Source organism: Triticum aestivum, chromosome 4A (genome assembly GCF_018294505.1).
Source record: "Triticum aestivum cultivar Chinese Spring chromosome 4A, IWGSC CS RefSeq v2.1, whole genome shotgun sequence".
Lineage (NCBI taxonomy): Eukaryota > Viridiplantae > Streptophyta > Magnoliopsida > Poales > Poaceae > Triticum > Triticum aestivum.
The window spans coordinates 102,128,288-102,200,376 of record NC_057803.1 but is presented as its reverse complement, the minus strand read 5'-3'; positions in this window follow the sequence as shown (position 1 = coordinate 102,200,376).

Below are 72,089 nucleotides of genomic sequence, written 5' to 3'. Positions count from 1 at the left end.
GATTAAAGTCCCGTTGTTGACACGGGAGGATCCGGCGGACGAGCATAACCTGGACTACATTGACGAGCTTGATCGGCTTGCTCACCAGGGACTGGATGCACGTCTGCAGTCCGGTCAGCTCTTTTTCGTCGCCCCACGACAGGCCCGTCTCTTTCCAGGACATAAACCGCGTGGGGGGTCCGGATCGGAACTCGGGGGATGCAGTCCATTTCGGATTGCGCGGCTCGGTGATGTAAAACCACCATGATTGCCACCCCTTCAAGGTCTCCATGAAGGAGCCCTCGAGCCATAGGACATTGGCCATCTTGCCCGCTATGGCGCCTCCGCATTCCGCCTGGCTGCCGCGCACCACCTTGGGCTTGACGTTGAAGGTCTTGAGCTAGAGGCCGAAATGGGGGCGGATGCGGAGGAAAGCCTCGCACACGACGATAAACGCCGAGATGTTGAGGATGAAGTTCGGGGCCAGATCATGGAAATCCAGGCCGTAGTAGAACATGAGCCTCCGGACAAATGGGTGGAGTGGAAAACCCAGTCCGCGGAGGAAGTGGGGAAGGAATACTACCCTCTCATGGGGCCTTGGGGTGGGGAGAAGCTGCCCCTCCTCGAGAAGCCGGTGCGCGATGTCTTTGGACAAGTATCCGGCCTTCCTTAGCCTTTTGACATGGCCCTCTGTGACGGAGGAGACCATCCACTTTCCTCCCGCTCTGGACATTGCTGGAGAAGGTTGAGGTGGGAAGTGCGGGCTTGGGCGCTGGAGCTCGAGTGCGCAGGAGATGGATAGGCAAAAGAGGAAGAAGCCGTAGGTAAAAGGGTGGATCCTTATCCCCTTATATGGGCGGATGCGGTTGTGCGTCCCCACTAGCCTAGTAAAACTCGCTTGCCTCCCTAGCACCGTGATAAATGGCGCGGTTGGATTATCCACGTCCGTATTGATGAGAATCCCGTAAAGGGGGTACACGATCTCTGCTTTGACAAGACGTGCCAAGGAAACCGCCTCGCAAAACATGCTGAGGTGGAAAAGTAAAAACGATTCAAGTAAAGGACTTGGCCGTAGTGTGATGACGCACTGCGGAATACGTCGGCAGATTTGATTTGTGTCAATTTTATTCTCTCTATGGAAATATGTGGAAACTTATTTTGCAGAGCCGGACACTACTCTTGGTGTTTACAATCTTCTACGAAGGACTTGGAGGAGGAACCCGCCTTGCAATGCCGAAGACAATTTGCGCGCCGGACTCGTCGTCATTGAAGCCTGGTTCAGGGGCTACTGAGGGAGTCCTGGATTAGGGGGTGTTCGGGTAGCCGGACTATACCTTCAGCCGGACTCCTGGACTATGAAGATACAAGATTGAAGACTTCGTCTCGTGTCCGGATGGGACTTTCCTTGGCGTGGAAGGCAAGCTTGGCGATGCGGATATTCAAGATCTCCTACCATTGTAACCGACTTTATGTAACCCTAACCCTATCCGGTGTCTATATAAATCGGAGGGTTGTTGTCCGTAGGCAATCAACTCCATACACAACAATCATACCATAGGCTAGCTTCTAGGATTTAGCCTCCTTGAACTCGTGGTAGATCTACTCTTGTACTACCCATATCATCAATATTAATCAAGCAGGAGTAGGGTATTACCTCCATCGAGAGGGCCCGAACCTGGGTAAAACAAAGTGTTCCCTGCCTCCTGTTACCATCCGGCCTAGACGCATAGTTCGGGACCCCCTACCCGAGATCCGCTGGTTTTGACACCGACACCATGTCTTTCAAAATATTAACACTAAATAAGTTATCCCTAGCCCATCATGCTCAAACATTGATCCCTTCATGAAACACACTCGAACATTAGCTACACCCAATATTTAAGTACGATCATATTGCCTCCTAGTTGGTGCTTTTATAAGAGAAGATGGAGACTCAAATTCAAAAATAAAAATTGCACAAAGTAAAAGAAAGGCCCTTCGCAAAGGGAAGTAGGGATTTGTAGAGGTGTCGGAGCTCAAAGCGAAAAACTTAGAGGTAAAAATATTTTGAGAGGTGTATTCATCCCACCAACGAAAACAACTTAGAGTTCCCAATACTTTCCCTGAATAGATATATCATAGTCGGTTCCCAAACAGAAAATAAAGTTTATTCCTTTTTCCACCATAACTTTCACTTTCCACGACTAGTCGTATCCACGGTTGCCCTCCATACCAACACTTTCCAAGGAATTTATTATTTGACAACATAAAGTAAATCCAATTTTTTTCATTTCGGGATTGGGCATCCCTAATACCTTTGCCTTACTCTCATGCAATGACAAGTGAATAAACACTCATCTTGAGAATAACACATCTAGCATGGAAAATATTAGCCACCCCTCACCGCTTCGCGAGCGAAACAAACACACAAAAGAGAAGTTTATTTTGAAAATTAGAGATGGCACATGCAAATTTGCTTAGAACGGCAAAAGAATACCGCATATAGGTAGATATAGTGGACTCATGTGGCTAAACTGGGTTAAAGGTTTTTGGATGCACAAGTAGTGATCATACTTAGTGCAAAATGAAGGCTAGCAAAAGATTGGGAAGGGACCAACTAAGAAGCAGATAATCTCATAAGCAAGCATTAAGCATAAATAACACCAAATAATGCACAACAAGTAGGATATAATTTCATTGCATGACTATTGTCTTTCGTACTTGCATAGGGAATCACAAACCTTAACACCAACATTCTAACTAAAGCATAATTACTCACCAACATAACTCACATATCATATCATCATATCTGAAAAATATTACTACCAATCAAGTTTATTTTGTCCAATGATCTTCATGAAAGTTTTTATTATATCCTTCTTTGATATATATCACTTTTGGGACTAATTTTCGTGTGTTGCTTTTGACAAGTTTCAACAAATATAAGTGAAGATCATGAGCATAATAATTTTTTCTTTCTCTCAGATTAATTTAAGTGAAGCAAGAGAGAATTTCTTGAAAATTTTACTAACTCTCAAATAAATATAAGTGAAGAAAGAGAGCATTTCTTCAAAAATACTAAATCATACTGTGCTCAAAAAGATATAAGTGAAGCACTAGAGCAACTCCATTGCTCATAAGAATTTAAGTGAAGCATAGAGAGCAATTCTAACAAGTCAAGATATAATTTTGGCTCTCTCAAATAGGTGTGTCCAGCAAGGATTGATGACTTAAAACACAAAATAAAACAAGCAAAGACTCATATCATACAAGACGCTCCAAGCAAAACACATATCATGTGACGAATAAAAATATAGTTTCAAGTGAAATACCGATGATCGTTGGAAGAAATCGGGGATGCCACCCGGGGGCATCCCCAAGCTTAGTTGGTTGTTGGGGCATTCCCAAGCTTAGGCTCTTCCATCCTCCTTATTCCATCATAAGATAACCCAAAAATTGAAAACTTCAATCACACAAAACTCAACAAAACCTTCATGAGATCCGTTAGTATAAGAATAATAAACCACTACTATAAGTGTTGTATCAAACCAATTCATATTGTGTTTTTGTATTATATCTAGTGTATTCCAAATTTTCTATGGCAAAAACTCATCAAATAAAACCATAGAGCCATCAAAATAAGCACACAACACAAAGAAAACAGAATCTGTCAAAACAGAACAGTCTATAGCAATCTGACTATTTTGAATACTTCTGTAACTCCAAATATTCTGAAAAATCAGGACGATCTGAGGAATTTGTATATTGATCTAGTGCAAGTGTAATGGGTATTTTATCGATCTCTGGTAAGAAATGAAAATTAATTTCGTGAGCATAAAAGTTTCTGTTTTTCAGCAAGACCAAACAACTATCACCCAAGAAGATCCTATAGGCTTTACTTGGCACAAACACTAATTAAAACATAAAAAACACCATCATAACAATAGAATAATTGTTTTGACACACAAAAACAGGAAGCAAAAAGCAAAAACAAAATTTATTTATTGGGTTGCCTCCCAACAAGCGCTATAGTTTTACGCCCTTAGCTAGGAATAAGGCAAGGATCTAAGTTTTGTCATTTTTGGTTCGAGATCCATAAGATACCCTCATGATTGATTCATAAGGTGGCTTAATTCTAGTTCTAGGGAAGTGTACCAAACCCTTAAAGGAAATTAGAACTTAATATTGCCTTCTTTCATATCAATCATGGCACTGATAGTGCGTAAAAACGGTCTACCAAGAATAATTGGACAAGACGGATTGCGATCAATATCAAGAACAATAAAATCTATGGGCACATAATTCCTATCTGCAATAAAAAGAACATCATTAATTCTTACCATAGGCTTTTTAATATTAGAATCCGCCAAGTGCAAATTCAAAGAGCATTCTTCACGATTAGTAAGACCAAGCACATCACATAAAGATTTCGGAATTGTAGAAACACTAGCACCCAAGATATACAAAGCAAAACACTCATAATTTTTAATCTTGACTTTGATAGTAGGTTCCCATTCATCAATCAAAGAGCAACTATCATAATTAAAGTCTTTGTAATCCAAAAGAGTGGGCACATCACTAGCTAAAGTTTGACCTCTCCGAACCCACTTTCATCAATTTTTTCAACAAGATTTTCACGCTCCGAAATATTGGGACGCCTTCTACCGAAAGTTGAATCTTCTCCAGTCCCTTTTTCATCAATCTTAACTTCACTAAACAAGGAATCAATAGTAGAAACACCAATCATTTTAAGATCTTCATCACTTTTATCTTTTAACATGATTGGTTTAGCAGCCATTTGATTTACTAAGGTAGCTTTGTTGGGGAACGTAGTATTTCAAAAAATTTACCTACTTTCACGCAAGATCTATCTAGGACATGCATAGAAATTGGAGGGGAGAGTGTGTCTACGTACCCTCGTAGGCCGAAAGCATTTAGTAACATGGTTGATGTAGTCGAACGTCTTCGCAATCCAACCGATCCAAGTATCGAACGCATGACACCTCCGCGATCAGCACACGTTCAGCTCAATGACGTCCCTCGAACTCTTGATGCAGTTGAGGCCGAGGGAGAGTTCCGTCAGCACGATGGCATGGTGACGGCGATGATGAAGTTACCGACGCAGGGCTTCGCCTAAGCACTACAACAATATGACCGAGGTGTGTAACTTTGGAGGGGGGCACCACACACGGCAACAAGATCAAATTGTGTGTCTTTGGGGTGCCCCCTCCCCACGTATATAAAGGGGGAGGAGGAGGAGGCCGGTAGTGGTGTGGCGCGCCAAGGGGGGGAGTCCTACTTATACTCCCGGTCCAAGTAGGATTCGGCCCCCTCATTTCCTATTCCTACAAGGAGAAGGGGGGAAAGAGGAGAAGGAGAGAAGGAAAGTGCCCCCCAACCCTAACCCAATTCGGATTGGGCTTGGGGGACGCGCGCCTCCACCTGGCCGCCGCCTCCTCTCTTCCACTAGGGCCCATGAAGGCCTATTAACCCCCTAGGGGTTTCGGTAACCCCCCCGGTACTCTGGAAAATGCCCGAACCTGTCTGAAACCATTCCGGTGTCCAAACATAACCTTCCAATACATCAATCTTTATGTCTCGACCATTTAAAGACTCCTCGTCATGTCTGTGATCTCATACGGGACTCCGAACAAACTTCGATTCATCAAATCACATAACTCATAATACAAATCATCATCGAACGTTAAGTGTGCGGACCTTACGGTTTCGAGAACTATGTAGACATGACCGAGACACATCTCCGGTCAATAACCAATAGCAGAACCTGGATGCTCATATTGGTTCCTACATATTCTACGAAGATCTTTATCGGTCAAACCGCATAACAACATACGTTATTCCCTTTCTCATCGATATGTTACTTGCCCGAGATTCGATCATCGGTATCATCATAACTAGTTCAATGTCGTCACCGACAAGTCTCTTTACTCGCTCTGTAATGCACCATCCCGTGGCTAACTCATTAGATACATTGCTTGCAAGGCTCATAATGATGTGCATTACCGAGAGGACCCAGAGATACCTCTCCGATACACGGAGTGACAAATCCTAATCTCGATCTATGCCAACTCAACAAACACCATCGGAGACAAATGTAGAGCATCTTTATAATCACCTAGTTACATTGTGACGTTTGATAGCACACAAGGTGTTCCTCCAGTATTCAGGAGTTGCATAATCTCATAGTCAAAGGAACATGTATAAGTCATGAAGAAAGCAATAGCAATAAAACTAAACGATCATTATGCTCAGATAACGGATGGGTCTTGTCCATCACATCATTCTCTAATGACGTGGTCCCGTTCATCAAATGACAACACATGTCTATGGTCAGGAAAATTAACCGTCTTTGATTAAAGAGCTAGTCAAGTAGAGGCATACTAGGGACACTTTGTTTAGTCTATGTATCCACACATGTATCAAGTTTCCGGTTAATACAATTCTAGCATGAATAATAAACATTTATCATGATATAAGGAAATATAAATAACAACTTCATTATAGCCTCTAGGGCATATTTCCTTCAGTCTCCCACTTGCACTAGAGTCAATAATCTAGATTACATAGTGATTATTCTAACACCCATGAAGTCTTCGTGTTGATCATGTTTTGCTCGTGAGAGAGGCTTAGTCAAGGTTCTGCAACATTCAGATCCGTATGTATCTTGCAAATTCCTATGTCTCCCGCCTTGACTTGATCGCGGATGGAATAGAAGCGTCTCTTGGTGTGCTTGGTTATCTTGTGAAATCTGGATTCCTTTGCCAAGGCAATTGCACCAGTATTGTCACAAAAGATTTTCATTGGACCCGATGCACTAGGTATTACACCTAGATCGGATATGAACTCCTTCATCCAGACTCCTTCATTTGCTGCTTCCAAAGCAGCTATGTACTCTGCTTCACACGTAGATCCCGCCACGACGCTCTGCTTAGAACTGCACCAATTGACAGATCCACTATTCAATAAAAATACGTATCCGGTTTGTGACTTAGAGTCATCCGGATCAGTGTCAAAGCTTGCATCGACGTAACCATTTACGACGATCTCTTTGTCACCTCCATAAACGAGAAACATATCCTTAGTCCTTTTCAGGTATTTTAGGATATTCTTCACCGTTGTCCAGTGATCCACTCCTGGATTACTTTGGTACCTCCTTGCTAAACTAATAGCACTGCACACATCAGGTCTGGTACACAACATTGCATACATGATAGAACCTACGGCTGAGGCATAGGGAATGACTTTCATTTTCTCTCTATCTTCTGTAGTGGTCGAGCTTTGAGTCTGACTCAACTTCACACCTTGTAAGACAGGCAAGAACCCTTTCTTTGTCTGATCCATTTTGAACTTCTTAAAAACTTTATCAAGGTATGTGCTTTTGAAAGTCCAATTAAGCGTCTTGATATATCTCTATAGATCTTGATGCCCAATATATAAGCAACTTCACCGAGGTCTTTCATTGAAAAATTATTATTCAAGTATCCTTTGATGCTATTCAGAAATTCAGTATCATTTACGATCAACAATATATCATCCACATATAATATCAAAAATGCTACGGAGCTCCCACTCACTTTCTTGTAAATACATGCTTCTCCAAAAGTCTGTATAAAACCATATGATTTGATCACACTATCAAAGCATATATTCCAACTCCGAGAGGCTTGCACCAGTCCATAAATGGATCGCTGGATCTTGCACACTTTTTAGCACCTTTAGGATCGACAAAACCTTCTGGTTGCATCATATACAATTCTTCTTTGAGATATCCATTCAGGAATGCAGTTTGGACATCCATTTGCCAAATTTCATAATCATAAAATGCGGCAATTGCTAACATGATTCAGACAGACTTAAGCATCGCTACTGGTGAGAAGGTCTCATCGTAGTCAACTCCTTGAACTTGTCGAAAACCTTTCGCAACAAGTTGAGCTTTGTAGACAGTAATATTACCTTCAGCGTCGGTCTTCTCCTTGAAGATCCATTTATTCTCTATGGCTTGCCGATCATCGGGCAAGTCAACCAGAGTCCACACTTTGTTCTCATACATGGATCCCATCTCGGATTTCATGGCCTCTAGCCATTTTGCAGAATTTGGGCTCATCATCGCTTCCTCATAGTTTGTAGGTTCGTCATGGTCAAGTAACATGACCTCCAGAACAGGATTACCGTACCACACTAGTGCAGATCTTGCTCTGGTTGACCTACGAGGTTCAGTAGTAAATTGATCAGAAGTTTCATGATCATCATCATTAGCTTCCTCACTAATTGGTGTAGGAATCATTGGAACTGATTTCCGTGATGAACTACTTTCCAATAAGGGGGAAGGTACAGTTGTTGGGGAACATAGTAATTTCAAAAAAAATCCTACGCACACGCAAGATCATGGTGATGCATAGCAACGAGAGGGGAGAGTGTCGTCCACGTACCCCTGTAGACCGTTAAGAGGAAGCGCAATGACAACACGGTTGATGTAGTCATATGTCTTCACGGTCGACCGATCCTCAGTACCGAACGTACGGTGCCTCCGCGTTCCGCACACGTTCAGCTCGGTGACGTCCTGCGAACTCACGATCCAGTAGAGCTTGAAGGAGAGTTTTTTCAGCACGACGGCGTGGTGACGATGTTGATGAAGCTTCCGTCATAGGGATTCGCCTAAGCACCGCTCCAGTATGACCGAGGTGGATTATGGTGGAGGGAGGCACCGCACACGGCTAGGAGAGATCAATGATCATCTTGTGTGTTCTAGTGTGCCCATGCCCCCATATATAAAGGAGCAAGGGGGAGACCGGCCGGCCATGTAGGGCACGCCAGGAGGAGGAGTCCTCCTCCTAGTAGGAATAGGACTCCCCTCTTTCCTACTCCTACTAGGAGGGGGAAAGGAAGGGGAGAAGGAGAAGGAAAGGGGGGCGCCGCCCCCCTACCTAGTCCAATTCGGACCAGAGGGGGAGGGGGCACGTGGCCTGCCCTGGTCGGCCCCTCTCTCTCTCTCCACTAGGGCCCAACAAGGCCCATTAACCCCTGGGGAGTTCCGATAACCCCTCCGGCACTCCGGTAAAATCCCGGTTTCACCCGGAACTCTTTCGATGTCCAAATGTAGGCTTCCAATATATCAATCTTTAGGTCTCGACCATTTTGAGACTCCTCGTCATGTCCGTGATCATATCCGGGACTCCAAACTACCTTCGGTACATCAAAACATATAAACTCATAATACTGATCGTCACAAAACTTTAAGCGCGTGGACCCTACGGGTTCGAGAACTATGTAGACATGACCGTCACGTCTCCGGTCAATAACCGATAGCGGAACCTAGATGCTCATATTGGTTCCTACATATTCTACGAAGATCTTTATCGGTCAAACCGCATAACAACATACGTTGTTCCCTTTGCCATCGGTATGTTACTTACCCGAGATTCGATCATCGGTATCTCAATACCTAGCTCAATCTCATTACCGGCAAGTCTCTTTACTCGTTCTGCAATGCATCATCCCACAACTAGCTCATTAGTTGCATTGCTTGCAAGGCTTATAGTGATGTGCATTACCGAGAGGGCCCAGAGATACCTCTCCGACAATCGGAGTGACAAATCCTATTCTTGATCTATGCCAACTCAACAAGTACCATCGGAGACACCTATAGATCACCTTTATAATCACCCAGTTACGTTGTGACGTTTGGTAGCACACAAAGTGTTCCTTGATAACCCACAAGTATAGGGGATCACAACAGCTTTCGAGGGTAGAGTATTCAACCCAAATTTATTGATTCGACACAAGGGGAGCCAAAGAATATTCTCAAGTATTAGCAGCTGAGTTGTCAATTCAACCACACCTGGAAACTTAATATCTGCAGCAAAGTGTTTAGTAGCAAAGTAATATGATAGTGACGGTAACGGTAACAAAAGAGTAATGAAAGCAAAGTAATGTTTTTGGTGTTTTGTAGTGATTGTAACAATAGCAACGGGAAAGTAAATAAGTGTAAACCAGTATATGAAAAGCTCGTAGGCATCGGATCAATGATGGATAATTATGCCGGATGTGGTTCATCATGTAACAGTCATAACACAGGGTGACACAGAACTAGCTCCAATTCGTCAATGTAATGTAGGCATGTATTCCGAATATAGTCATGCGTGCTTATGGAAAAGAACTTGCATGACATCTTTTGTCCTACCCTCCCGTGGCAGCGGGGTCCTAATGGAAACTAAGGGATATTAAGGCCTCCTTTAATAGAGAACGGAACAAAGCATTAGCACATAGTGAATACCTGAACTCCTCAAACTACGGTCATCACCGGTAAGTATCCTGATTATTGTCACTTCGGGGTTAACGGATCATAACACATAATAGGTGACTATAGACTTGCAAGATAGGATCTAGAACTCTCATATATTGATGAAAACATAATAGGTTCAGATCTGAAATCATGGCACTCGGGCCCTAGTGACAAGCATTAAGCATAGCAAAGTCATAGCAACATCACTCTCAGAACATAGTGGATACTAGGGATCAAACCCTAACAAAACTAACTCGATTACATGGTGAATCTCATCCAACCCATCACCATCTAGCAAGCCTACAATGGAATTACTCACGCACGGCGGTGAGCATCATGAAATTGGTGATGGAGGATGGTTGATGATGATGACGGCGACGAATCCCCCTCTCCGGAGCCCCGAACGGACTCCAGATCAGCCCTCCCGAGAGGTTTTAGGGCTTGGCAGCGGCTCCTTATCGTAAAACACGATGATTTCTTCTCTCTTATTTTTTCCTCCCCGAAAGCAGTTATATAGAGTTGGAGTCGTGGGGTCTCCAAGGGCCCACGAGGTAGGGGGCGTGCCTTAGGGGTGCCCACCCTCATGAGAAGTGTGTGGGCCCCCTGGTCTTCATCTTTGGCAAGGATTTTTTATTATTTATTGTAAGATATTCCATGGAGTTTCAGGTCATTCCGAGAACTTTTGTTTTCTGCACATAAAACAGCATCATGGCAATTCTGCTGAAAACAGCGTCAGTCCGGGTTAGTTCCATTCAAATCATACAAGTTAGAGTCCAAAACAAGGGCAAAAGTGTTTGGAAAAGTAGATACGACAGAGACGTATCAACTCCCCAAGCTTAAACCCTTGCTTGTCCTCAAGCAATTCAGTTGACAAACTGAAAGAAATAAAGAAAAACTTTTACAAACTCTATCTGCTCTTGTTGTTGTAAATATGTCAAGCTAGCATTCAAGTTTTCAGCAAAGATTATAACTAACCACATTTGCAATAATTCTCAGGTCTCATGATTACTCATATCAATAACATAATCAACTAGCAAGCCATAATAATAGATCTCGGATGACAACACTTTCTCAAAACAATCATAATATGATATAACAAGATGGTATCTTGCTAGCCCTTTCTGAGACCGCAAAACATAAATGCAGAGCACATTTAAAGATCAAGGACTGACTAGACATTGTAATTCATGGTAAAAGAGATCCAATCATAGTCACACCCAATTTAAACTAACAATAATGAACGCAAATGACAGCTGCGCTCTCCAGCTAGTGCTTTTTAATAAGAGGGTGATGACTCAACATAAAAGTAAATAGATAGGCCCTTCGCAGAGGGAAGCAGGGATTTGTAGAGGTGCTAGAGCTCGATTTTAAAATAGAGGTGAATAACATTTTGAGTGGTATACTTTCATTGTCAACATAACAACCAAGAAATGGCGATATCTTCCATGCTGCACACATTATAGGCGGTTCCCAAACAGAATGGTAAAGTTTATACTCCCCCTCCACCAACAAACATAAATCCCTGGCTCGCTCGAAACAACGAGTGCCTCCAACATACATCAGGTCTCAGGGGGAGTTTTGTTTGCAATTATTTTGATTTAGTTTGCATAAAGCATGGGACTGGGCATCCCGGTGACCAACCCTTTATCTCGTGAGTGAGGAGCGGAGTCCACTCCTCTTGAGAATAACCCGCCTAACATGGAAGATAGAGACAGCCCTAGTTGATACATGAGCTATTCGAGCATACAAAACAGGATGATTATTTGAAGGTTTAGAGTTTGGCACATACAAATTTAGTTGGAACGGCAGGTAGATACCGCATATAGGAAGGTATAGTGGACTCATGTGGAATAACTTTGGGGTTTAAGGAGTTTTGATGCACAAGCAGTATTCCCGCTTAGTACAGGTGAAGGCTAGCAAAAGACTGGGAAGCGACCAACTAGAGAGCGACAACAGCCATGTACATGCATTAAAATTAATGAACATTGGATGCAAGCATGAGTAGGATATAATCCACCATGAATATAAATATCGTGAAGGCTATGTTGATTTGTTTCAACATATGCGTGAACGTGTGCCAAGTCAAGTCACTTAAATCATTTAGAGGAGGATACCACCCTATCATACCACATCATAACCATTTTAATAACATGTTGTCACACAAGTTAAATCATTATAACTCATAGCTAATCAAGCATGGCACAAGCAACTATGATCTCTAATTGTCATTGCAAACATGTTTATTCATAAAAAGCTGAATCAAGAACGATGAACTCATCATATTTACAAAAACAAAAGCGGTCGAGTTCATACCAGCTTTTCTCATCTTAGTCAGTCCATCATATATCATCATAATTGCCTTTCACTTGCACGACCGAATGATGTGAATAATAATAAGAGTGCACGTGCATTGGACTAAGCTGGAATCTGCGAGCATTCAATAAACAAGAGAAGACAGGGCAATACGGGCTCTTTTGTCAGATAAACAATAATGCATGTAAGAGCCACTTCAACAATTTAATCATGGTCTTCTCCTACTGACCCCCGAAGAAAAGAAAAGAAATAAAACTATTTACACGAGAAAGCTCCCAACAAGCAAAAGAAGAAGGGACAGATTTTTGGGTTTTCTTTTTTATTACTACTACAAGCATGGAAAGTAAATTAATTAAAAGCTACAACTATTTTTTTGGTTTTTCTTAAGGTTTATCAAACACACAAGAAGAAAGCATAAAAGGAAATAAACTAGCATGGATGATACAATGAAAAAGTATGAGCACTGACATCTAGCAATGAGTGTGTGTGAACATAAATGTAATGTTGGTGAGAAATACATACTCCCCCAAGCTTAGGCTTTTGGCCTAAGTTGGTCTATGGCCACGGTTGGCCTGGCTGATATCCATAATAATAGTTGTTGGGGTCGTACTGTGATGCAGCGGCTATCACCTCCTGAGCTGCAGTGTGGCGACGAGCGGCCTCCGCTCTCCTCTCGTACTCATCTGCCTCCTCTCTGGTAATAGTATATCCTCCTCTTGCCTAATAATCAAAGAAAGCAGGAGCAGGGAGAGTAATATGGACAACACAGTGTCTGTCAAAGATTAGTCGGTACTGGAGAGGTGATTCATTCCTCTTGAAAAAATGGTGGGAAACCATAGTGAGGGAGTCCTGGATTAGGGGGTATCCGGACAGCCGGATTATATCCTTTGGTCGGACTGTTGGACTATGAAGATACAAGATTGAAGACTTTGTCCCGTGTCCGGATGGGACTCTACTTGGCGTGGAAGGCAAGCTAGGAAATACGGATATGTATATCTCCTCCTTTGTAACCGACCTTGTGTAACCCTAGCCCCCTCCGGTGTCTATATAAACCGGAGGGTTTTAGTCCGTAGGACAACATACAATCATACCATAGGCTAGCTTCTAGGGTTTAGCCTCTCCGATCTCGTGGTAGATCAACTCTTGTACTACTCATATTATCAAGAATAATCAAGCAGGATGTAGGGTTTTACCTCCATCAAGAGGGCCTGAACCTGGGTAAAACATCGTGTCCCCTGCCTCCTGTTACCATCCGCCTTAGACGCACAGTTTGGGACCCCCTACCCGAGATCCGCCGGTTTTGACACCGACATTGGTGCTTTCATTGAGAGTTCCATTGTGCCATCGCCATAAGGAAGGATGCCTCGTCTCGTTGTTAAAAACAACATTACCGCCGGGGGAGCCTTGGTTGTCGGCCAAACTCTCCGGCTTGGCAGTTTCGTCATGACCGCCCGTTCGGCCGCTGCACCGACGATGACCTCTCGGGTCATCAAAAACAGCCTCCACGTCGGCTCGGAATTCGCCGAGCAGATGGATCCAATGGAGCTCTCTTCCTTAAACGAGCTCTTGGATCGTATCGCTGCCTTGGGAGTCGCTATAGACTATGATCGGATTGGGCTTAAACCCGATCAAAGGGAGATTAATTCTCCACCGGCCACCCATCATATTGCGGTGGTGGAGGAACAATGTGGCGATTCTTCCTCTATCTTGAGGACTAACTATGTCCGGATTCGTGAGCTCTCCGAGCCGGATAGCCGTTTACGAGAGGACATCACCCAAGCCCTAAACTTAGAGTCAGGCAGCAGGCCAGACTTATCGGGCAACACTCCGGAATCCGAGCTTCCAAGATTGGAAAATCCTTGGCCCCTGGGTCTCAGATCGGGTAGGGGTTCAGACTCAATTCCACCCACCCACCCAGACATAAACGATCTTTCCCACATCAGGAAAGAGCCCCATGAAACAATACATCATTATTGGACCAGATTCCTCCTTGTGATGAATAAGGTTAAGGACTGTCGCGAGGAAGACACAGTCTCATTTTTTTGCAATAGTTGCACGGACAAGGGAATCCTTAACGCCTTAAGTCGCCGTGACATATCACGCTTCGCTGACTTGGCGTCCATAGTACGAAAGTACTGTGTGATGGAAAGCGCCTGGAAAACCGAAACGAAATTTTGGGATTATCCAGCTCGGAATATACACCCAGTCCGAAGTAAAAGGGTCCAATATGATAAGACACTCAGTTAGTTGCAAAGAAACAAAAACCCTCTACAGGGCATAGAACCGTATTGGAGGGATGGCTTAACGAACCCTGCAAAATTCATAGTACAGCGGATACCATACCAATACATAGCCTTAGAGAATGCTGGATACTCCGGCAGGTGGCCAAAAGTGGTGAGGATCTTCTCGTCCCAAATGCCACAGAGCACCATCCCATAGATAACAACACGGTATTAATAGTCTTTGAAACCTTCGCATCAAATAATAGGCGCAAGCGAACACTCCGCAGCCTCGCCGAAATCTGCCACGTGGCAGCAATGAATCCATGGAGTGACACGGCTATTACCTTCAATGCCAGTGACGAACCTAAATTCCGAACAGCCCAAGCACCAGCTGCACTGGTGCTCAGTCCAATTGTGGATGACTTTTGACTCACCAAAGTACTCATGGACGGCGGCAGTGGATTAAACCTCATCTATGAGGAAACTCTTCAAAAAATGGAAATAGACTAGAACCGCATTGAGCAAAGCAGCACAACCTTCAGAGGAATCATCCCCAGTCGAGAAGCACGCTGTGCTGGGAAAATCACAGTAGATGTGGTATTCGGCACGCCGGTGAAATATAGGTCTGAAGAAATTACATTCCAAGTGGCCCCGTTCAGTAGTGGATACCACGCCCTTTTAGGACGGGAGGCGTTCACGATCTTCCAAGCCATACCCCATTATGGGTACATGAAGCTCAAAATGCCCGGGCCCAACGGAATCATCACTCTCGCTAGTGATCCGGACACAGCACTCCGCGTCGAAAAAAAAACATCCGCATTGGCCCTCGAGGCATTATGCAAAGCCCTTTCGGCCGAGGAATTAACTGCACTACGCTCCACAGTGGACAGGGACGACGTGATACTTGACAAGAGATCCAAGTCCACCTCTTTTAAACTAGAGGATGAAATAGTCAAATTCCAAGTCCACCCAACGGACCCTAGAAAACAGCCTCCATCGGGGCATAGTTAAACCCCGCCGTGGACGCCGCACTACGAGAGTTCCTGCGCGAGAATTGGGACATATTCGCCTGGCACCCCTCAGACATGCCAGGAATCCCACGCAGGCTGGCCGAGCATAGCCTCAATATCCTAAAGGGATTCAAGCCGGTTAAGCAGGCTCTTCGGCATTTCTCTCAACCTAAGAGACAGGCTATGGGAGAGGATCTAGCCAAGTTATTGGAGGCCGGATTCATTAGAGAAATAAAACACCCGGACTGGCTAGCAAACCTGGTGATGGTACCAAAGAAGGACAAATCCTGACACCTATGTGTCGATTTCAAGGACCTCAACAAGGCTTGCCCAAAGGATCCCTTCCCCCTCCCCCGCATTGATCAAATTATCGATCCTACCGCAGGACACAAGTCATTGTGTTTCCTCGACGCATACTCCGGCTACCACCAAATCAAGATGGCGGAGTCCGACCAAGCCGCAACGGCATTTATCACACCATACGGCCCCTTCTGTTTCAACACAATGCCTTTTGGGCTCAAAAACGCCAGTGCAACATATCAGCGCATGATTCAGACATGTCTGGAGAAACAGATCGGCAAAACAGTAGAGGCATACGTAGATGATGTGGTCATCAAAACCAAACACGTCGACTCTCTAATAGACGACTAGATGCTCACATTCGACAACCTCCAAACATACGACATCAAGCTCAATCCGGAAAAATGCGTTTTCAGCGTACCAGCCGGAAAGCTCATGGGCTTCATTGTCTCCAGTAGAGGAATTGAAGCTAATCCGGCCAAAATCCGAGCTTTGCCACAGTTGGCTACCCCAACAGACCTCAAAAAAATCCAGAAATTAACTGGATGTGTGGCGGCTCTAGGCCGCTTTATCTCCTGCTTAGGATGAAAGACATTACCCCTTTATCGCCTCCTTCGGCGCACCGAACACTTCGAGTGGACGGACGCTGCCACAGCCGGATTGGAAGAAATAAAAGCCATACTGGCAACCAACCCAATCCTGGCCGCGCCAAACATTGGGGGACCAATTCTGTTATACATTGCGGCAACTCATCAGGTTGTAAGCGCAGTGCTCGTCGTCGAACGAGAAGCGGACGGACAGAAATTCCCTCTTCAAAAGCCGGTATATTATGTATCCACTATCCTCACTCCATGCAAATCACGGTACCCACATTATCAAAAGATAGCCTATGCGATATTCATGGCATCTCGGAAGCTGCGACACTACTTTCAAGAGTGTTCAATTACAGTAGCCTCGGAAGTGCCACTTAATGATATTATAAACAACCGCGACGCCACGGGCCGGATTGCCAAATGGGCCATTGAGCTCCTCCCGTTTGACATAACATACAAACCACGACGAGCCATTAAATCGCAAGTATTGGCCGACTTTGTCGCCGAATGGACGGAAGCCGAACTCCTTAAAGAGTATGGCGCATACTCCAGTTGGATCATGCACTTCGCGGCTCCAAAATGTTGGCTGGTCTGGGGGTGGCGTCGTCCTGACGTACCCAACTGGAGACACAGTTCAATACGTACTGCAGATACTGTATACAGACTCCAGCAACGCAGCCGAATACGAAGCCCTGCTACATGGTCTTTGGATGGCAGTTTCCATGGGCATTAAACGCCTAGAGGTGCATGGGGATTCGAACCTCGCAATATCCCAAATAAATGGAGACTTTGATGCCAAGGATCCAAAGATGATGGCCTATCGAAACGCCGTCCTAAAGATGTCAGCTCGGTTCGAGGGGCTCGAATTTCACCATGTGGCTCGGGAAAACAATCAGGCGGCGGATATCCTCGCCCGCATCGGTGCAAAACGCGATGCGGTCCCCCAACATCTTTTTGGAGAGGCTGTTTAAGCCATCCATGGTATGGGAAGGGGACACCGGTAACAATAGTCCGGACCCGGCCAAAATGCCTGATACCGAACACTCTGACATAATCGGAGGCTCTGCCACCGAAATAACACCTTCAGCCCACGTCATAATGGCCGTCATTGCCCCGTGGACAGAACCATTCTTCCTAACTAGGCAGGAACTTCCCGAGGACCAAAATGAGGCACCCTGCATAGTGCGGCGATCTAAAGCCTACAGGGTCCATGAGGGAGAGCTGTATAAAAAAAGCACTATCGGAGTCCTTCAAAGGTGCATCTCCGAAGAGGAAGGGCGGAAGCTTTTGGCAGAAATTCACGCCGGACTCGGCGACCACCACGCCGCAGCCCGGGCCCTTGTAAGCAAGGCCTTCCGTACAGGTTTTTATTGGCCGACGGCCCGGGCAGACGCACAGGACTTGGTCCAACGCTGTGTCGGTTGCCAGCTTTTTGCAAACCAAAGCTACATGCCACCCACCGCCCTCCAAACAATCCCCATTACCTAGCCCTTCGCGGTCTGGGGGCTTGACATGGTTGGACCCATTAAAGGGGGAACCCATAGGAAAAAAATACTTACTGGTCATGGTGGATAAATTCACCAAATGGATAGAAGCCAAACCTGTTAACATAGCCGAATCCGGACCGGTGATAGACTTCATATCCGGGGTTGTACACCGTTATGGCGTCCCCCACAGCATCATCACTGACAACGACACGAACTTCACGGCCGACGAGGTAAAACTCTGGTGCAGCAACATGGGCATCAAGCGCGATTATGTTTCCGCCTATCACTCACAAACCAATGGCCAAGTTGACGAGCAAATGGTCTTATCATGAGCGGCATTAAACCCAGATTAGTGCGGTCCTTAAAGGAGTCTAACACGCAGTGGGTAGAGCAGCTCGACTCCGTACTCTGGGGGCTGTGGACCATGCCGAATCGTACTACCGGATATACACCCTTCTTTATGGTGTACGACGCATAGGCAGTTCTGCCCTGCGACATAATTCACGACTCACCTCGAGTGCGCATGTACGAAGAAGAAGCCAAGCTCGATCGGCAGGACAGTCTGGACACCCTGGAGGAGGAGCGCGATGTGGCAAAAGCCCGTTCCGCATTCTATCAGCAACAGGCTCGCAGATACCAAAGCAGAGAAGTACGGGCCAAAACTTATAATGTTGGCGAGTTAGTTCTACGCCTGCCGCAGAAGAAAAAGACCAAGCTCGAGCCCAAATGGGAAGGTCCCTTCATTATTGACCAAGTTCTGACCGATGGAGTGTACCGTCTGCGGGATGCATCGAATAATCGACTTGAGCCGAACCCATGGAACGCAGCCAGACTCCGAAGATTCTACGCCTAGCGCCGGACTCTATGTTCGTCTCCTTCCTCTGTCCATTTTTGCATATACATTATCTATCTTTTTTCTCTATCTTTCTTTTATTCTTTCTCAAGGCCTTCAAGGGCCAACTTGTGCCTCGCTTGCACACTATAGACGCGCTAACCGCGCTCATTATACCTAGGGGCTTCTTACACAGAAGCTTAATTATATTTCCGGGCTTTATGCCCCGCACATGTGTTATTCTTCCGCATGTACCTTCTCTTCGCCATTATATGCATCGATATGACTTAAGTTTTGGCCAAGATGGGTTGCCTGGCTCTTGTATTTATGCCCTACGTTCCCGTTAATTCGGCTAGGGCATAAGGGGAGCACCTCTGCGATTGTTACTGCCGGGTCAGTCGGATGTGTACCTCAGACTGGGTGAAGCCGAAAGCTAGAGTTCTTAAGGGAATATTAGGTCGGCGAACAAAAGATGATTTTTATTTATTTTCCACATATGCCCCCAGATGTTTTTTCCTGCGTCTCCTCTCGCAGTCCGGACTTGCACCTTAGGGCATGCGTGCCCAGGGAAAGGAACCCCTAATGGAACTATTCTCCCTGGAAGATGTTTCTTACTACCCATATAATATAACATAACTAGTGTGATACTTGTCTGTTCAAGCACTAATGACCCCTACGCCTGGTTTCCACGCATACCCCGGTTCTTATATAACTGAGCGGGTATTCGGAAACACTCCGGACTATCGGGTCCCGAGGTTGAAGCGAAAAGGTCCGCCATGACAAATGATTTACAATCCGGCTAGAAGGCATTATACATGTCACTTTAATTACATAGTCATGTAGACTGACTAAATTCCTCTTCTATACCATCCAACAGGCTGTCTAGCCTACAATCCTGTTGGGAATACTTTGCAGCTAATTCTACTTGCCCATACACTAAGATAACGGGTATCTCTTTCCCACCGGGCCCCACAGGTCCGACCTCGGCCATGTGGTTTGGGTATCTCCGCAAGCTCTCCAATGCCTTCTGGCAGGGAGACGGATGGCCAGAAGGCCTGGGCAATACCTTGCATCACCTGCCAAACTTGTTCGTGTAGTTGTGAGAGCTCAGATAGAAGATCACCCGCAGACCCGGGCATCTCCTCCACGGGACGACCCGTCAGCATACCTGTAGACATAACTCTGTTAGCCGGCTTCTCCGCCGCCCCCTTTTTAAGGGTTCGTTCAAGCACTTACTAAAAATGCCGCGTCGAAGCCGCTTATTCTCCTTCTCGGAGTCCACAAGCTGGGCTCAAACATCTTTCAGTTCCACGCTCAGCTTGGTATTGGCATCTCGGAGATTGTTTTTCTCCCGCCTGACCTCAGTCAGCACATGTTCGCCAGCCTTTAGCTGTCGTACGGCATGCTGGTCCTCCAGATTCTCTCTGGATTCATCTGCAATATCTATTGTTAGATCTACAGCCACGCGGCACGCTATATGGTACCTATCATTCTTTGAAACAAATGTTACTAGCTGGGGACTTTTTAGGTTCCTTCAACGCGGCAACGGCGGCCCGAAGTTGGGTCTTGCATTCATCCAGCTCCTGTGACAGTCGAGTATTCTTCTCTGTAAGAACCTGCACAATAGATGATCCTTAAATCAGTTCTGCTACCTATTTCAAGTCTCAAGGGCTACTGATACATATATTCATCAGATTTTCTTACCCATACATCCCTTACATACTGGTCCGTGGCTCTAGCTAGACCACTTTGAGCGGCACGGAGGTACGCGTCTCCAGAATTGAAGGCATCAAATGCCTCTGGTGAGAAGCAAGCGTCACGGAGTACGGCCCGGCGACGCCTATGATTCATGGCGCTCTCCACTTCTGAATTTGTAGTGGATAGTCTATCCGCATCCTCTGTAGGGGGAGTATCCGGTGTTCGCCCCATGTTGGCTTCCGCCTCTATGTCCGGTCCTGGAGCCCGACTGGTGGAAGCAAGATCGGCAGCCTCACCGGACATATTCCGGCGAGCGTTTTTTCTGTTAAAGAAACATGGACGTCATTACATTTTGAGAAAGACGACAACCACGAAGCGGGGTTTTTGTCATACCTCTGCGCCGGCGTCTCCGTCCTGACCGCCTTCCTTTTTGGCCTACCCGGCCTCGGCGCCTGTTGTTGACGAGTTGTTGCGGTTCGGCACGGTGTCTCGAATGCCTTCCCTGTAAAACATCATATGTATATGGTAGGTGAAGTATCTAAAAGGGGATCTTAGTTTTGGGAGTTGGGATTTTGGTTTTTCTTATGAGCGACGCAGGGAGTAGTCCGGGATAGTCGGCCGTAATGGCCACCATGGCGTCATCATAGCTCAACTGATAGAACCGCCGGTCTATCAGCTCCACGAATATGTCCGGATCTTCTTCGAGTCTGGGACCGAGGGCCCGGTCGGGGTCCTCTGGTTGTGGGGATGGGCTATTGACCTGCCTTATGGCTTTGTGTAGTTCCTGCCGTGAAATGGCAAGGTAAGTACCTGCAACAAAGAATGCGGGAAGAATGGGAGTAAGGATATATAACTCACCCAGCTTGGAAGGTTGTACATGGAGAATCCATCCCGTGGTTTGATGCGGATGAACTCCTCTTCCTCTCCCTTGAACAACTCGGATAGGATTTTTGCTAAAGCAGCAGCGTTGTCCAGACCCTTGCGCCCGCAACGGGTGGCATTGTCTTCCCCGTTAAAACACCAGAGGGGGTGCCCTCGATATTGAAGTGGCTGTACTCCCCGCATTATGCATATTGACATAACCTCGATTATTGTCAATCCTGATTGAGCCAGCACTTTAATCCGGTTCATCAGGTAAAGGACTTCCCCATTGTATTCCTCCTGGGGGCTCCGTGGGCGCCAGCTTCGGCGTTTCTTCAAAGGAGCATTATTGAACTCAGGTAGACCCCGCCGAACAGGGTTCGGAAGGGGGACGTCCTCCATATAAAACCATTCCGAAGGCCAGTCCTCGGATGTCTTCTTCGGAGTACCGGACATGTATCCGGTTTTGGCGATGTGCCATATTTCGGCTCCGCCCACTTGATAAAGTGACCCCTCCTGTGTGCGGGGGACGAGGCAAAATAACCTTTTCCACGGCTCGAAATGAGCCTCGCAACCCAGGAATAACTCGCAGAGGACAACATAGCCGGCAATGTGTAATATGGAAGCAGGGGTGAAATTATGCAGTTGGAGGCCGTAAAACTCCAGGAGCCCACGGAGGAACGGATGAATTGGAAATCCGAGTCCCCTTAATAAATAAGGAACAAGGCATACCCGCTCCCCCGTAGAGGGGCTGGGGAAGCTCTCCGCTTGCTCCCCGCCATTGTAGGTGGTGAGCTCGGCTCGGACGGGAACCATATACGCTGGAGGGAGAAATCCCTTAGTCTGTAGTTCGACTAATCGACTGTGTGGGACTGAACACCTCTCCCAATCACCGGGCTTAGGGCTACGGGGGCGGGAGGAGGAGCTGCGGAGGTCGGCCATGTTGGAGTGGATTTTTCTGAAGCGCGCTTCAATGGATTCTCGCTAGGGGAAGATGATATGGATTGGATCTAAGAATCCCCATCCCTTTAATAGACAATTTATTTATCTGGCTAGGGGGGCGAATGTAAAAACACCCTGGCGCCTCGTATTCATTCGACGCATGGAAGATAACCCTTATTGGGCGCAGAAGCCAAGAGGTCCAACATTTATGGGGCCGGACACTGCTTAACAAACGTTCAAAATTTGGAGAAGAACCCGCCTTGCAATGCCGAGGACAATACTGCATGCCGGACTCATCGTCATTGAAGCCTGGTTTGGGGGCTACTGAGGGAGTCCTGGATTAGGGGGTATCCGGACAGCCAGATTATATCCTTTGGCCGGATTGTTGGACTATGAAGATACAAGATTGAAGACTTCGTCCTGTGTCCGGATGGGACTCTACTTGGCGTGGAAGGCAAGCTAGGCAATACAGATATGTATATCTCCTCCTTTGTAACCGACCTTGTGTATCCCTAGCCCCCTCCAGTGTCTATATAAACCGGAGGGTTTTAGTCCGTAGGACAACATACAATCATACCATATGCTAGCTTCTAGGGTTTAGCCTCTCCGATCTCGTGGTAGATCAATTCTTGTGCTACTCATATTATCAAGAATAATCAAGCAGGATGTAGGGTTTTACCTCCATCAAGAGGTCCCGAACCTAGGTAAAACATCGTGTCCCCTGCCTCCTATTACCATCTGCCTTAGACGCACAGTTCGGGACCCCCTACCCGAGATCCGCCGGTTTTGACACCGACACACAGAATCAAAATCTAGATAAGCAGGAGGCAACTCCATGTCTCCTTCATGAATGTCTATCTCAAGAAATTTAGCTAAGCGGGTTGCATAAATTCCTCCAAAGAAATCTCCATCATGTCTGTTATGATGCAACCTACGAGCTACAGTGGCTCCCATATGATAAGATTGGTCTCCTGACACAGCACTCCTGAGAATGCTAAGGTCAGGGACACACATGTGACATGCTTCATCCTTAGCATTTATGCACCTACCAATGAAGAGAGCAAAATAATGTATAGCAGGAAAGTGAATGCTCCCTATGGTAGCTTGCGTTATATCTCTGGATTCCCCTACAGTTATACTAGCAAGAAAATTTCTAAATTTAGATTTAGGGGGATCCCTAACACTACCCCATTGTGGAAGTTTGCAAGCAAAAGTGAAATCCTCTAAGTCCATGGTATAAGATTTGTCATAAAGATCAAACATGACTGAAGGAGAACTACGCGAAGATGAATACTCAAACCTCCTCACAAAAGAGCTTGTGAGCTCATGATACTGGGGGCATTTGTCTGCCTCAAAGTCCTCAAGATCGGCATTACGCAAATATGCGTTAAATTCTTCTTTGATTCCCGCTCGATCCATAAAATTTTCAGAAGGCCACTCACAAGGACACACTGGAGCGTCTCTTGGTGGCTCTTCGTCAGCATCACGCATTGCAAGCCTGGGTCCTTGCTTCTTTGAAGAACCACCTTGGAACATTTTCCTAAGCATATTTATTCCTCTGAAAAATTCTGAAATTTTTTTAGTAACTTCAAAATAAAGGTCAACCAAACTCAATAATATTGATAGCAACTGCCGCTACAAGTGCCTAGGGCATATATCATGCATCAAAACTACTTTTGACCATATAAATTTGACATGCAAGCTCAAGAACAGGGTCACCTAAGCAGCAGAAATTTGCAATGAATAAAGCACTAGAACAAAAACTAATTGGACCAATGGAGGAGTCACATACCAAGGAACAATCTCCCCAAGCAGTTTCATGAGAGGTGCTTTGAGCAAGGAGATCGAAAATGACAGCAAAACGAGCTTGGACTCGGGTTTGAGTTGGTTTTTCGTGTTTGGGGGAGGAAGATGAAGTGTGTGGCTGAAAGAATAAGTGGAGGAGGGCCACCGTGGGCCCATGAGGCAGGGGGCGCGCCCTCCACCCTCGTGGCAAGGTGGTTGGCCCCCCTGGTGTGTTGTTTGTTCCATAAATCCTCAAATATTCTAGAAAAAATCATATTTAATTTTCAGGGCATTTGGAGAACTTTTATTTTTGAGGTATTTTTATATTGCACGGATAATCAGATAACAGACAAAGAATTATTTATTTTGTTTTATTTCAACTAAATAACAGAAAGTATAGAAAGGGTACAAAGAGTTGTGCTTCTAGTTTCATCCATCTCATGCTCATCAAAAGGAATCCACTAACAAGGTTGATCAAGTCTTGTTAACAAACTCATTCCGATTAACATGAAACCGGAGAAATTTCGAATAACACTAGGTTACCTCAATGGGGATATGCACATCCCCAATAATAAGTATATCATATTTCTTCTTGACACTAGGAAGAGGAAATTCAAAACCTCCAAATATAATCGATGGAATTTTTCTGATAGAATTGATACTATGAACTTGAGGTTGTTTCCTCGAAAAGTGTACCGTGTGCTCATTACCATTAACATGAAAAGTGACATTGCCTTTGTTGCAATCAATAACAGCCCCTGCAGTATTAAGAAAAGGTCTTCCAAGAATAATAGACATACTATCGTCCTCAGGAATATCGAGAATAACAAAGTCTGTTAAAATAGTAACATTTGCAACCACAACAGGCACATCCTCACAAATACCAACATGTATAGCAGTTGATTTATCAGTCATTTGCAAAGATATTTCAGTAGGTGTCAACTTATTCAAATCAAGTCTACGATATAAAGAGAGAGGCATAACACTAACACCGGCTCCAAGATCACATAAAGCAGTTTTAACATAGTTTCTTTTAATGGAGCATGGTATAGTAGGTACTCCCGGATCTCCAAGTTTCTTTGGTATTCCACCCTTAAAAGTATAATTAGCAAGCATGGTGGAAATTTCAGCTTCCGGTATCTTTCTTTTATTTGTAACAATATCTTTCATGTACTTAGCATAAGGATACATTTTAAGCATATTAGTCAATCGCATACGCAAAAATATAGGTCTAATCATTTCAGCAAAGCGCTCAAAATCCTCATCATCCTTTTTCTTGGATGGTTTGGGAGGAAAAGGCATGGGTTTCTGAACCCAAGGTTCTCTTTCTTTACCATGTTTCCTAGCAACAAAGTATTTCTTATCATCACGTTGATTCTTTGATTGTGGGTTATCAAGATCAACAACAGGTTCAATTTCTATAACATTATCATTACTAGGTTGAGCATTATTATGAACATCATCATTAACATTTTCATTAGGTTCATGTTCATTGCCAGATTGTGTTTCAGCATCAGACATAGAGATATCATTTGGATTATCAGGTGGTTCAGCAATAGGTTCACTAGAAGTTTGCACAGTTCTATCATTTTTCTTTTTCTTCTTTTTTGAAGAAGTAGGTGCATCAATTTTATTTCTCTGAGAATCTTGCTCAATTCTCTTAGGGTGGCCTTCAGGATACAAAGGTTCCTGAGTCATTCTACCAGTTCTAGTAGCCACTTTAACAACATAATCATTTTTCTTACTATTCATCTCATTGAGCAATTCTTTTTTAGCTTTAAGTACTTGTTCTACTTGAGTGGTAACCATAGAAGCATGTTTGCTAAAAATTTTAAGTTCACCTCTAATATTAGCCATATAATCACCTAAATATTTAATCATATCACCATTTTGTTTTAATTTTCTACCAAAATAAGCATTGAAGTCTTCTTGCTTAAACATAAAATTATCAAACTCATCCAAGCATTGACTAGCAATTTTAGTAGGAGGGATTTCAGCTTTATCATATCTATAGAGAGAATTTACCTTTACTACCTGTGTCGGGTTATCGAGGTCTGGAGGTTCTTCAATAAATAAAGGATTAAGATCATATATTTCTTCATCAGGCGGTAAATTGAGACCATGTATTTCTTCAATAGGAGGTAAATTCTTAACATCTTCAGCTTTAATACCTTTTTCTTTCATAGATTTCTTTGCCTCTTGCATATCTTCAGGACTGAGAAATAGAACACCTCTCTTCTTCGGAGTTGGTTTAGGAATAGGATCATTAATTGGAGCAGGAGCTGCCTCAAGAGGTGCCCAATTATTTTCATTTGTCAACATATTATTCAATAAGATTTCAGCTTCATCCGGTGTTCTTTCCCTAAAAATAGAACCAGCACAACTATCCAGGTAATCTCTGGAAGCATCGATTAGTCCATTATAAAAGATATCAAGTATTTCATTTTTCTTAAGAGGATGATCAGGCAAAGCATTAAGTAACTTGAGAAGCCTCCCCCAAGATTGAGGGAGACTCTCTTCTTTAATTTGCACAAAGTTGTATATTTTCTTTAAAGCAGCTTGTTTCTTATGAGCAGGGAAATATTTAGCAGAGAAGTAATGAATCATATCCTGGGGACTATGCACACAACCAGGATCAAGAGAATTAAACCATATCTTAGCATCACCCTTTAATGAGAACAGAAATATTTGAAGGATATAAAAGTAGCGAGATCTCTCATCATTAGTGAACATGGTGGCTATGTCATTTAATTTAGTAAGATGTGCTACAACAGTTTCAGATTCATAGCCATGAAAAGGATCAGATTCAACCAAAGTAATTATATCAGGATCAACAGAGAATTCATAATCCTTATCAGCAAAACATATAGGTGAAGTAGCAAAAGCAGGGTCAGGTCTCATCCTAACATTTGGATATTGCTTATTCCATTTAGATAATAACCTTTTGAGTTCATATCTATCTTTGCAGGCTAAAATAGCTAAAGAAGCATCTTGATCAAATAAATAACCCTCAGGAATAACAAGTGATTCTTCATCATCACTTTCATCTTCATAATCAGATTCAATAGTTTCAATCTCTCTAGCCCTAGCAAGTTGTTCCTCTAGAAAATCACTAAGTGGCATCATAAGTATCAGGCATAGAGGTAGTTTCATCATAAGTATCATGCATAGCAGAAGTAGCATCATCAATAACATGCGACATGTCAAAACGAATAGCAGAAGCAGGTGTAGGTGTCGCAAGCTTACTCATAACAAAAGGCGAATCAAGTGCAGAGCTAGATGGAAGTTCCTTACCTCCCCTCGTAGTTGAGGGATAGATCTTGGTTTTTGGATCTCTCAAGTTCTTCATAGTGTCCAGCAGATATAAATCCCAAGTGACTCAAAGAATAGAGCTATGCTCCTTGGAAACGGCGCCAGAAATTAGTCTTGATAACCCACAAGTATAGGTGATCGCAACAGCTTTCGAGGGTAGAGTATTCAACCCAAATTTATTGATTCGACACAACGGGAGCCAAAGAATATTCTCAAGTATTAGCAGCTGAGTTGTCAATTCAACCACACCTGGAAACTTAGTATCTGCAGCAAAGTGTTTAGTAGCAAAGTAATATGATAGTGACGGTAACGGTAACAAAAGAGTAATGAAAGCAAAGTAATGTTTTTGGTGTTTTGTAGTGATTGTGACAATAGCAACGGGAAAGTAAATAAGTGTAAACCAGTATATGGAAAGCTCGTAGGCATCGGATCAACGATGGATAATTATGCTGGATGCGGTTCATCATGTAACAGTCATAACATAGGGTGACACAGAACTAGCTCCAATTCGTCAATGTAATGTAGGCATGTATTCCGAATATAGTCATACGTGCTTATGGAAAAGAACTTGCATGACATCTTTTGTCCTACCCTCCCGTGGCAGCGGGGTCCTAATGGAAACTAAGGGATATTAAGGCCTCCTTTTAATAGAGAACCAGAACAAAGCATTAGCACATAGTGAATACATGAACTCCTCAAACTGCGGTCATCACCGGTAAGTATCCCGATTATTGTCACTTCGGGGTTAACGGATCATAACACATAATAGGTGACTATAGACTTGCAAGATAGGATCTAGAACTCTCATATATTGATGAAAACATAATAGGTTCAGATCTAAAATCATGGCACTCAGGCCCTAGTGACAAGCATTAAGCATAGCAAAGTCATATCAACATCAATCTCAGAACATAGTGGATACTAGGGATCAAACCCTAACAAAACTAACTCGATTACATGGTGAATCTCATCCAACCCATCACCGTCCAGCAAGCCTACAATGGAATTACTCACGCACGGCGGTGAGCATCATGAAATTGGTGATGGAGGATGGTTGATGATGATGACGGCGATGAATCCCCCTCTCCGGAGCCCCGAACGGACTCCAGATCAGCCCTCCCGAGAGGTTTTAGGGCTTGACGGCGGCTCCGTATCGTAAAACGCGATGATTTCTTCTCTCTTATTTTTTCTCCCCGAAAGCAGTTATATAGAGTTGGAGTTGGAGTCAGGGGGTCTCTAGGGGGCCCACGAGGTAGGGGGCGCACCCTAGGGGGGCGCCCCCCACCCTCGTGAGAAAGGTGTGGGCCCCCTGGTCTTCATCTTTGGCGAGGATTTTTTATTATTTATTGTAAGATATTCCGTGGAGTTTCAGGTCATTCCGAGAACTTTTGTTTTCTGCACATAAAACAACATCATGGCAATTCTGCTGAAAACAGCGTCAGTCCGGGTTAGTTCCATTCAAATCATACAAGTTAGAGTCCAAAGCAAGGGCAAAAGTGTTTGGAAAAGTAGATACGACAGAGACGTATCATTCCTCCGGTAATCGAGAGTTGCATAATCTCATGGTCATAGGAACATGTATAAGTCATGAAGAAAGCAATAACAGTAAACTAAAACGATCAAGTGCTAAGCTAACAAAATGGGTCAAGTCAATCACAACATTCCCTAATGATGTGATCCCGTTAATCAAATGACAACTCATGTCTATGGTTAGAAAACATAACCATCATTGATTCAACGAGCTTGTCAAGTAGAGGCATACTAGTGACAATCTGTTTGTCTATGTATTCACACATGTATTATATTTCCGGTTAATACAATTCTAGCATGAATAATAAACATTTATCATGATATGAGGAAACAAATAATAACTTTATTATTGCCTCTAGGGCATATTTACTTCTGTCTCCCACTTGCACTAGAGTCAATAATCTAGATTACATAGTAATGATTCTAACACCCATGGAGTCTTGGTGCTGATCATGTTTTGCTCGTGGAAGAGGCTTAGTCAATGGGTCTGCAACATTCAGATCCGTATGTATCTTGCATATCTCTATGTCTCCCACCTGGACTTGATCCCGGATGGAATTGAAGCGTCTCTTGATGTGCTTGGTTCTCTTGTGAAATCTGGATTCCTTTGCCAAGGAAATTGCACCAGTATTGTCACAAATGATTTTCATTGGACCCGATGCACTAGGTATGACACCTAGATCGGAGATGAACTCCTTCATCTAGACTCTTTCATTTGCTGCTTCCAAAGCAGCTATGTACTCCGCTTCACACGTAGGTCCCGCCATGTCGCTTTGTTTAGAACTGCTCCGACTGACAGCTCCACCGTCCAATATAAACACGTATCCGGTTTGCAATTTAGAATCGTTCGGATCAGTGTCAAAGCTTGCATCGACGTAACCATTTACGACAAGCTCTTTGTCACCTCCATAAACGAGAAACATATCCTTAGTCCTTTTCAGGTATTTCAGGATGTTCTTGACCGCTGTCCAGTGATCCACTCTTCGATTACTTAGGTACCTCCCTGCTAAACTAATAGCAAGGCACACATTAGGTCTGGTACACAGCATTGCATACATGATAGAGCCTATGGCTGAAGCATAGGGAACACTTTTCATTTTATCTCTATCTTCTGTAGTGGTCAGACATTGAGTCTTACTTAACTTCACACCTTGTAACACTGGCAAGAACCCTTTCTTTGCTTGATCCATTTTGAACTTTTTCAAAACTTTATCAAGGTATGTGCTTTGTGAAAGTCCAATTAAGCATCTTGATCTATCTCTATAGATCTTGGTGCCCAATATATAGGCACCTTCTCCGAGGTCTTTTATTGAAAACTCTTATTCAAGTATCCTTTTTGCTATCCATAAATTCTATGTCATTTCCAATCAGCAATATGTCATCCACATATAATATTAGAAATGCTATAGAGCTCCCACTCACTTTCTTGTAAATACAAGCTTCTCCAAAAGTCTGTATAAAACCATATGCTTTGGTCACACTATCAAAACGTTTATTCCAACTCCAAGAGGCTTGCACCAGTCCATAAATAGATCGCTGGAGCTTGCACACTTTATTAGCTCCCTTTGGATCGACAAAACCTTCTGGTTGCATCATATACAACTCTTCTTCCAGAAATCCATTCAGGAATGCAGTTTTGACATCCATTTGCCAAATTTCATAATCATAAAATGCGGCAATTGATAACATGATTCGGGCAGACTTAAGCATCGCTACGGGTGAGAAAGTCTCATCGTAGTCAACTCCTTGAACTTGTCGAAAACCTTTCGCAACAAGTCGAGCTTTGTAGACAGTAACATTACCATCAGCTTCAGTCTTCTTCTTGAAGATCCATTTATTCTTGATGGCTTGCCGATCATCGGCAAGTCAACCAAAGTCCATACTTTGTAATCATACATGGATCCCATCTCAGATTTCATGGCCTCAAGCCATTTTGCGGAATCTGGGCTCACCATTGCTTCTTCATAGTTCGTAGGTTCATCATGGTCAAGTAACATGAATTCCAGAACAGGATTATCGTACCACTCTGGTGCGGATCTTACTCTAGTTGACCTACGAGGTTCGGTAGTAACTTTATCTGAAGTTTCATGATCATCATCATTAGCTTCCTCACTAATTGGTGTAGGTGTCACAGGAACCGGTTTCTATGATGAACTACTATCCAATAAGGGAGCGGGTAAAGTTACCTAATCAAGTTCTACTTTCCTCCTACTCACTTCTTTCGAGAGAAACTCCTTCTCTAGAAAGGATCCATTCTTTGCAACGAATGTCTTGCCTTCGGATCTGTGATAGAAGGTGCACCCAATAGACTCCTTTGGGTATCCTATGAAGAAACATTTCTCCGATTTGCGTTCGCGCTTATCAGGTTGAAGCTTTTTCACATAAGCATCGCAGCCCCGAACTTTAAGAAATGAGAACTTTGGTTTCTTGCCAAACCACAGTTCATAAGGCGTCGTCTCAACGGATTTCGATGGTGCCCTATTTAACGTGAATGCAACCGTCTCTAAAGAATAACCCCAAAATGATAGCGGTAAATCAGTAAGAGAAATCATAGATCGCATCATATCTAGTAAAGTACGATTACGACATTCAGACACACCATCACGCTGTGGTGTTCCGGGTGGCATGAGTTGCGAAACTATTCCGCATTGTTTCAAATGTAGACCAAACTCATAACTCAAATATTCTCCTCCACGATCAGATCGTAGAAACTTTATTTTCTTGTTACGATAATTTTCCACTTCACTCTGAAATTATTTGAACTTTTCAAATGTTTCATACTTATGTTTCATTAAGTAGATATACCCATATCTGCTCAAATCATCTGTCAAGGTGAGAAAATAACGATACCCGCCGCGAGCCTCAGTATTCATCGGACCACATACATCAGTATGTATGATTTCCAATAAATCTGTTGCTCGCTCCATTGTTCCAGAGAACGGTGTTTTAGTCGTCTTGCCCATGAGGCATGGTTTGCAAGTACCAAGTGATTCATAATCAAGTGATTCCAGAAGTCCATCAGTATGGAGTTTCTTCATGCGCTTTACACGAATATGACCCAAACGGCAGTGCCACAAATAAGTTGCACTATCATTATCAACTCTGCATCTTTTGGCTTCAACATTATGAATATGTGTATCACTACTATCGAGAGTTGACACAAATAGACCACTCTTCAAGGGTGCATATTTCATCGACTCCCCTATGGTTCTGGAAATATTAGGGTATTTATAGAGCAAAGAGGCGGTCCGGAGGGCACCTGAGGTGGGCACAACCCACTAGGGCGTGCCTGGGCCTCCTAGCGTGCCCTGGTGGGTTGTCCCCTCCTCGGGACTCCCCCCAGGTGCAACCAGGGCCCAACATGTTCCTTTTGGTCCATAAAAAATCTCCGTAAAGTTTCGTGGCATTTGGACACCGTCTGATATTGATTTTCTGCGATGTAAAAACACGGAAAAACCAGGAACTGGCACTTGGCACTACATCAATAGGTTAGTACCAAAAAATGATATGAAATGATTATAAAACATCCAAGATTGATAATATAACAACATGGAACAATAAAAAAATATGTTGGATATGTATCAGCATCCCCAAGCATAGCTCCTACTCGTCCTCGAGTAGGTAAGTGAAAAAACAGAATTTTTGATGTGGAATGTGCTACGTCTTGAGCTTGCGTTGGTTTTCCCCGAAGAGGAAGGGATGATGCAGCAGAGTAGCGTAAGTATTTCCCTCAGTTTTTGAGAACCAAGGTATCAATCCAGTAGGAGCCCGCGCTCAAGTCCCTCGTACCTGCACAAAGCGATAGCTAGTCGCAACCAATGCAATTAGGGGTTGTCAAGCCCTTCACGGTCACTTACGAGAGTGAAATCTGATAGATATAATATTTTTGGTATTTTTGGTATAAATATGCAAAGTAAAAAGTAAAAGCAAAGTAAAAAGCAAAACAAGATTAAAGTAATGGAGATTGATATGATGAGCATAGACCCGGGGGCCATAGGTTTCACTAGTGGCTTCTCTCAAGAGCATAAGTATTCTATGGTGGGTGAACAAATTACTATTGAGCAATTGACAGAATTGACCATAGTTATGAGAATATCTAGGCATGATCATGTATATAGGCATCATGTCCGTGACAAGTAGATCGAAACGATTCTGCATCTACTACTATTACTCCACTCATCGACCGCTATCCAACATGCATCTAAAGTATTAAGTTAAAAACAGAGTAACGCCTTAAGCAAGATGACATGATGTAGAGAGATAAATTCATGCAATATGAAATAAACCCCATCTTGTTATCCTCGATGGCAATGATACAATGCGTGCCTTGTTGCCCCTTCTGTCACTGGGTAAGGACTCCGCAAGATCGAACCCAAAGCTACGCACTTCTACCATGGCAAGAACTACCAATCTAGTTGGCCCAACCAAACGGATAATTCGAAGAGACTTGCAAAGATAACCAATCATACATAAAAGAATTCAGAGAAGATTCAAATATTATTCATAGATAGACTTGATCATAAACCCACAATTCATCGGTCTCAACAAACACACCACAAAAACAAGATTACATCGAATAGATCTCCACGAGAGAGGGGGAGAACTTTTTATTGAGATTTAAAGAGAGAGAAGAAGCCATCTAGATACTAACTATGGGCCCGAAGGTCTGAGGTAAACTACTCACACTTCATCGGAGAGGCTATGATGATGTAAAAGCCCTCCGTGATGACAGCCCTCTTTCGGCGGAGGTCCGGAACAAGCCCCAAGATGGGATCTCGTGGATATAGAAATTTGCGGCGGTGGAATTGGGTTTTTAGCTCCTGTTCTGATCGTTTGGGGGTACGTGTGTATATATAGGAGGAAGAAGTACGCCGGAGGAGCAACGAGGGGCCCACGAGGCAGGGGGCGCGCCCTAGGGGGGGCACCCCCCACCCTCATGACCGCCTCTTTTGTTCCTTGGAGCAGGGTCCAAGTCTCTTGGATCACGTTCGGTGAGAAAATCACGTTCCCGAAGATTTTATTCCGTTTGGACTCCGTTTGATATTCCGTTTATCCGAACACTGAAATAGGCAAAAAACAACAATTCTGGGCTGGGCCTCCAGTTAATAGGTTAGTCCCAAAAATAATATAAAAGTGGAAAATAAAGCCCAATATAGTCCAAAACAGTAGATAATATAGCATGGAGCAATCAAAAATTATAGATACGTTGGAGACGTATCAGGCATCCCCAAGCTTAATTCCTGCTCGTCCTCGAGTAGGTAAATGATAAAAAGAGAATTTTTGACGCGGAGGGCTACTTGGCATAATTTCAATGTAAATCTTCTTAATTGTGGTATGAATATTCAGATTAGAAAGATTCTAGACAAAAGTTTATATTGACATAAAAAATAATAATACTTCAAGCATACTAATAAAGCAATTATGTCTTCTCAAAATAACATGGCCAAAGAAAGTTATCCCTACAAAATCATATAGGCTGGCTATGCTCCATCTTCACCACACAAAGTATTTAAATCATGAACAACCCCGATGACAAGCCAAGCAATTGTTTCATACTCTAACTTTTTCAAAACTTTTTCAATCTTCACGCAATACATGAGCGTGAGCCATGGATATAGCACTATAGGTGGAATAGATGGTGGTTGTGGAGAAGACAAAAAGGAGAAGATGGTCTCACATCAACTAGGCGTATCAACGGGCTAAGGAGATGCCCATCAATAGATATCAATGTGAGTGAGTAGGGATTGCCATGCAACGGATGCACTAGAGCTATAAGTATATGAAAGCTCAAAAAGAAACTAAGTGGGTGTGCATCCAACTTGCTTGCTCATGAAGACCTAGGGCAATTTTTGAGGAAGCCCATCATTGGAATATACAAGCCAAGTTCTATAATGAAAAATTCCCACTAGTATATGAAAGTGATAACATGAGAGACTCTCTACTATGAAGATCATGGTGCTACTTTGAAGCACAAGTGTGGTAAAAGGATAGTAACATTGTCCCTTCTCTCTTTTTCTCTCATTTCATTTTTTTAATTTTTTTATTGTTTGGGCCTTTTTTATGTCCTTTTTTTATTTGGGCTTCTTCGGCCTCTCTTTTTTCGTCCGGAGTCTCATCCCGACTAATGGGGGAATCATAGTCTCCATCATTCTTTCCTCACTGGGACAATGCTCTAATAAAGATAATCATCACATTTTTATTTTTCTTATAACTCAACAATTACAACTCGATACTTAGAACAAAATATGAATCTATGTGAATGCATCCGGCGGGGTACCGGAATATGCAATATGACAATGATAAACGTGTCATGAACGGAATGGTGGAAAGTTGCATGGCAATATATCTCGGAATGGCTATGGAAATGCCATAATAGGTAGGTATGGTGGCTGTTTTGAGGAAGGTATATGGTAGGTGTATGATACCGGCAAAAGGTGCACGGTATTAGAGAGGCTAGCAAAGGTGGAAGGGTGAGAGTGCGTATAATCCATGGACTCAACATTAGTCATAAAGAACTCATATACTTATTGCAAAAATCTAGAAGTAATCAAAGCAAAGTATTACGTGCATGCTCCTAGGGGGATAGATTGGTAGGAAAAGACCATCGCTCGTCCCCGACCGCCACTCATAAGGAAGACAATCAATAAATAAATCATGCTCCGACTTCATCACATAACGGTTCACCATACGTGCATGCTACGGGAATCACAAACTTTAACACAAGTATTCTTTAAATTCACAACTACTCAACTAGCTTGACTTTAATATTATCACCTCCATATCTCAAAACAATTATCATGCTTCAATCTTTTCTTATTATTCAACACACTCAAAAGAAAGTTTCACAAATCTTGAATACCAAGCATATTATTATTAAGAAATTACCATGCTATTAAGAGACTCTCAAAATAATTTAAGTGAAGCATGAGAGATCAATAGTTTCTTTAAAACGAATCCACCACCGTGCTCTAAAAGATCTAAGTGAAGCACATAGAGCAAAATTATAACGCTCAAAAGATATAAGTGAAGCACATAGAGCAAAACTACTTAGCTCAAAAGATATAAGTGAAGCACATAGAGCAAATCTACTTAGCTCAAAAGATATAAGTGAAGCACATAGAGCAAAACTACTTAGCTCAAAAGATATAAGTGAAGCACATAGAGTATTCTATCAAATTTTAATTCATGTATGGCTCTCTCAAAAGGTGTGTACAGCAAGGATGATTGTGGCATACTAAGACACAAAGACACAAATAATACAAGACACTCCAAGCAAAACACATACCATGTTGGTGAATAAAAATATAGTTCCAAGTAAATTACCGATGGAAGTGGACGAAAGAGGGGATGCCTTCCGGGGCATCCCCAAGCTTTGACTTCTTGGTGTCCTTGGATTATCTTGGGGGTTCCATGGGCATCCCCAAGCTTAGGCTCTTTCCACTCCTTGTTCCATGATACATCAAAAGAATTCACCCAAAACTTGAAAACTTCACAACACAAAACTCAAAATGGAAAACTCGTGAGCTCCGTTAGCGAAAGAAAACAAAAGACCACTTCAAGGTACTGTAATTAACTCATTCTTTATTTATATTGGTGTTAAACCTACTGTATTCCAACTTATCTATGGATTATAAACTATTTTACTAGCCATAGATTCATCAAAATAAGCAAACAACACACGAAAAACAGAATCTGTCAAAAATAGAATAGTCTGTAGTAATCTGTATCTAGCACAAGATCTGGAACCCTAAAAATTCTAAAATAAATTGCTGTACGTGAGTAATTTATCTATTAATCATCTTCAAAAGGAATTAACTAAATATCACTCTTCAAATAAAAATGACAGCAGTTCTCGTGAGCGCTAAAGTTTCTGTTTTTTTACAGCAAGTTCAACAAGACTTTCCCCAAGTCTTCCTAACGGTTCTACTTGGCACAAACACTAATTAAATACAAAAAAACAACCAAACCAGAGGCTAAATAATTTATTTATTACTAAAAAGGAGAAAAAGGCAAGGAATAAAAATAAAATTGGGTTGCCTCCCAACAAGCGCTATCGTTTAACGCCCCTAGCTAGGCATAAAAGCGAGGATAGATCTAGGTATTGCCATCTTTGGTAGGCAATCCATAAGTGGCTCTCATGATAGTTTCATATGGTAATTTTATTTTCTTTCTTGGAAAGTGTTTCATGCCCTTTTTAATGGAAATTTAAATCTAATATTCCCTTCCTTCATGTCAATAATCGCACCAACCGTTCTATGGAAAGGTCTACCAAGAATAATAGGGCAAGAGGGATTGCAATCTATATCAAGAACAATGAAATCTACGGGCACATAATTCCTATTTGCAACAATAATAACATCATTAATCCTTCCCATAGGTTTCTTAATAGTGGAATCCGCAAGATACAAGTTTAGAGAGCAATCATCAAAGTTACGGAAATCTAGTAAATCACAAAGTCTTGGGAATAGTAGAGACACTAGCACCCAAATCATACAAAGCATAAAACTCATGATCTTTAATTTTAATTTTAATAGTTGGTTCCCAGTCATCATAGAGTTTTCTAGGGATAGAAACTTTCAACTCAAGTTTTTCTTCATAAGATTGCATCAAGGCATCAACAATATGTTCGGTGAAGGCTTTATTTTGACTATGAGCATGTGGAGAATTTAGCACAGATTGCAACAAGGAAATACAATCAATTAAAGAGCAACTTTCATAATTAAATTCCTTGAAATCCAATATAGTGGGTTTAGCAACATCTAGATTTTATTTCTTCCAATCCCACTTTCATAAATTTCATCATTAAGATCTAAACACTCCGAATTTTTAGGACGCCTTCTAGGTAAAGAAAGATCATATTCAGTTTCATCAAGATTCATATTGCAAAATAAAGATTTAATAGGAGACACATCAATAACTTTTAGATCTTCATCTTGATTTTCATAGGTATTGGAAGAACACGCTTTAATAAAGGCATCTTTGGAAGCACGCATCCTAGCGGTTCTTTCCTTACACTCGTCAATTGAAATTCTCATGGCTTTTAGAGACACATTGATATCATGCTTAGGTGGAATAGATCTAAGTTTCAAAGAATCAACATCAAGAGCAATTCTATCAACGTTCCTAGCCAAATCATCAATCTTAAGCAATTTTTCTTCAATCATAGCATTAAAATTCTTTTGCGAAGAAATAAATTCTTTAATATTAGATTCAAAATCAGAGGGTATATTATTATAATTTCCATAAGAGTTATTGTAGGAATTCCCATAATTATTAGAAGGATTACTAGGATATGGCCTAGGATTAAAATTCCCTCTATAAGCGTTGTTACCAAAATTATTCCTACCAACAAAATTCACATCCATAGATTCATTGTTATTCTCAATCAAAGTAGACAAAGGCATATCATTAGGATCGTAAGAAACACTCTTAGTAGCAAATAATTTCATAAGTTCATCCATCTTTCCACTCAACACATTAATTTCTTCTATCGCATGCACCTTTTTATTAGAAGATCTTTCAGTATGCCATTGAGAATAATTAACCATAATATTATCTAGGAGTTTAGTAGCATCTCCTAAAGTGATTTCCATAAAAGTGCCTCCCGCGGACGAATCTAAAAGATTTCTAGAAGAAAAATTCAATCCGGCATAAAATTTTTGTATAATCATCCACAAATTCAAACCATGAGTAGGGCAATTACGTATCATTAATTTCATTATCTCCCAAGCTTGTGCAACATGTTCATGATCAAGTTGTTTAAAGTTCATAATATCGTTTCTAAGAGAGATGATCTTAGCGGGAGGAAAATACTTAGAGATAAAAGCATCTTTGCACTTGTTCCATGAATCAATACTATTCTTAGGCAAAGACGAAAACCAAGCTTTAGCACGATCTCTAAGCGAAAAAGGAAATAGCTTCAATTTAATGACATCATTATTGCCATCTTTTTTCTTTAGCATATCACATAAATCAACGAAGCTATTCAGATGAGTAGCGACATCTTCACTAAGAAGGCCAGCGAATTGATCTTTCATAACAAGATTCAACAAAGCAGTATTAATTTCACAAGATTCAGCATCGGTAAGAGGAGCAATCGGAGTGCTAAGGAAATCATTATTATTGGTATTGGTGAAGTCACACAATTTAGTAGTATCTTGAGCCATCGCGACAAACAAGCAAACTAACACACGAGCAAACAAAAAGCAAACGGGCAAAAAGAGGCAAATATAGAGGGAGGATAGGGAGAGAGAGGGCAAATAAAACGACAAGGGTGAATTGGGGGAGAGGAAAACAAGAGGCAAATGGCAAATAATGTAATGCGAGAGATAGGGATTGTGATGGGTACTTGGTATGTTGACTTTTTGCATAGACTCCCCGGCAATGGCGCCAGAAATCCTTCTTGCTACATCTTGAGCTTGCGTTGGTTTTCCCCGAAGAGGAAGGGATGATGCAGCAGAGTAGCGTAAGTATTTCGCTCAGTTTTTGAGAACCAAGGTATCAATCCAGTAGGAGCCCACGCTAAAGTCCCTTGTACCTGCACAAAGCGATAGCTACTCGCAACCAACGCGATTAGGGGTTGTCAAGCCCTTCACGGTCACTTACGAGAGTGAGATATGATAGATATACTATTTTTGGTATTTTTGGTATAAATATGCATAGTAAAAAGTAAAAGCAAAGTAAAAAGCAAAACAAGATTAAAGTAATGGAGATTGATATGATGAGAATAGACCCGGGGGCCATAGGTTTCACTAATGGCTTCTCTCAAGAGCATAAGTATTCTACGGTGGGTGAACAAATTACTATTGAGCAATTGACAGAATTGAGCATAGTTATGAGAATATCTAGGCATGATCATGTATATAGGCATCACGTCTGTGACAAGTAGATCGAAACGATTCTGCATCTACTACTATTACTCCACTCATCGACCGCTATCCAGCATGCATCTAGAGTATTAAGTTAAAAACAGAGTAACGCCTTAAGCAAGATGACATGATGTAGAGAGATAAATTCATGCAATATGAAATAAACCCCATCTTGTTATCCTCGATGGCAACGATACAATACATGCCTTACTGCCCCTTCTGTCACTAGGTAAGGACACCGCAAGATCGAACCCAAAGCTAAGCAATTCTCCCATGGCAAGAACTACCAATCTAGTTGGCCAAACCAAACGGATAATTTGAAGAGACTTGCAAAGATAACCAATCATACATAAAAGAATTCAGAGAAGATTCAAATATTATTCATAGATAGACTTGATCATAAACCCACAATTCATCGGTCTCAACAAACACACCGCAAAAAGAAGATTACATTGAATAGATCTCCACGAGGGAGGGGGAGAACTTTGTATTGAGATTCAAAGAGAGAGAAGAAGCCATCTAGCTACTAACTATGGACCCGAAGGTCTGAGGTAAACTACTCACACTTCATCGGAGAGGCTATGATGATGTAGAAGCCCTCCGTGATGACGGCCCTCTTCCGGCCGAGCTCCGAAACAGGCCCCAAGATGGGATCTCGTGGATACAGAAATTTGTGGCGGTGGAATTAGGTTTTTGTCTCCTTTCTGATCGTTTGGGGGTACGTGTGTATATATAGGAGGAAGAAGTACGCCGAAGGAGCAACGAGGGGCCCATGAGGCAGGGGGCGCACCCTGGGGGGGGCACCCCCCACCCTCGTGACCGCCTCTTTTGTTCCTTGGAGCAGGGTCCAAGTCTCCTGGATCACATTCGGTGAGAAAATCATGTTCCCGAAGATTTTATTCCATTTGGACTCCGTTTGATATTCCGTTTATCCGAAACACTAAAATAGGCAAAAAACAACAACTCTGGGCTGGGCCTTCGGTTAATAGGTTAGTCCCAAAAATTAATATAAAAGTGGAAAATAAAGCCCAATATAGTCCAAAACAGTAGATAATATAGCATGGATCAATCAAAAATTATAGATACGTTGGAGACGTATCAGAATGCTGCCTATCATGTCATATCATATTTCTTTCTTTATAACATAGACAATTGGACTTTTAGTTGTTCAAAGCAATATTCTAGTTTTGACATGATAATTTAGTTACTCAAGCATATAAACAAGCAACCATGTCTTTCAAAATATTAACGCTAAAATAAGTTATCCCTAGCCCATCATGCTCAAACATTGATCCATTCATGAAACACACTCGAATATTAGCTACACCCAATACTTAAGTATGATCATATTGCCTCCTAGTTTGTGCTTTTATAAGAGAAGATGGAGACTCGAATTCAAAAATAAAAATTGCATAAAGTAAAAGAAAGGTGCCAGAGCTCAAAGCGAAAAATTTAGAGATAAAAATTTGTAGAGGTGCCAGAGCTCAAAGCGAAAAACTTAGAGATAAAAACATTTTGAGAGGTGTATTCATCCCACCAACGAAAACAACTTAGAGTTCCCAATACTTTCCATGAATAGATATATCATAGGAGGTTCCCAAACAGAAAATAAAGTTTACTCCTTTTTAACTTTCACTTTCCACGGCTAGTCGTATCCACGGTTGCCCTCCATACCAACACTTTCCAAGGAATTTATTATTTGACAACATAAAGTAAATCCAATTTTTTTTCATTTAGGGACTGGGCATCCCTAATACCTTTGCCTTACTCTCATGCAATGACAAGTGAATAAACACTCATCTTGAGAATGACACATCTAGCATGGAAAATATTAGCCACCCCTAACCGCTCGGCGAGCGAAACAAACACACAAAAGAGAAGTTTATTTTTAAAATTAGAGATGGCACATGCAAATTTGCTTAGAATGGCAAAAGAATACCATATAGGTAGATATAGTGGACTCATGTGGCAAAACTGGGTTAAAGGTTTTTGGATGCACAAGTAATGATCATACTTAGTGCAAAATGAAGGCTAGCAAAAGATTGGGAAGGGACCAACTAAGAAACAGATAATCTCATAAGCAAGCATTAAGCATAAATAACACCAAATAATGCACCACAAGTAGGATATAATTTCATTGCATGACTATTGTCTTTCGTACTTGCATAGGGAATCACAAACCTTAACACCAATATTCTAACTAAAGCATAATTACTCACCAACATAACTCACATATCATATCATCATATCTCAAAACTCTTACTAAGAATCAAGTTTATTTTGTCCAATGATCTTCATGAAAGTTTTTATTATATACTTCTTGGATATCTATCAGTTTTGGGACTAATTTTCATGTGTTGCTTTTGACAAGCTTCAACAAATATAAGTGAAGATCATGAGCATAATAATTTTTTCTTTCTCTCAAATTAATTTAAGTGAAGCAAGAGAGAATTTCTTGAAAATTTTACTAACTCTCAAATAAATCTAATTGAAGCAAGAGAGCATTTCTTCAAAAATACTAAAGCACACCATGCTCAAAAATATATAAGTGAAGCACTAGAGCAAGTCCATTGCTCATAAGAATTTAAGTGAATCATAGAGAGCAATTCTAACAAGTCAAGATATAATTTTGGCTCTCTCAAATAGGTGTGTCCAGCAAGGATTGATGACTTAAAACACAAAATAAAATAAGCAAAGACTCATATCATACAAGATGCTCCAAACAAAACACATATCATGCGACGAATAAAAATATAGTTTCAAGCGAAATACTGATGATCGTTGGAAGAAATCGGGGATGCCACTCGGGGGCATCCCCAAGCTTAGTTGGTTGCTCATTTTTGGACAATAGCTTGGGATGCCGGGGCATTCCCAAGCTTAGGCTCTTCCATCCTTCCTTATTCCATCGTAAGATAACCCAAAAATTGAAAACTTCAATCACACAAAACTCAACAAAACCTTTGTGAGATCCATTAGTATAAGAATAATAAACCACTACTATAAGTGTTGTATCAAACCAATTCATATTGTGTTTTTGTATTATATCTACTGTATTCCAAATTTTCTATGGCAAAAACTCATCAAAGAAAACCATAGAGCCATCAAAATAAGCACACAACACAAAGAAAAAAACAGAATCTGTCAAAACAGAATAGTCTGTAGCAATCTGACTATTTCGAATACTTCTGTAACTCCAAAAATTCTGAAAAATTAGGACGACCTAAGCAATTTGTATATTTGTCTACTGCAAGTGTAATGGGTATTTTATCGATCTCTGGTAAAAAATGAAAATTAATTTCGTGAGCATAAACGTCTCTGTTTTTCAGCAAGATCAAACAACTATCACCCAAGAAGATCCTAAAGGATTTACTTGGCACAAACACTAACTAAAACATAAAAACACAATAATAACAGTAGAATAATTGTTTTGACACACAAAAGTAGGAAGAAAAAAATCAAAAACAAAATTTATTTATTGGGTTGTGTGGTGACCACATATGCCTCCATGTATCTCTGCCAACAGCTGTTGTCCATCTTCCCTGCGAATGCACTTCAATTTCACACCGTTGAGTCTTATTCTGTACAGTGTGTTGTCGACAAACTTGTACATACTTGACTGCCGGGCTACTCTTTCCGCTTCTTCTTGCTCTTCGGGAAGCTCTCCTGTCTGAAGGAAACGGACGATCTGCTGCGCCCATGCTGGAGCTTGCGGCTCGACAACAAGGGCTAAAGGCATATCTGTTGCTGTGGGAACATCCGCTTCTACGGCAAGAACCTGCGGTTCGGCCGGAGTGTGATATTCCCCGGCAAGCTTGCCGGAGCAAAACTTGTCGGGAGCGTCTGCTTCAACGGAACAAACCAAGAGGTTCGCCGGAGCAGACTGCTCCTCAGCACTCTTGGCGTCGATCTTGGGGACCTTCTTGGCGGTGGCTTCGGGAAGCTCTGCCGGAAAGTAGTCATCAGAAACCAACTTCCTCTTCTTTCTCTGTCCAGTCGACGGTGTTATGGATGGTTGAGTCAGCTTGAGCACAAAAATCCCTGGTTCCACAGGTAACTTTAGTGCTGCGCACTTTGACAGGCCGTCAGCAATATCGTTCTAAGCTCGTGGAACGTGTTCCATTTGCAGGCCATCAAAGTGTGCTTCTAGCTTCCTTACTTCATCAACATATGCTTCCATCAACGGACTCTGATAGCTTTTGTTTACTTGGCGGACGACCAACTGCGAGTCACCCCTGACAATGAGCTTGTTGATCCCAAGGTCTGCCGCGATTCTGAGTCCGGCAAGAAAACCTTCATACTCTGCGGTATTGTTCGTTGCTTGCTCCTTGGGAAAATGCATCTGAACTACGTACTTGAGGTGCTCTCCGGTGGGTGCGATAAGCAGCACACCTGCGCCGGCGCCTTGCAGCGAGAAGGCACCATCAAAGTACATCAGCCACTCTTTGCTTGCCTCTTTGACGGGGATGCTTGTTTCTGGAGTTTCTTCTTCTGGTGTCGACGTCCATTCCGCTATGAATTCTGCCAATGCTCTGCTCTGTATAGTGGAAGTACTCTCAAACTTGAGGCCAAAGCTTGACAGTTCCAGTGCCCACTCGACAATCCTGCCGGTTGCTTCTGGATTTTGCAGTATCCTCTTCAACGGAAAGCGAGTGACAACTATTATCTCATGTGCCTGGAAGTAATGGTGCAGCTTTCTCGAGGCCATGAGAAGGCCGAAAAAGCAATTTCTGTACGCCATAATACCTTGATCTAACCCCCTGTAGAAGGGAACTGACAAAGTAAACTGGGCGCTGCACCATTTTCCTCTGCACCTCCTTGCATGCCTGCGCAGACTCAACTTTGTCGGGGCCAGAGCTTGTCGGAGAAGCCCCCTGCTTGTCGCTGGATTCACTTGCCGCGATTGCTGGCTCATCGTCCGCCTCCCTGTCCGCTACTAACGCAGCACTAACCACTTGATTGGTTGCTGCCAGATATAGCAGCAACTTCTCTTGTGGCTTAGGTGCAACAAGTATTGGAGTGGAGGACAGGTACCTCTTCAAGTCCTGTAGCGCGGCCTCCGCTTCTGGAGTCCATTTCATCGGACCTGCCTTTTTCAATATTTTGAAAAACGGCAAGGCGCGCCCTGCGGACTTAGAGATAAATCTGCTGAGAGCAGCCATGCGACCGGCAAGCTTTCGTACATCCTTGACGCACTTTGGTGCTTCAATCTGCTCGATGGCTTTGATCTTGTCGGGATTGGCTTCAATCCCCCGCTGTGACACAAAGAACCCGAGAAGCTTGCCGGAAGGGACTCCGAACACGCACTTCTCGGGATTGAGCTTGAGGTTGATCCTGCGCAGATTTGCAAAAGTTTCATCTAGATCTTGAATCAGAGTAGCCTTGTTTTTGCTCTTGACCACTATATCATCCATGTAGGCTTCCACATTTCTGTGCATTTGCGGCTCAAAAGCACGGTGGACTACCCTTGCGAATGTTGATCCAGCATTCTTCAAACCGAAAGGCATCCATATGAAGCAGTACGTGCCACATGGGGTGATAAATGCGGTTTTCTCTTCATCCTCTTCTGCCATGAAGATCTGATGGTATCCTGAGTATGCATCAAGAAATGAAAGCAAATCACATCCGGCTGTGGAGTCAACAATCTGGTCAATACGCGGCAAGGGAAATGGGTCTTTGGGACAAGCTTTATTAACATCAGTGAAGTCAATACAAAGTCTCCATTTTCCGTTAGCCTTGCGCACAACAACAGGATTGGCCAACCACGTGGGATGGAGCACTCCTCTGACAAGGCCTGCTGCTTCCAACTTCTTGATTTCTTCTGCGATGAATTCTTGGCGCTCCACTGCCTGCTTCCTGACTCTCTGCTTGACGGGCCGCGCATGAGGACAGACGGCAAGGTGGTGCTCGATTACTTTCCTGGGAACCCCGGGGATATCAGACGGTTGCCATGCAAACACGTCGACATTCGCCCGCAGGAAAGCAACGAGCGCGCTTTCCTATTTGGGGTCAAGAGTGGCGCTGATGGTGAAGGTACCACCAGTGCCATCCTCCTTGGCGGACACCTTCTTAGTCTCAGGTGGAGCTGCAATTGCCTTCTTACACTTGCCGGTGGAGCTCGATGGTGCGTCCTCGACGGTAGCGCAGCACTCCGAAGAGGTGCGCTTGCCGGAGTAGGCATCACAGCTCTTGCCGGACTTGGTCTTCTTCTTCCCTCCGGGAGCTTCAGCGGCAAGTGTCTTGCGCTCTGCTGCGGCTGCCGCTTCCCGGTAGATCTTGTCGGCACAGATAAGAGCATCCTTCTTGTCGCCAGGGACAGAGATGACACTTATTGGGCCTGGCATTTTCAGTATGTTGTACGCATACTGAGATGCTGCCATGAACTTGGCGAGTGCTGGATGGCCAAGGATTCCATTGTAAGGTAATGGAAAGTCGGCAACGTCAAACGTGACCTTCTCAGTCCTGAAGTTCAGCTCGCTGCCAAATGTGACCGGCAGCGTGATCTTTCCCTTCGGCTTGCTTCTTCCCGGGCTGATTCCTTGGAATGTGCCGGTCTCCTCGAGCTCGCTGTCAGGGATCTGAAGATTCTGGAGGACCGCGGAGGATATCAGGTTCAAGCCAGCCCCGCCGTCAACTAGCATCTTCGTGACCTTGAGATTGCGGATAGTTGGAGAAACCAACATCGGCAAACACCCGACCGCAGTTACGCGATCAGGGTGGTCCTCAATGTCGAAGATGATAGGTGCGCTGGACCATTTCAGGGGCTTGCATGACTCTATGGATGGCCCTGCTGCATTCACTTCCCGCATCCACTGCTTGAGTTGGCGGTGCAAAGTATGCAGAGAGGCGCCACCGTCAACGCACAGGACCTCTGTGGCTTTCTGAAATTCCTGCTCGTCGGCCTCGTCATCATCCATGTCTTCGTCGTCGTCGTCATCTTCATCCTTGTCGCGTCCACGGGGAGGTCTGTCTCCTTGCCGTTGCTTGGCCTTGCCATGGCGTCTTCCTCGGCCGGGACATTTCTTGCCGGATCCATCAGTTCCTTCCTGGGCCTTCTCCTTGTCGCGCCGCTCGTACTCAGCTTTCTGTTGCTCAACAAGTTGTTCGAATTTCTTGCAGTTCTGGAGATCATGACCCTTTGTGCGGTGAATCTTACAATACTGCTTGCCGGAGCTGTCCTGCTTGTCGGCGGCCGCCATAGGCTGGGCCTCCTTGTCGGAGCCACCAGCTTTAGCTTCCTTGGCGCCACCTCCGTTGCCGGTCTGCTCGACAGCTAGCACTTCCTTGCCCTTTTTCCTTCTGTTGTTCCGCCGCCGGCCTTTCCTTGTCGGGGCGGCATCCTCACTGTCGGATCCTCCTGCTCCTGTACTCTCTCCGGGGAGCCTCCTCCCCTCTTCAGCGCGTGCACACTTGTCGGCCAGGGCGTAAAGCTCGCTGACGTCTCTGATCTTACACATCGCCATCTCCTCCCTCATCCTTCGATTTCGCACGTTCTGATGGAACGCGCTGATGATCGCGGCGGGGTGGACGTCTGGGATGTTGTGCTGTACACGGCTGAATCTCTAAATGTACTTGCACAGTGGCTCTCCTTCCTTCTAGGCGAGCAGATGAAGATCGCTCTCTTGGCCATGTGGCTTGTGGCCGCCTGTAAAGGCGCCGACAAACTGATGGCATAAATCTGCCCAAGAGGAGATGGAATTGTCCGGCAAGTGCATGAGCTAGGACCTGACGTTGGGCTTGAGTACCAGCGGGAAGTAGTTGGCAAGGATCTTGTCGTCCCGTCCCCCGGCAGCCTGCACCGCGATGGTGTAGATGCTGAGAAACTCCGACGGATGCGTCTTGCCATCGTACTTCTCTGGTACGTCTGGTTTGAAATTCTTTGTGCTTGGCCACTGGACTTGCCGCAGCTCACGGGTGAACGCAGGACAACCTACCGCGTACGGCAGATCGCCTGGTTCCCCTGGCGCATGCATGTCAACAGAGGGCCCATCGCGCTTGTCGGATTGACGTCGCGCTTCTCTTCGGCGCTCGATGCATGTTCGAGCGTCTTCTTGTTGTCGTTCATGGAGAACTTGGCGCTGGTCGCGACGAGCTCGTGGGTCCGACGACGCGGTGGAGCCGCTGTCGGGGTGGACCCGGCGAGTCGGCAATTTTGGCCTTCGTAGTGGAGAGTGCATGGAAGTCGCACCTCCCCCGGTCTTGTTGCCATCGGCTCGCGTCCGGCTGTCCTGCCGCGGCAGCGAGGTGCTTGGTTGCCGCGCAGTGTCGCCGTTGGCGAAGTCGATGAGGCTCTGGATAGTGGCCCTCCATTCGTCGGTCTTGTCCGCCGTCGGAGGATAGTCTAGGAGCAGTTGAGCTCGCGCCAAGGCTTCTGCTGGAGTGGTGGGTGGCGGAGGTGAACGGTGCGAGGAGTGGGGCGTGCTCGGACTCCTTACCACGTTAGAAGGAGCAGTGCCTCGTCCAGGCGACCGTACTTCGCTCGAGCCAGCATGTTGACGTGCATGTTGGTCTTGAGCGCCACGAGAACCACCAGCTTGATCTTGGCCCAGCGGACGTATGGCGCTGCGAACGCCATGACGCTGCTAGTCCCGCGCCTCCTGAGAGGGGCGCGGTGCGCGCATGGACGCCGAGGTCTGTGCCGCCTTGTCCTTGGACTTGGCCGCGCTGAGGGCTCCCTCCTCGACGCCCATTCTTCCGCCGGCGTCCACTCCACCACCCATTTGCTCCGGAGGCGGTGAAAGCGACGCAGACGGAACAGCTGCCTTTGAATCCTTCTTCTTCGGTGGCATGTCGATGAAGACGATGAAGATTTAGCTCGCGTGCACGCCGGATCGGGTTCGCACAATCTCGACGCCCCCTACCTGGCGCGCCAAAGATGTCGGGGAAACTGATCCACCAACACCTATGGGGACCGGGCCCCTTTCGGTTCGGAGGGGGGCGGAGGCCGCGCAAAGAGCGGATCGAGGCAGTACACGCGAGCAGTTTTACCCAGCTTCGGGCCGCACGGATGCGTAAAACCCTACTGCTGCTTGTTTGCGTGTATTGAATTCTTGCTCAGGAGCGATGGATGCTGCCAGACCGAGCGTGAGAGTGTTCCTGATGTTCCGAATGAGCCGAACCCCCTCTACGTTGCACTTGGGCCTCCTTTTATACTTTCAAGGGGTCAGCGACAGGTGGCAACATAGACTAGAAGGGTAAAAATGGAAAAGGATGCGGTAGGTGCAGCTACCGCTACTGTGGACATAGTGCACCCTACCTAACTCTGACGGCAGGGGACAAGGTCATTGAATGCCCGTCTGAGTTGCCTAAACAGTGTAAAAAGTGACCGTTAGGAGCGCCACCGTTTGCCACGATGGCCTTCTCTTCATCTCCGCTTGCCACCGCGTACCCCTGGCTGCACAGGCTCCCGCCACGCGCCCCTGAGGAAGCCTCATGGCGACGCGCGGGTGGGTGCGCTGGAGCGTGGGTACAGAGTGGCAGCGGGCCCCCGGCGAGTACCTTGTCGGGGTCGTCGTCTTGTCGAGTCCAGAAGCTTGTCGCTCACCGGACCTTGCCGGGACGTGCGGTGCATCGCGGCAAGTTTCTTGAAGTGCCGTGGTTGGCCTTCCTGGCAAGCTCCTCTTGCCGGGGCCTTGTCTCTTCATCTTGAATGCTTTGTTCTTGAATGGCTCCAAAGGAACCCACGGAGGACTCTGGCGGTCATCCGGCAAGCCTTGTCGCGTGGCGCTGCAACTGCCCGTGCACAAGTTCGGGGTACTAGGGTACCCTACTCTAGTACACTGATAGGTTGCCTCCCAACAAGCGCTATAGTTTTGTGCCCTTAGCTAGGCATAAGGCAAGGATATAAGTTTTGTCATTTTTGGTTCGAGATCCATAAGATGCCCTCATGATTGATTCATAAGGTGGCTTAATTCTAGTTCTAGGAAAGTGTTCCATACCCTTCCTTAAAGGAAATTAAAACTTAATATTGCCTTCTTTCATATCAATCACGGCACCGATAGTGCGTAAAAACGGTCTAAAAAGAATAATTGGACAAGACGGATTGCGATCAATATCAAGAAAAACAAAATCTATGGGCACATAATTCCTATTTGCAAGAATAAGAACATCATTAATTCTTCCCATAGGCTTTTTAATATTAGAATCCGCCAAGTGCAAATTCAAAGAGCATTCTTCAAGATTAGTAAGACCAAGCACATCACATAAAGATTTCGAAATTGTAGAAACACTAGCACCCAAGTCACACAAAGCAAAACTCTCATAATTTTTAATCTTGACTTTGTGTAACACCCACGATGCGGCTATATCTCCCATGTGTCGGAGCACGACTTAGAGGCATAACCGCATGGTAGGCATGTCGCAAGATGGGTAATCTTCACACATCCCATGTACTGAATAAGAAAGGGATAAAGAATTGGCTTACAATCGCCACTTCACACAATACATAAATAGCATACATCATCCTGAATACAATCAAGGTCTGACTATGGAACCAAAATAAATAAAGACAACCCCAAATGCTATATCCCTGATTGCCTCAACTGGCCTCCTCTACTGATCGTCCGAAAAAGACACATAGTAACGGCCCGAATCCTCGTCGAACTCCCACTTGAGTTCGGTAGCATCCCCTGCACTGGCATCATCGGCACCTGCATCTGTTTGGAAGTAATCTGTGAGTCACGGGGACTCAGCAATCTCACACCCTCACGATCAAGACTATTTAAGATTATGGGTAGAAAAAGGTAGTGAGGTGGAGCTGCAGCAAGCACTAGCATGTATGGTGGCTAACTTACGCAAATGAGAGCGAGAAGAGAAGCAACCCATGGTCGAGAAGCTATAAAGATCAAGAAGTGATCCTGAAAGTACTTACGTTCAAGCATAACACGAGACCATGTTCTCTTCACAGACTCCGCCGAAAAGAGATCATCACGGTCAGACACACGGTTGATTCATTTTAATTAAGTTAAGTGTCAAGTTCTCTACAACCGGACATTAACAAATTCCCATCTGCCCATAATCGCGGGCACGACTTTCAAAAGTTCAAAACCCTGCAGGGGTGTCCCAACTTAGCCCATCACAAGCTCTCACGGTCAACGAAGGATATTCCTTCTCCCAGGAAGACCCGATCAGACTCGGAATCCCGGTTACAAGACATTTCGACAATGGTAAAACAAGACAGCAAAGCCGCCCGAATGTGCCGACAAATCCGATAGGAGCTGCACATATCTCGTTCTCAGGGCACACGGATTGCCAAGAATCCGGTAGGCCACCCAGAGTTGCCCCTGGTGGCACCGGCTGCTGACAGGTTGGACCAACACTTAGAGGAGCACTGGCCCGGGGTTTAAAATAAAGATGACCCTTGAGTCCGCGGAACCCAAGGGAAAAAGGCTTAGGTGGCAAATGGTAAAACCAAGGTTGGGCCTTGCTGGAGGAGTTTTATTCAAGGCGAACTGTCAAGGGGTTCCCATAACACCCAACCGCGTAAGGAACGCAAAATCAAGGAATATAACACCGGATTGATGGAAACTAGGGCGGCAAGAGTGGAACAAAACACCAGGCATAAGGCCGAGCCTTCCACCCTTTACCAAGTATATAGATGCATTAAAGTAAACAAGTTATAATAATGATATCCCAACAATAACCATGTTCCAACAAGGAACAAACTTCATCTTCACCTGCAACTAGCAACGCTATAAGAGGGGCTGAGCAAAGCGGTAACATAGCCAAACAATGGTTTGCTAGGAAAGGTGGGTTAGAGGCTTGACATGGCAATATGGGAGGCATGATATAGCAAGTGGTAGGTATCACGGCATAGCAACAGAGCGAGCATAGAAGTGATTTCGAAGGTATGGTCATCTTGCCTGCAAAGTTCTCCGAGTTGACGAAAGCTTGATCCTCATAAGCGTACTCAATGGGTTCCTCGATCACGTACTCGTCTCCCGGCTCTACCCAAAGCAAGAACACAAGCAAAGGAACCAACAATCAACCACGGTGCAATGTGCAAGCAACATGATGCAAAACATGGCATGATATGCGGGATGAGATATGCAATGCATATGCGTGCTTCGGAAAGGAAAGATTGAACTAGGCATGAACTTGGCAACCCAAGTGTGCCGCTGGAAAGATGAGATGATTTCGGTCGAAATCGATATAAAGATCAGTGGAATCGGATGCACGGTTTGCAAATGCAAGCAAAACAATGACACAATTCTGCGATTAACAGCACAATGCCACCTAGAATGCAACAAGACACTAAGCTACTGCACTCCAACATAACAACAAAGCACATGGAACTGATCTACTCAAGATGCTTGAAAAAATATGAACACCGAGCTATGGCTAAATCACACAAGAGCAGGTTCAAACAAGCATGGCAAAAATGCAAAAGATATCAGCTTCACAGACTTAGTGAAAATACTAACATGCCAGGAATTAACATCAGGAGGCAATGTTTAGAGCAAGCAAACAACATGCTACATGAATATATCATAGCAATACAAGGCATGGCATGAATATACACAAAGCATAGAACTAATGTCCCTTACTTACCATAAGCCAAAAAGGATCAGAAGATATGATGGCACCCATGTAAACATAGCAAGTTTCCTTAACAGATTCGGACTTAGCAGAAAACTGGGCATGACATAAACAGAAATATGAAGGCATATTAGCGAACTCCATTCACTCATCACAAAGCCTTGCATGACAAACTAAGCATACTACCAGCAATAAGACATGACCATGCAGTTAATGAAAGCAAGAACAAGGTCATAGCATGCATGGATCAACTACAACAACCTTGGAAAAATTGATTAACACGTAAACAATCTGCCAGGAACATTTTTATAGCAAAAGTAGAGCAAGATTTAGACATGCTAGCGCACTCCATAATTGCAAACAGGGGCATGGATGGATAGATCATAACCATATGTCCAAATCATCCTTACTGAAGCAACTCAAATAAAGCATGGATCTCACTATAGCAACATGAATACATGGCATAAAAATAACAGCAGAGCAATGACTTAGTGAAATTCTAAGTCTCTGAAATCAGCAATATCACGAGAGCTACTTTGCATGCTTGTGCTAATCACCACATTGATCACAAAAATACAAGGCAAGCACCCCTGTAAAGATGGCATGGCATATCCCAAAACACATGTAGATCTCATGCCCATATGCAGCACACAACAAATGTAGCAAAAATGACAAGTCCTCATAATCTGCTAAGTAACAAGAGCTAACATTTTATAGCACTCTTGCATCCACGATTTGGGCATCAATATGGACTCAAGAAAGCATGTCACAATGGAACAAAATGAATAGCACATCATGATGAACATTTTGATATATAGCACACACAAAACGGAGCAGCACACATGAAGTTATGGCATGATGAACAGGGCTCCAGAATGCTAAAAATTAAGGACTTAGGCAAAATTCGGGGTCAACCTTCATTTTGGATCTGGACCTAGGGTTGCATGTGGACCGATGTTCACCGGAGTTCTGGCCGGATCTGAAGGTCGCGGTGGCGGGCGGCCTTGCCGGAGTGGAGGAGGAAAGACGGGGCCGGCCGGAGCTCGTGGGAGGGAGGTGGAGGCGAGGGCGGCGAGCTGGAGGTCTCCGGGCGGTGGCGAAGCTGGTCGGCGGCGGCGGCGGAGGGCAGACGAGGCGGCGGGGTGTCGCCGCGCCGGCAAGGAGGCGGGTGGCGCGCGGGATCTGTGCGGCGGTGACTGGCGGGCGCGGGCGCGCGGAGGAACGGGCCCGTGGGGGCCGGATCTGGGCTCGCGGGCCGGCGGCGCGGGGGAAGTGGCGGCGCGACACTTGGCGGCACGGGATTCGCCGGGCGGCGCGGTGGATGTGTCCGGCGCCGGGCGGACGTGTCCGGTGCATGGAGGAAGAGGAAGACTAGGGTTTCTCCCAAATTTTGAGGGGGTGCACATATTTATACCTAGAAGGAGGTGGGAGTGTCCAAATGAGGTGTAGTTTTCGTCCACACGATCGTGATCCGACGATGGAGGACAAGGGATAGGTTTGGATGGGTTATTGGGCCACTTCGGAGGGGTGTTGGGCTGGAACACACACGAAGCCTTTACGGTTCCCCGGTTAACCGTTGGAGTATCAAATGGACTCCAAATGGCACGAAACTTGGCAGGCGATCTACCGGTGCTATACCAAGGCCGCTTGGCAAATCTCGGTCCATTCTGAGAAATTTTAACACCCGCTCAAGAAAAGAGAGAAGAGGGGGATGCTAGATGACATAGGAGTGTCAGATTGCAAAATGGACAACAGGGAAAATGCTCGGATGCATCAGGCGAACACGTATGCAAATGAGATACACATGATGACATGATATGAAATGCATGACATGAACAAAATGCAAAATGAAGACAAAACCCAACCACGAGGGAATCTCATAACTTAGAGCCAAAAATGCTAAGAGTCGGAGTACGAATATGGTAAGTTACATCCGAGGTGTTACAACACTCCACCACTACGAAAGGATCTCGTCCCAAGATCTAGGACTGAAAGAACTCTAGATATTCGGAACGGAGGTGGTCCTCACGTTCCCAGGTGGCTTCTCGGTCAGAATGGTGTGACCACTTCACTTTCAGGAATTTGATAGACTTGTTGCAAGTCTTGCACTCAGTTTCTTCAAGAATAGCCACGGGATGCTCATGATAAGACAGGTCTTCTTGGAGATCAATCTCATCGAAGTTGATGGTGCGGTCAGGAGTCTTGAAGCACATGCGAAGCTGTGACACGTGAAACACGTCGTGCACATTTGTGAAGTTGGGCGGAAGCTCAATTTGATAGGCGAGGTCGCCTCTTTTGCCAATGATCTTGAAAGGACCCACGTATCTAGGGGCAAGCTACCCTTTGATACCGAAGCGACAAGTACCTTTCATTGGAGAGACGCGGAGGTAGACATGGTCTCCGATCTCGAAAGCCAAATCACGATGCTTGCTATCATAGTAGCTTTTTTTGGCGTGATTGCGCGGCTTTGAGATTTTCACGGATGACTTTACACATTTCTTCAGCTTCTGTGATTAAGTCATTGCCAAGAAGTTGGCGTTTACCAGTCTCTGGCTAATTAAGAGGAGTACGACACTTTCTGCCATAGAGAATCTCGAATGGGGCCTTGCCCGAACTCGCTTGTAAGCTTTTGTTGTAGGAGAACTCGGCATATGGAAGACAATCTTCCCACTTCATACCGAAGGAAATGACACAAGCCCTGAGCATATCTTCAAGGATTTCATTTACTCGCTCGACTTGGCCACTAGTTTGAGGATGGAAAGCTGTGCTGAAGCAAATGTTGGTGCCCATGGCCTTCTGGAAGGAGTCCCAGAACTTAGAAGTAAAGATGCTTCCAGTATATGAAGATATCAACTACGGAATGCCGTGCAAGGAGACAATCCTGGAGGTATATAGCTCTGCCAACTGAGCTACTGTGATAGATTCTTTGATAGGAAGAAAATGAGCCACTTTTGTAAGCTTGTCAATGACAACAAAGATAGCATCATTGCCACTCTTGGGCTTGGGGAATCCAGTCATGAAGTCCATCTCAATATGGTCAAACTTCCATTCTGGAATGGCAAGAGGTTGGACGAGACCAGCTGGCCGTTGGTGTTCTGCCTTCACACTTCTGCAGACATCACATTCATTTACGAATTGAGTAATCTCTCGCTTCATTCGAGTCCACCAATACGACTGCTTGAGGTCATGGTACATCTTTGTACTTCTAGGATGAATGGATAGAGGAATTGTGAGCCTCGTTCATAATGACTTTACGTAGATTACCCTTAGGAACCACAATTCGATCCTCGAAGAATAGAGTATCTTTGTCATCAAGGCGATAGCACTTGTACTTGGGTTGGCTCTTGGCAATCCCATTTTTGACCTTCTTCACCATGGCATCAAGAAGTTGTGCCTCAATTTGATCTTCCAAAGTAGGAGAGACTTGGAGGTTGGCAAGAAAGCCTTGAGGAACAACTTGGAGATTAAGTTTGCGGAAAGCTTCACAAAGGTCCGGTTGGAAGGGCTTGAGAATTAAGCTGTTGTAGTAAGCCTTCCTGATCAAAGCGTCTGCGATGACATTGGCCTTGCCTGGAGTATGTTCAATACTCGGATTGTACTCTTGAATCATCTTGACCCAACGAGTCTGCCTGAGGTTGAGGTTGGGCTGACAGAAGATGTACTTGAGGCTCATATGATCAGTGAAGATGTCCACTTTCCTTCCCAACAAGAGATGTCTCCATGTTAAAAGAGCATGGACAACTGCCGCCAACTCGAGGTCATGAGTGGGGTAGTTCTTTTCGTTGGGCTTCAACTGGCGAGAGGTATAAGCCACAACTTTCTTCTCTTGCATTAACACAACACCGAGACCTTGCAGGGAGGCATCACAGAAAACTTCGAATGGTTTGGATTCATCCGGAGGAGTCAGAACAGGAGCTGTGACTAACTTCTCTTTGAGGGTGTTGAAAGCGATGTCACATTCAGGCGTCCAGACATACTTAATATGCTTCCGGAGGAGGTTGGAAAGAGGCTTTGCAATCTTAGAGAAATTCTCCATGAGTCTTCGACAATAGCTTGCAAGCCCAAGGAAACTGCGGGGCTGCTTGACATTCTGAGGTGGTTCCCAATTCACAATTGCAGACACCTTCTCAGGATTAACAGCAATGCCCTTGGCGGAGATGATATGGCCAAGGTAGAGAACCTCATCAAGCCAGAACTCACACTTTGAAAACTTCGCATAGAATTGATGTTCTCTGAGTTTGTCGAGTACCAATCTCAAATGCTTGGCATGATCCTCCTTGTTCTTGGACAAGACCAATATATCATCGAGATATACCAAGACAAAATCATTTGTGTAAGGGTTGAAGATGAAGTTCATCATGCGAGAGAACGTTGGAGGAGCATTGACAAGGCCGAAAGACATGAAAGTATATTCATAAGAACCATAGCTTGTTCTGAATGCTGTCTTAGGGATATCTTATTCACGAATGCGAATCTGATGATAACCCATACGGAGGTCAAGCTTGGAGAATACTTGGGCACCTTGAGTTGCTCGAAAAGCTCATTGATGTTGGGAAGTGGGTACTTGTTCTTTATTGTCTTCTTGTTCAATGGACGGTAGTCGACGTAGAGTCGTTCCGTTCCATCCTTCTTCTTGACAAAAAGAACACCACAACCCCATGGAGAAGAACTCGGTCGGATCAGACCCATATGCTCTTGTTCATCGAATTGTTTCTTCAGCTCCTTCAACTCTTCAGGTCCAAGCTTGTATGGACGTTTGCAAACAGGTTCCATGCCAGGCTCAAGATCGATGACGAATTCAACTAGCCTGTGAGGAGGCATTCCTGGAAGCTCTTCTGGAAAGACGTCTTGATATTCACAAATGACTGGAATCTGAGAGATGGCATTCAACTCGCCCTTCTCATTGAGAGAAAACAGTCGAATGGTATCATCACGAGTGGCATAGATGATCACATCCTTAGACGAGTGTGTCAACTGAATCTACCTGGCAGCACAATCAATCTAAGCCTTGTGCTTAGAAAGCAAGTCCATGCCGAGAATTAGATCAATATCCGAGTCACCAAGAACAATTAGAGAAGACAGAAACTTATAGTCACCATCTTGATAGAAACATCCAGAACCATGTAGCTTGCGTACAAGCATTTACCCGGTGAGACAACTGCTAACGGACTAGGCAAATCTTGTAAAGCCAACTCATGCTTAGATGCAAATGGTCTTGAGATGAAACTAAGCGATGCACCAGTGTCAAAAAGAACTTTTGCAAGAATATCATTAACAGGAAGATTACCCATGATTACTTCTGAAGAGTCCTCTGCCTGAGCCGCGTTCATCATGTTGACCTTTGCAAACTTGGGATTATGCTTGACCACTGCATTGCTAGCAGATCTCACAGGAGGAGGAGGTGGAAGGCGCCTTTGGTTGAAGCATTTGTTTGCATAGTGCCCTTTCTGCTGACACTTGTTGCAAGTAACCTCTGAGAGCGGACGGTGATAAGGAGCACTTGACCTTGGAGCATGAGACGGAGCTTTGTTCTGATAGCCTAGGTTGGGTGGGTGGGAAGATCCATTGCCACCTTTAGTCTTCTGCTGGTAAGGCTGATGGAACGGAGGAGGAGGAGGCAACCAGAACTTCTGTTGCTTAGCTGCCATTTGAGTTGAAGAAGAAGAAGGAGCTACATCCTTGACTCTCTTCTTAGAAGCATCACACTTGAGCTGAGAGGGCTCTTGCTTTAGTGCCATGTTGTAGAATTCATCATACTTGGTCGGCTCCAAAAGCACGAGAGCTAATTGCAGATCCTCTCTGAGGCCACCTCTGAATTGATAAATCATGCTCTTCTCATCAGGGATGTCTTGTTTAGCGAAGCGAACGAGCCTCTGAAACAGGATGTTGTATTGGTGAACAGACATGTTGCCTTGCTTGAGGTTGCAGAACTCCTCACGCTTACTCTCAGCAACACTTTGTGGAATGTGCTGAGCTTTGAAGTCTCGGCGGAAATCATCCCAGGTAATCACACGACCTCCTCTGGAATCTTTGTATTGTTGATACCACTCAGCAGCTTGGTCTTTGAGTTGGAACGAAGCAAACTTGAAAAAGTCCTCAGGCCTGGCATTACTACACTCAAAATGTTTGGAGATATCCACGAGCCAGTCGTTGGCGCCTGTGGCCTCGACATAGTTACTGAAGGACTTCGGCTGGTTTGCGAGGAACTGATTGAGGGTAGCAAACTGAGCTTGATTGTTGCCTTGGCCTTGATTTCCTTGGTTGCGCTCTTGGAAGAGTTGCAAAAGCATCTGAGTGTTGGCGTTGGTGACGGCCATGACAGCTTGCCATGCCTCCGGAGGTGGATTTGGTGGCGGAGGTTCTGGATTCTGACGCGTTGGAGGAGCCATCCTGAAGAGGGTGACATCCGTTAGCATCTTGACAGACATATATTCAAGCTGAATCAATGGATCGAAATTGCAACATATAGCCTTAACATTCGAACAAGAATGAACGAATGAATTCCAAAGTAAATGATCACACTTCCATAAGTTGAGAAGCCACTTAGACAAAGGTAGATGAGTAAAGCAACAATGTACGGACATGAAAAAATATTTGGTAAGGATTACCCAATCATAAACCAAATATCTGCGGGAAGAAATACTAGAGCTACTTGAATTCCCAGCTATAAAACTCCTGAAACTTTCTGGTTATGCAATCGGGTGTTGGGGATACAGGAGAAGCATAATATCTCACCCAAAACTAGCAAATCCTACATCCAGTTGTATCCATCCTTCAACACATAACCAAGAAACCTTCGAAAATCATTTACCTCAACCTTCGAAAAGCATACATTATACAAGTTATGGCAATACTCCCGAACTCCTACCCCAGTACTGGGTGGCGTCGAGGTTATCTCACCAACAACTGCATAAAGGAGATTTTCGATGTCGGCGAACTCATGTATTCCAAAACTGCAACGATAAAATTGTGACGACAACACCTCGGAGCTCAACTCCTCGGGACACTGCCACAACCCCTAAATGTCAGGAGGCACCAAGAACAATGTTCTCGTCACAAAACCATCGAAATGATTCCAAGATACCCGCGTGATCCTAATTTTTTTTATTGAAATTTGAGAAGAGAAGGGTCAAAACTCTACGTCATGAGGCCTCACCACAGCAACGAAGGGACTAAGGAGTAAAAAGAATCCTACTCTCCGATAAATATATAATCCTACAAGACTCAAAACATTTTTTCTAGACTCAACAACGTCAGCGATTAGATCAAGCAGGGGGCTCCTAAGTCGGGGAAGGCTCTGATACCAACTTGTAACACCCACGATACGGCTATATCTCCCATGTGTCGGAGCACGACTTAGAGGGATAACCGCATGGTAGGCATGTCGCAAGAGGGGTAATCTTTACACATCCCATGTACTGAATAAGAAAGGGATAAAGAGTTGGCTTACAATCGCCACTTCACACAATACATAAATAGCATACATCATCCAGAATACAATCAAGGTCCGACAGCGGAACCAAAATAAATAAAGACAACCCCAAATGCTATATCCCCGATCGCCTCAACTGGGCTCCTCTACTGATTGTCCGAAAAAGACACATAGTAACGGCCCAAATCCTCGTCGAACTCCCACTTGAGTTCGGTAGCATCCCCTACACTGGCATCATCGGCACCTGCATCTGTTTGGAAGTAATATCTGAGTCACGAGGACTCAGCAATCTCACACCCTCGCGATCAAGACTATTTAAGCTGATGGGTAGGAAAAGGTAGTGAGGTGGAGCTGCAGAAGCACCAGCATGTATGGTGGCTAACTTACGCAAATGAGAGCGAGAAGAGAAGCAACCCACGGCCGAGAAGCCTGAAAGTACTTACGTTCAAGCATAACACGAGACCGTGTTCTCTTCCCGGACTTTGCCGAAAAGAGACCATCACGGTCACACACGCGGTTGATTCATTTTAATTAAGTTAAGTGTAAAGTTCTCTACAACCGGACATTAACAAATTCCCATCTGCCCATAACCGCGGGCACGGCTTTCGAAAGTTCAAAACCCTGCAGGGGTGTCCCAACTTAGCCCATCACAAGCTCTCACGGTCAACGAAGGATATTCTTTCTCCCAAGAAGACCCGATCAGACTCGGAATCCCGGTTACAAGACATTTCGACAATGGTAAAACAAGACCAGCAAAGCCGCCCGAATGTGCCGACAAATCCCGATAGGAGCTGCACATATCTCATTCTCAAGGCACACCGGATTGTCCAAACTTCCGGTAGGCTAGCCCAGAGTTGCCCCTGGTGGCCACCAGCGGCTGACAAGTTGGACCAACACTCACAGGAGCACTGGCCCGGGGGTTTAAAATAAATATGACCCTTGAGTCCGCGGAACCCAAGGGAAAAAGGCTTAGGTGGAAAATGGTAAAACTAAGGTCGGGCCTTGCTGGAGGAGTTTTATTCAAGGCGAACTATCAAGGGGTTCCCATAACACCCAACCACATAAGGAACACAAAATCATGGAACATAACACTAGTATGACGGAAACTAGGGCGGCAAGAGTGGAATAAAACACCAGGCATAAGGCTGAGCCTTCCACCCTTTACCAAGTATATAGATGCATTAAAGTAAACAAGTTATAATAATGATATCCCAACAATAACCATGTTCCAACAAGGAACAAACTTCATCTTCACCTGCAACTAGCAACGCTATAAGAGGGGCTGAGCAAAGTAGTAACATAGCTGTCAGGACCCCGACTCAATGCCACATCGATCTAGCATGTAACACCTCATATCACTTTGCGGCCTCACGCACGGTATTCCCACGGGTGTCGCCTTACCTTTGCCCGGGACCGTTTGCGTCTTTTGGCACACGTATATGATAGTGTCGCTAGCATCCATATGGTAAGGAGCCCGGGCTGACATGGCTAGTCGTAAACCCAAAGTGGCACAAACTTACAGGGACAGGCATCCATGACCCAACATCGAACGTGTCGGTCATCAGCGAGTGAATCCAGGCTGTAGCACTGGGCTAGCAGGACTCCGGTGAACCGGGCTGTAGCGGGCTAACAGGACTCCGGTATTCATCGCGTGACATTTCCCCGAAGGGACAGACACAGGAACAAAGAAGGACACATGCCGGCCAGCCTAAGTGTTCCGGAGCAGTAGCAAGCTACCATGGCTCGGTGGAAACACTAGGAGACATTTCCCGGTAAGAGAGGCTACCAAGGATAAACAACTAGGTTGTCAGATCCCACACATACCAAGCATTTCAATAACATACACACAATATGCTCGATATGTGCAAATACAACATGGCATCACAACATGACTCTACAACTCAAGTATTTTTATTCAATAGGCTCCGAGGAGCGAGATATTACAATCATGGGTCTCATGACCCAACACTCAGAGCATACAAATCAAAGCACATGCGGAAGCTTAACATGTCTGAGTACAGACATCTAGAAATGAAAAAGGCTGAGAAGCCTGACTATCTACCAGATCCTGCCGAGGGCACAAGATCGTAGCTGAGGTAACAAGCTAAACGTCGAAGTCCACGTGGAACTACTAGTGAGACCGAAGTCTCTCTGCAAAAACATAAATTAAGCAACGTGAGTACAAATGTACCCAGCAAGACTTACATCAGATCTATCTACATATGCATCATTATCAACAAAGGGGATGGTGGAGTTTGACTGCAGCAAGCCAGCTTTGACTCGGTGGCTAACCTGAACTACGACTGCAAGTAACTCTTTTGAGGTGGCGCACACGAGTCCACATATTCACCATATCAATACACCACTATGGATCCGCTCCCGTCTCCCTACGAGAACGCCATCCATAGCACTCACGCTTATCTTGCGTATTTTAGAGTATCCACTTTCACTTGTCTATGAACTATGCAAGGGGTCCAAGTTTCCATACCTGAGGAATCCGGCTATTCGAATAGATGATGATAACCCTGCAGGGGTGTACTTCTTCACACACGCTTTCGCCTCTTATCGCCTTGTACACGTCATGTATCTCGGCAACCTTCAAGCGGAAGCCGGGCGAGGGAGTCGGCCACGACCTGACTAACCGAACAAGTCTCTAGTCCAGGTTTATCGCCTATTCGGGTTCCATCCGCAAGGAGATCCGGCCGGGGTGTCGCTTACGGCCCCAAACGATGTGAGCAGGGTTCCCAAGCCCACCATCCGGGTGCTACTTGGTACACCGGGCCACTGTGCCTAGTCTGTCCCAAGCCCACCTGTACCGGGTGCCACTTGGTAGACTACTAACAGTACCTACAAACACCAGAAACTAGTTGCAACTCCTGGACAGAGATCATGTTGATTAATAAGTCGAGAGAGTCAATTAAGGATCCCAATGTGTGGTAGTAGCTGTTCATGGATCACAAACACAGAACTCAGTTCCTGAGGACGGCTGCAATGAGACAACCCACCATGTACTCCTACATGGCCTCTCACCGCTACCTTTACCAAATCGTGTTCACACACTTAGCTCACACACAGTAGGACATGTTCACATGCCTCTGATTCATCCCCGATGAATCAGACCTGACTCAACTCTAAGCAGTAGCAGGCATGACAAACAAGCATGAATGAGTAGGCACAACAGGGCTCAAACAACTCCAACTCATGCTAGTGGGTTTCATCTATTTACTGTGGAATGACAGGTCATGCAAAGGATAAAGGGGTTCAGCTACCGCAGCAAGTAACAGTTGAATCGTTGTTGTCCTAATGTAGTAAAAGAGAGCAGGAGCGAGAGAGTGGGATTTTATCGGAATGAACAAGGGGGTTTTGCTTGCCTGGCACTTCTGAAGATAATATAGCTCTTCATCGGTGTCATCGATCACATCGTCGGACCACGTCTATCGAGAGGGGACAAATACCGGCAAACAAGGGAGAACACACTCAATGCAATGCACAATATGATGCATGCTATGACATGGCAATATGAATGTGTTTTGGGCTAATGCACCTAGCTATGATTTAAATGAAGTTGGTTTGGATACATGATTCAAATTCCAACTCCATATATGGTTATTTAAACGCCCTTTATTTGTTTTGTCCAAAACAGAGGACAAACATTGTTCAAACATGCATGAAAATGGTACAGATGGATTCCTTGAATTTTTCTGATAATTTTTCATATATAATTTATTTCATTTGGAGTTACGGTTAATTTTCTATGATTTATTGAAGTTTTAGCTATTTCTGGAATTTTCCTGATTATTTATAAAATAAACTAAATTCCAGAAAAGGAATATTGCATCAGCATGACCTCGTGCTGACCTCAGCAGGTCAACGGGCGCCGTCCAGGTCAAACTGACCTGTGGGCCCTGCGTGTCAGTGTCTGGACTAACTAACCTAATTAAAATTAAACCTAACTAACTTGGTTAGCCGGGCGGGGCCCGCATGTCAGTGAGTCAGTGGCTTAACTAAAATTAGTTATTAATTAATCAAAAGTTAGCAGGGGCCGGGCCCACACGTCAGTGTCAAGGGGGTTAGATTAGGTGGTGATTAGCTTAAGCTAATCACCTGATGGCGGGGTCCACCTGTCATGGACCCAGGAGAGGTCAAACCCCTGGTCAACAGGGCCTAACCCGCCGGCGGTTCGTCGCCGGTGGCAACAGGCGCGGCGGAGGGCTCGGGCTCGCTCCTCCGGCGTCCAAATGGACGGAGGAGAGCGGCTACGGAGAGCTGGAGCTCACCCGCGCCCGTTTCAGCAAGCAGCAGCAGCTAGGGCGGCCGGAGACGATGGCCTCGAGCTCGGCAGCGGCGGCCGGAGCTCGGGCGTGCTCGGGATTGCGTTGGGGTGCACGGGGAGGACGGTGGTGGGGTGATATGTGCTACTGGGAGCGTGCTGAGCACGATGGAGTGCTCGGACACGAGCTCCAGTGACTAGCGCGGCGGCGGCGACATCGCCGGCGGTGGTAAGCTTGCGGCTCCGGCGGATTTGATAGCTACACGGTGCAAACGGGGCAGGGAAGAGAGGGGAAAGATTCCGGTGCTCACGGTGAACTTGCAGAGCAGACTAGTGGGCTCGGGATGGCTTGGTGACGGCGAATCGACGCGGCATCCGGCGGCCGTGGTCGGAGAAGAAGACCGCAAACGTCGTCTTGGGGCCGTCCTGGCTCGTGTAGCTCGGAGAGGAGGGAGAGTAGGTGGCGGCGGCGCCTCTGAGAGCATCGGCGGGGTGAGGCAGTGGCTGTGGCCACAGCGGCAACGAACGGCGTCGATGGATGGTGGCGTTCGGCCATGGCTGCGGGCAAGCGAGGGGGAGCCAGGAAAGAGGGGGGGAAGAACAGAGGGGGTCGAGGCGTCTCCAGGCGCGGGGACAGGGAGGAGGTTGAGCCTCCAGCGCGAAGCAGGAGGTGGAGCCTGCGTGCGCGGGCGCTTCCTCACGGCGACAGCAACAGCTTTGGGGAGAGGGGAGGAAGACGACGGGGGGGGGGGAAAGCGGCGGTGGGCTGGGCCGCTGGAGGAGCTGGGCCGGCTGGTAAGTCAGGTAAGTGGCTGGGCTTCTCTCTTTTTTTAAATTTCTGCTCTGTTTTCTTTTATTTAATCTTTTGCCACTGTTTTGAATTTAAAATAATTCAAAAAATGCCAAAAGCTCCTCTGAATATTTTTATTTTGCTAGATGGACTTTTCCAAAAGCTCATAAAATATTTCAGGGATATTTGAAATTATATTCTAATTATATGAATATAATTCAAATTCAAATAGCTAATGATTTAAATTCAAAGTCCCAAAAATAAATCCTTTTAAAATGTTCATTATTTTTGGTTTGGATCAAAACCCTTGCCAAAAATATTAAACATCTAAGAAGAGCATTTTGGAACAATGAATGAGATTTTAGGGTTTTTGCCCTTCTTTTATTTAGGGTTTTGAGGCTTCTGAATTCCTCAGTTCAAGTTTCAAAAATTTAAACATGATGCACAGATGGAAGCAAGCATAGGTCAGGCCAGAACTAGGGATGTGACAACTCACCCCCACTAAACAAGAATCTCGACCCGAGATTCAAGTGTAGGGTAAGACGATGGGGAACGCAAACTAGCACAATCTTCACGATCCAGGTTGCACTTCATAGGAACGTTGATTCGATCACCATTATTGTCTTGAAGTCTTGCTCTGAGAAATCCTGCCAACATGACATGGAGGGAAGAAGGAGACTCTAGAAGGGTCGATCTTCTCGAAGATCGAACAACTCAGGATCAACTCATGGGATGAGACATTGACACATCTCTCGAGCTAAGACACGAAGCATAGATCTGAAGAAATGGAGTGAGACAGATGACGAGGGTTCGCTAAGTAGACAACAATTCCACACCTAAGAAGGTGGTAAACGATTGTCAACGTAGAGAGGAGTTGAGTTGCCATGATACCACGACGAAACATCCTGGAGGAGGGTGATTCGTAGATTATTACCTTAAGTGGTAAAAAGAATTACCTTTGACTCAGAGATCATTGAAACTCTTTAAACCAGCCTAAGGCAATTCTCGAGCGATCGTTTGGAGGGGGTCCATAGAATGGCATACTCGGACTTGGATGATGTGGATTACCTTGTTGAAGACAACGTAATGGATGAATTTGCTTACCACCGGAAATGGAAGAGACCCATGGTAGAATGGCACATTGGCGGTGCAAGCTGGGAACAAAATGCAAATGCTGGGAATGATTCTGGTAACTGGGGAAGAACCCAACAATAGAGTGTGGATTCCCTGTTTGAAAAGATCATAGCATTGCCGAGGAAACTGAGAGCAATCCCAGTTAGTGCCGACGATCAAACCTAGCACTTGCGCGTGCTCTCAAGAACTTGAGCATTTCCATAATCATCAAGATTTTACCAATATCCGTGTCAAGGATCCTGGCAACACATCTTGCTACCATGATGAATGATGATGGATAATGCAGATGCAAAGGAAGATAACACTTCTCAGATTTCACCTTAGCGAGGCCAAGGAAACAAAATTTGGATAATCGACCGAGAGACATTTAGCACTCTGCTTCTAATGTTCTCCTTGATGTGCTAGTGTAACCCATTCATAGAAATGGTTTGACATCTAGAACATCAAGTAAAAGGTCGGACTTCGAAACACAAAAATCATAAGGCACAACTAGGGAGTAAATCCTACGAAGTCCTTATGGGAAGGTGGCCAACTTCTTCAATCAAGATACTACAATAATAGGTCTTCCGGCTGGGTGTGTTGGCCATGACATCCACTTTACCGGTTATCGAGGGACCAGTATTATAGTTCTTGGGAAATGTTCCAACCATTATATCTGCCTGAGATTCAGATCTGGTTGGTGTCAGGATATTCCAGACCCACCAAGTCTAGAAAGAAAAATGAAAGTTTGCAACACAAATCGACGAGATGATGTTGCGAGATTCTCGAGGGACGAACTGCGATAGCAAGCTCCAAAACATGAGCTGGTTCTGCTACAAACATGTGAACATGTTGTCCCAGACAAGCATGACCACATGGTAGTCTTATAATAAAACACTACCGAGTTCTGGTTGGGAACCATCATCGAGGATATCAAAGTTCTTGATTAAGCCCGGGTTAGCTCTTAAAAAGAACTCCTTCTCCTAGAACAAATCAGTCAGTGGCTTGGGGCGCTACGGAACACACATGGAGTGGAGGTAATTAATCTACCAAACCATAGTATACTTTGCACCTGCATGACTGACTTGGGACGATTCCAGAGGAAACAAAACAAACCTTTCTCAAACCCACGGGGCAACTTACATCAAATGCACGTGAATCAAGGAAAGTCACTTCTTTCATCCAGCATATACTTCATGTACGGGGCATGAAGAAAATGCCTATAAAAGTTTCCAACACTAGGTTGATGTTCAACATGAATCATGGGGGAGACAAAATGCTACTGATGGGCTCAACAACAACTCATCGGAATTTCCATATCACTGGACTTCCACCATCATGTGAACACGGTGATAGTATTGGTCAGACCAAAGATGTAATGGTGTATGCTCGAGGGATCAACCACGAGTAAGACAACATTACGAGCATCGTTGGTACTGATTTGATTTGACGATAGCCCACACCCAAATCAAAGGATTGATAAGACAATAGGTCCAGCAACTGATCACAGGGACCAATCGATGAAGATATCATCTTTCTCCAACACACACTACACAAGAATATCCCTTTGGGACGAACTAAGTTAGGCAAGCTTTTATCTTCCAATTCTCCAAGTTGTTGTCTAGCTTAACCAACTAGCTCAGGGGTATCCAACACGGATTCTTGGAGAAATAATGGTTTACAGGAATAAACCAACTTGATCACGAGATCAACATAGCGATCAGGCGACAACCTGGTAATACTTCCGAGAAGATATTCGGAAAATCACAAACCACCGGTATGTTACTAATGCTCGAGAACAATCTCTCTTTTGAGGGCAAGACGATATGATCAAACGAGTGAGGACTTGACAAGATCCTAACTCATCAATCGAAGGGTGCACCGAAATAAGGACTAGGTAGCACGATCAGTCTTAGAAGGATGATTCAAAAACCAACACGCTAAGAATGAAATTATTGTCCTTAAACTACCAAGCAACGAGGTTGCTAGAAGTATTGATTTCACACACCACGATTCACTTGTCGGCATTCCGGTTACAATAACACAGGAATCGAGGAATGAACAATGATGGCAAGAAGTATCACTGTACCAAGAGTTCATAAGAGGTGGTGCAATTCTCATGACAATCCTGACATGAAGAGGGTAACACTTCAAGGTAGAACAGAACAAAAGCTATATTGGCATTTTGATCTGCGGAACACAACTACTTTGACCCAATCCTGGAAATGGATAAGGTACTGGAGTTTGTTTCTCCTAGTCATTCTGGAATAGAATGGCTTGACGGACCACAAGAATAATAAGCATTGATAACACGAATGCACAATTACTCCTGACTATCAGTTGATAGACGAGGGTCAGAAAACAACTAAAGAGGGACAACTCAAAGGAACATACGATTTTCTGAGTTGTGGATGCATGGTTTAGCATGTCGAACGAAGTTCAACATATTTCTTCCGGATAACCCATGCAGAAAGGTAGAACTGGCAGAGCCACAATATATAATGGAGAACCCATCAAGAGCACTCTGGTTGTAATCGTTCAGTTCAACGAGGAACTTCTGCCATAAGTAGTTCATGGTATTTGGAAGAAGAAGATACCACGGACTTCAAGGACTGTCGCAAAGGTTACTAATAACCTAAAGGAACGAGCAAAACTATCAACATGAAGCAAGTAGGGTGAATCTCGGGTTCAAAACCCAGGAGTAGAATACCTACTACTAAGTGGCATCACGGGATGCTTTCGAGGATAAAGGCCAGAATCATCACACTGGGACACAAATCATGGCTAAATTACTAGATGATCCCCTGAGACGCCTAGGGTCATAATAATAATTCCAACATAAATGTCAAGGTAACAGAGTACCTCAACTCACCGATTAGCGTGGTTAATTTGGCCCAAAGGAACCTCGAAACAGGAGGAAGGGATTTGCAAATTGCTTCAGACTATTTAGAAACCTGGGATGACTCGGACAGCATAACGGCTGTAAATGCTCGAAAAGCTTTGAGACATGCTACAAAATGGTGGCATAACCACTTGATCATCATAATATCAAGGTTTGGAGATCAACTGTTAACATACAGAAAAAGTAGGAACTGAACTGAGACATGAATCAACAATCTTAAAGTCTACGGATTAATAACACGTGATCCTAATAGAAAGAAGAGAAAGCCTAGTTTCTTAATCCCCGTAGGAAAGATAAGATGACTCAGATCAGAAGGGCATGAGGTATAAGGAGTAAAAGAGCCTTACGTTCCATCCCACAATCAATTCCCTTATATAACTAAAGAATTTCTAGACTCAACTTCGACCAGTTTGGCTTGGTAATCCTACAGGCAGTCAAGCTCTGATACCAACCCTGTCAGGACCCCGACTCAATGCCACATCGATCTAGCATGTAACACCTCATATCACTTTGCGGCCTCACGCACGGTATTCCCACGGGTGTCGCCTTACCTTTGCCCAGGACCGTTTGCATCTTTTGGCACACGTATATGATAGTGTCGCTAGCATCCATATGGTAAGGAGCCCGGGCTGACATGGCTAGTCGTAAACCCAAAGAGGCACAAACTTACAGGGACAGGCATCCATGACCCAACATCGAACGTGTCGGTCATCAGCGAGTGAATCCAGGCTGTACCACTGGGCTAGCAGGACTCCGGTGAACCGGGCTGTAGCGGGCTAATAGGACTCCGGTATTCATCGCGTGACATTTCCCCGAAGGGACAGACACAGGAACGAAGAAGGACACATGCCGGCCAGCCTAAGTGTTCCGGAGCAGTAGCAAGCTACCATGGCTCGGTGGAAACACTAGGAGACATTTCCCGGTAAGAGAGGCTACCAAGGATAAACAACTAGGTTGTCAGATCCCACACATACCAAGCATTTCAATAACATACACACAATATGCTCGATATGTGCAAATACAACATGGCATCACAACATGACTCTACAACTCAAGTATTTTTATTCAATAGGCTCCGAGGAGCGAGATATTACAATCATGGGTCTCATGACCCAACACTCAGAGCATACAAATCAAAGCACATGCGGAAGCTTAACATGTCTGAGTACAGACATCTAGAAATGAAAAAGGCTGAGAAGCCTGACTATCTACCAGATCCTGTCGAGGGCACAAGATCGTAGCTGAGGTAACAAGCTAAACGTCGAAGTCCACGTGGAACTACTAGTGAGACTGAAGTCTCTCTGCAAAAACATAAATTAAGCAACGTGAGTACAAATGTACCCAGCAAGACTTACATCAGATCTATCTACATATGCATCATTATCAACAAAGGGGATGGTGGAGTTTGACTGCAGCAAGCCAGCTTTGACTCGGTGGCTAACCTGAACTACGACTGCAAGTAACTCTTTTGAGGTGGCGCACACGAGTCCACATATTCACCATATCAATACACCACTATGGATCCGCTCCCGTCTCCCTACGAGAACGCCATCCATAGCACTCACGCTTATCTTGCGTATTTTAGAGTATCCACTTTCACTTGTCTATGAACTATGCAAGGGGTCCAAGTTTCCATATCCGAGGAATCCGGCTATTCGAATAGATGATGATAACCCTGCAGGGGTGTACTTCTTCACACACGCTTTCGCCTCTTATCGCCCTGTACACGTCATGTATCTCGGCAACCTTCAAGCGGAAGCCGGGCGAGGGAGTCGGCCACGACCTGACTAACCGAACAAGTCCCTAGTCCAGGTTTATCGCCTATTCGGGTTCCATCCGCAAGGAGATCCGGCCGGGGTGTCGCTTACGGCCCCAAACGATGTGAGCAGGGTTCCCAAGCCCACCATCCGGGTGCTACTTGGTACACCGGGCCACTGTGCCTAGTCTGTCCCAAGCCCACCTGTACCGGGTGCCACTTGGTAGACTACTAACACTACCTACAAACACCAGAAACTAGTTGCAACTCCTGGACAGAGATCATGTTGATTAATAAGTCGAGAGAGTCAATTAAGGATCCCAATGTGTGGTAGTAGCTGTTCATGGATCACAAACACAGAACTCAGTTCCTGAGGACGGCTGCAATGAGACAACCCACCATGTACTCCTACATGGCCTCTCACCGCTACCTTTACCAAATCGTGTTCACACACTTAGCTCACACACAGTAGGACATGTTCACATGCCTCTGATTCATCCCCGATGAATCAGACCTGACTCAACTCTAAGCAGTAGCAGGCATGACAAACAAACATGAATGAGTAGGCACAACAGGGCTCAAACAACTCCTACTCATGCTAGTGGGTTTCATCTATTTACTGTGGAATGACAGGTTATGCAAAGGATAAAGGGGTTCAGCTACCGCAGCAAGTAACACTTGAATCATTGTTGTCCTAATGCAGTAAAAGAGAGCAGGAGCGAGAGAGTGGGATTTTATCGGAATGAACAAGGGGGTTTTGCTTGCCTGGCACTTCTGAAGATAATATAGCTCTTCATCGGTGTCATCGATCACATCGTCGGACCACGTCTATCGAGAGGGGACAAATACTGGCAAACAAGGGAGAACACAATCAATGAAATGCACAATATGATGCATGCTATGACATGGCAATATGAATGTGTTTTGGGCTAATGCACCTAGCTATGATTTAAATGAAGTTGGTTTGGATACATGATTCAAATTCCAACTCCATATATGGTTATTTAAATGCCCTTTATTTGTTTTGTCCAAAACAGAGGACAAACATTGCTCAAACATGCATGAAAATGGTACAGATGGATTCCTTGAATTTTTCTGATAATTTTTCATATATAATTTATTTCATTTGGAGTTACGGTTAATTTTCTATGATTTATTGAAGTTTTAGCTACTTCTGGAATTTTCCTGATTATTTATAAAATAAACTAAATTCCAGAAAAGGAATATTGCGTCAGCATGACCTCATGCTGACCTCAGCAGGTCAACGGGCGCCGTCCA